This window comes from Heterodontus francisci, chromosome 8 (genome assembly GCF_036365525.1).
Source record: "Heterodontus francisci isolate sHetFra1 chromosome 8, sHetFra1.hap1, whole genome shotgun sequence".
Taxonomy (NCBI): Eukaryota; Metazoa; Chordata; class Chondrichthyes; order Heterodontiformes; family Heterodontidae; genus Heterodontus; species Heterodontus francisci.
In genome coordinates this window covers 10494075-10566163 of record NC_090378.1, presented here as the reverse complement: position 1 = coordinate 10566163, position 72089 = coordinate 10494075, and the positions used below count along the sequence as shown (strand labels likewise).

Genomic DNA, 72089 nt, shown 5'->3' with positions numbered 1-72089 from the left:
AGCTTTTTGAGCCAGCACATAGAAAGTCCTACAAGAGAAGGGGCAGTACTGGACCCAATCCTAGGGAATGAAACCAGACAAGTGGTAGAAGTGTCAGTGGGGGAGCATTTCGGGGACAGTGACGATAAGTCTGTATGTTTTAGGGTTGTTATGGAAAAGGACAAATGGACCAGAAATAAAGGTACTGACTTGGGAGAAGGCTGATTTCAATATGATAAAACTGAATCTGGCCAAAGTGGACTGGGAGCAGCTACTTGTAGGAAAGTCTACATCACATCAGTGGGAGTCATTCAAAGAGGAAATAGTGAGAGTTTGGAGCCAACATGTCAAAATTCAGTGGTTGGGGAAATATTGGAAAAAATTCTGAGGGACCGGATTAATCTCCACTTGGAGAGGCAGGGATTAATCAGGGAAAGTTAGCATGGTTTTGTCAGGGGTAGATCATGTCTAACTAACTTGATTGAATTTTTCGAGGAGGTGACTAGATGTGTAGATGACAGTAAAGCAGTAGATGTGGTATAAATTAACTCAGTAAGGCTTTTGATAAGGTCCCGCATGGGAGATTGCTCAAGAAGGTAAGAGTCCATGGGATCCAGTGCAATTTGGCAAATTGGATCCAAAATTGGCATAGTGGCAGGAGGCAGAGGGTAATGGCCGAGGGTTGTCTTTGCGATTGGAAGCCTGTGACCAGTGGTGTACCACAGGGATCGATGCAGGGACCCTTGCTGTTTGTAGTGTACATTAATGATTTAGACGTGACGAGAGGAGGTATGATCAGTAAGTTCGCAGATGCCACGAAAATTGGTGGTGTCGTAAATAGTGAGGAGGAAATTCTTAGATTACAGGACGATATAGATCGGCTGGTAAGATGGGCAGAGCAGCGGCAAATGGAATTTAATCCTGAGAAGTGTGAGGTGATGCATTTTGGGAGGACTAACAAGGCAAGGGAATATACAATGGATGATAGGACCCAAGGAACTACAGAAGGTCAGAGGGACCTTGGTGTAATGTAACCCCACTATTTAAAAAGGGAGGTGGAGAGAAAGCAGGGAATTATGGACCAGTCAGCCTGACGTCGGTAGTGGGGAAAATTCCAGAGTGCATTATCAGAGATTTTATAGCAGAGCACTTAGAGAACAGTGGTAGAATCAGGCTGAGTCAGCATGGATTTACGAATGTGAAATCATGCTTGACAAATCTACTAGAATTCTTCGAGATGTAACTAGTAGAGTTGATGAGGGGAAGCCAGTGGATGTGGTTTATTTGAGTTTCAGAAGGCTTTCAACAAAGTCCCACATAAGAGATTAGCATGGAAAATTAAAGCGGGTGGGTCTGGGGGTAGTGTATTGCGATGGATAGAAAATTGGTTGGCAGACAGGAAACAAAGAGTAGGGATAAACAGGTCTTTTTCCGAATGGCAGTCAGTGACTAGTTGGGTACCGCAGGGATCGGTGCTGGGACCCCAGCTATTCACAATATCCATTAATGATTTAGATGAGGAAACTAAATGTAATATCTCCAAATTTGCAGATGACACAAAACTGGGTGGGAGAGTGAGTTGTGAGGAGGATGCTGAGAGGCTTCAGGATGATTTGGACAAGTTGAATGAGTGGGCTAATGCATGGCAGATGCAGTATAATGTGGATAAATGTGAGGTTATCAACTTTGGTAGCAAAAACAGGAAGGCAGATTATTATCTGAATGGCTGGAAAATGAGAGAGGGGAATATGCAGTGAGACCTGGGTGTTCTCGTAGACCAGTCGCTGAAGGTAAACATACAAGTCCCACAGGTGGCAAAAAAGGCAAATGATATGTTCGCCTTCATAGCAAGAGGATTTGAGTACAGGAGCAGGGATGTCTTGCTGCAATTATGCAGGTCTTGGTAAGACCACACCTGGAAGATTGTGTGCAGTTTTGGTCTCCTTATCTGAGGAAGGATGTTCTTGCTGCAGAGGGAGTGCAGCAAAGGCTGACCAGTTTGATTCCTGGGATGGTGTGACTGACGGATGAGGAGAGATTGATTCGGTTAGGATTATATTCGCTGGAGTTCAGAAGAGTAAGGGGGCATCTCATAGAAAACTATAAAATTCTAACAGGACTTGACAGGGGAGCTGCAGAAAGGATGTTCCCGATGGTTGTGGTGTCCAGAACCAGGGGTCATAGTCTAAGGATACAGGGTAAACCATTGAGGACTGAGATGAGGAGAGATTTCTTCACCCAGAGAGTGATGAGCCTGTGGAATTTGCTACCACAGAAAGCATTTGAGGCCAAAACATTGTCTGTTTTCAAGAAAGAGTTAGATATAGCTCTTGGGTCTAAAGGGATCAAAGGGTATGGGGCGAAGGTGGGAACAGGTTACTGTGTTAGATGATCAGCCATGATCATAATGAATGGCAGAGCAGGCTCGAACGGCCAAATGGCCTAATCCTGCTCCTATTTTCTATTTCTATGTTTCCATAGATCACTGAAGGCAGCAGCACTGGTAGATAAGGTGGTTAGAAAGGCACATGGGATACTTGCCTTTATTAGCCAAGGGATAGAATATAAGAACAGGGAGGTTATGATGGAGCTGTATAAAATGTTAGTTAGGCCACAGCTAGAGTATCGTGTATAATTCAGTCACCACACTATAGGAAGGATGTGATTGCACTGGAGAGGGTGAAGAGGAGATTCACCAGGATGTTGCCTGGGCTGGAGCATTTCAGCTATGAAGAGAGACTGAAAAGGCGAGGGTTATTTTTCTTGGATCAGAGAAGGCTGAGGGGGAAACTGACTGAGGTGTACAAAATTATGAGGGGCATCGATAGGTTCGATAGGAGGAAACCTTTTCCCTTAGCGGAGGGGTCAAGAGCCAGGGGGCATAGATTTAGGGTAAGGGGTAGGAGGTTTCGAGGGGATTTGAGGAAAAATGTTTTCACCCAGCAGGTGGTTGGAATCTGGAATGCACTGCCTGAAGAGGTGATGGAGGCAGGAAATCTCAGAACATTTTGATGAGCACTTGAAACACCATCGCATACAAGGCTATGGGCCGTGTGCAGGAATATGGGATTAGAAAAGTTGGGTGCTTGATGGCCTGCACAGATTCGAAGGGCCTATTTCTGTACTGTATAACTCTATGACTCTATTATGAGACACTCGGGATTGGTGCCAAACTTTAATGAGAAAGAGTTCAAGTCTTACTTTATCTCCTTTGAGAAAATAGCTACCAGGCTAAAATGACCAAAAGAATATTGGACTCTCCTCTAACTGGGGAGAGCTCGCAAAGCTTTTTCTCTGTTGTCGGAAGAGAGCTCTTTTGACTATGACCAGACTTCTTCTTCTTCTTTGGCCTCCTTATCTCGAGAGACAATGGGTAAGCGCCTGCAGGTGGTCAGTGGTTTGTGGAGCAGCGCCTGGAGTGGCTATAAAGGCCAATACTAGAGTGACAGACTCTTCCACAGGTGCTGCTGATAAAATTGGTTGTCAGGGCTGTTTCGCAGTTGGCTCTCCCCTTGCGCTTCTGTCTTTTTTCCTGCCAACTCTTTTTGACCCGCCACACTTTAGCCCCATCTTTATGGCTACCCGCCAGCTCTGGCGATCACTGGCAACTGACTCCCACGACTTGTGATCAATGTCACAGGACTTCATGTCGCATTTGCAGACGTCTTTAAAGCGAAGACATGGACGGCCGGTGGGTCTGATACCAGTGACGAGCTCACTGTACAATGTGTCCTTGGGGATCCTGCCATCTTCCATGCGGCTCAAATGGCCAAGCCATCTCAAGCGCCGCTGACTCAGTAGGGTGTATAAGCTGGGGATGTTGGCTGCCTCGAGTACTTCTGTGTTGGAGATACGGTCCTGCCACCTGATGCCAAGGATTCTCCGGAGGCAGTGAAGATGGAATGAATTGAGACGTCTCTCTGGCTGACATACGTTGTCCAGGCCTCGCTGCCGTAGAGCAAGGTACTAAGGACACAGGCTTGATACACGCGGACTTTTGTGTTCCGTGTCAGTGCGCCATTTTCCCACACTCTCTTGACCAGTCTGGACATAGCAGTGGAAGCCTTTCCCATGCGCTTGTTGATTTCTGCATCTGGAGACAGGTTACTGGTGATAGTTGAGCCTTGGTAGGTGAATTCTTGAACCACTTCTACAGCATGGTCATCAATATTGATGGATGGAGCATTTCTAACATCCTGTCCCATGATGTTCGTTTTCTTGAGGCTGATGGTTCGGCCAAATTTGTTGCAGGCAGCCGCAAACCTTTTGTTTCGGCAGCTTTTTTTTTGAAGCAGCGATAGTGCGAGCGAGGTGGCAGCTGGGAAGGTGAGTTTCAGTTTAAATTAACTTACCTTTTGTTTCGGCGGACAAGGGGACTGCTGGGTAAGTAAACCTATATATTCGGGCAGTGGCTAAACCCGAAACACTACACGTGTAGTGTCTCCCACCCATCCTCCTCCTCTAACCAAAAAAAAAGGACTCTTGTGTGGAGGGTTTGGTAAGGTAAAGTTTTCCTTTTTTTTTAATCTCTGTTGTCCATTCAGTGCGGAGGGGATGGAAGCTAGGGCAGTTGCATGCTCCTTTTGCAGGATGTGGGAGGTGAGGGTCACCACTAGTGTCCCTGCTGACTTCACCTGTGAGAAGTGCACCCAACTCCAGCTCCTCACAGACCGCGTTAGGGAACTGGAGCTGGAGCTGGATGAACCTCGGATCATTCAGGATGCTGAGGGGGTGATAGCGAGCAGTTATAGGGAAGTAGTGACACCTAAGTTACAGGATAAAGGTAGCTGGGTGACCGTCAGGGGAGGGAAAGGGAATAGGCGCACAGTGCAGGGATCCCCTGTGGTCGTTCCCCTCAATAATACGTATACCGTTTTGGATACGGTTGGGGGGGGGGACCTACCAGAGGAAAGCCACAGTGGCCAGGTCTCTGGCACTGAGTCTGGCTCAGTGGCTCAGAGGGGAAGGGGGGAGAATAGGAGAGCGATAGTGATCGGAGATTCAATGGTTAGAGGAACAGACAGGAGATTCTATGGTCGCGAACGAGATTCCCGGATGGTATGTTGCCTCCCGGGTGCCAGGGTCAGGGATGTCTCGGATCAAGTCCACAGGATTCTTAAGGGGGAGGGGGAGCAGCCAGAGGTCGTGGTACATATCGGTACCAATGACATAGCTAGGAAAAGGGATGAGGACCTGAAAAGCGAATATAGGGAGTTAGGTTGGAAACTGAAAGGCAGGATGAGCAGAGTAGTAATCTCAGGATTGTTACCGTTGCCATGTGCTAGTGAGGCTAGAAACAGGGAGCGAGTGGAGCTGAACACATGGCTACAGAACTGGTGCAGGAGGGAGGGATTCAGATATGTGGATCATTGGGATACGTTCTGGGGAAGGTGGGACCTGTACAAGAAGGACGGGTTGCATCTGAACTGGAGGGGCACCAATATCCTGGGCGGGAGGTTTGCTAGAGCTCTTCGGGAGGGTTTAAACTAGTTTGGCAGGGGGATGGGACAATAGCAACAGAGACATGGAGGAACAGATTGGGAGGCAGATTTTGGAAAGGTGCAAAAGTAACAGGGTTGTTGTCATGGGTGACTTCAACTTCCCTAATATTGATTGGAACCTCCTTAGTGCAAATAGTTTGGATGGAACCGTTTTTGTCAGGTGTGTCCAGGAAGGTTTCCTGACTCAATATGTAGATAAGCCGACTAGAGGGGAGGCTATGTTGGACTTGGTGCTTGGCAACGAACCAGGCCAGGTGGCAGATCTCTCGGTGGGAGAGCATTTCAGTGATAGTGATCACAACTCCCTGACCTTTACTATAGTCATGGAGAGGGACAGGAGCAGACGGGATGGGAAAATATTTAATTGGGGGAGGGGGAATTACAATGCTATTAGGCAGGAACTGGGGAGCATAAACTGGGAACAGATGTTCTCGGGGAAATGCACGACAGAAATGTGGAGGTTGTTTAGGGAGCACTTGCTGCGACTGCTGGATAGGTTTGTCCCGATGAGGCAAGGAAGGGATGGTAGGGTGAAGGAACCTTGGATGACAAGAGATGTGGAACAGCTAGTCAAGAGGAAGAAGGAAGCTTACTTAAGGTTGAGGAAGCAAGGATCAGACAGGGCTCTTGAGGGTTACAAGGTAGCCAGGAAGGAACTGAAGAATGGACTTAGGAGAGCTAGAAGGGGACATGAAAAAGTCTTGGCGGGTAGGATTAAGGAAAATCCCAAGGCGTTCTACACTTATGTGAGGAACAAGAGGGTGGCCAGAGTGAGGGTAGGGCCGATCAGGGATAGTGGAGAGAACTTGTGCCTGGAGTCGGAGGAGGTAGGGGAGGTCCTAAATAAATACTTTGCTTCAGTATTCACTAGTGAGAGGGATCTGGTCGTTTGTGAGGACAGCGTGGAACAGGCTGATATGCTTGAACAGGTTGAGGTTAAGAGGGAGGATGTGCTGGAAATTTTGAATGATATGAGGACAGATAAGTCCCCGGGGCCAGACGGGATATACCCAAGGATATTATGGGAGGCGAGGGAAGAGATTGATGCACCTTTGGCGATGATCTTTGCGTCCTCACTGTCCACTGGAGTAGTACCGGATGATTGGAGGGTGGCAAATGTTGTTCCCTTGTTCAAGAAAGGGAATAGGGATAACCCTGGGAATTATAGACCAGTCTGTCTTACGTCGGTCGTGGGCAAATTATTGGAGAGGATTCTGAGAGACAGGATTTATGATTATTTGGAAAAGCATGGTTTGATTAGAGACAGTCAGCATGGCTTTGTGAGGGGCAGGTCATGCCTCACAATCCTTATTGAATTCTTTGAAGATGTGACAAAACACATTGATGAAGGAAGAGCAGTGGATGTGGTGCATATGGATTTTAGCAAGGCGTTTGATAAGGTTCCCCATGGTAGGCTCATTCAGAAAGTGAGGAGGCATGGGATACAGGGGAAGTTGGCTGTCTGGATATAAAATTGACTGGCCCATAGAAGACAGAGGGTGGTAGTAGATGGAAAGTATTTAGCATGGAGCTCGGTGACCAGTGGTGTTCCGCAGGGATCTGTTCTGGGACCTCTGCTCTTTGTGATTTTTATAAATGACTTGGATGAGGAAGTGGAAGGCTGGGTTAGCAAGTTTGCCGATGACACGAAGGTTGCTGGAGTTGTGGATAGTGTGGAAGGCTGTTGTAGGTTGCAACGGGACATTGACAGGATGCAGAGCTAGGCTGAGAAGTGGCAGATGGAGTTCAACCTGGAAAAGTGTGAAATGATTCATTTTGGAAGGTCGAATTTGAATGCAGAATACAGGCTTAAAGACAGGATTCTTGGCAGTGTGAACAGAGGGATCTTGGGGTCCATGTCCATAGATCGCTCAAAGTTGCCACCCAAGTTGATAGGGTTGTTAAGAAGGTGTATGGTGTGTTGGCTTTCATTAATGGGGATTGAGTTTAAGAGCCGCGAGGTTATGCTGCAGCTCTATAAGGTTCGACCACACTTGGAATATTGTGTTCAGTTCTGGTCGCCTCATTATCGGAAGGATGTGGAAGCTTTAGAGAGGGTGCAGAGGAGATTCACCAGGATGCTGCCTGGACTGGAGGGCATGTCTTACGAAGATAGATTGAGGGAGCTAGGGCTTTTCTCATTGGAGCGAAGAAGGATGAGAGGTGACTTGATAGAGGGGTACAAGATGATGAGAGGCATAGATAGAGTGGATAGCCAGAGACTTTTTCCCAGGGTGGAAAGGGCTATCACCAGGGGGCATAATTTTAAGGTGATTGGAGGAAGGTTTAGGGGAGATGTCAGAGGTAGGTTCTTTACACAGAGAGTGGTGGGTGCGTGGAATGCGCTGCCAGCGGTGGTAGTAGAAGCAGATACATTAGGGACATTTAAGCGACTCTTAGATAGGTACATGGATGACAGTAGAATGAAGGGTAGGTAGTTAGTTTGATCTTAGAGCAGGTTAAAGGTTCGGCACAACATCGAGGGCCGAAGGGCCTGTACTGTTCTATGTTCTATGTTCGAAACCTGTTGATGAGATTCTGCAGACACTCTTCAGTGTGAAGATGTTAATGCAGCATCGTCAGCAAAGAGAAGTTCCCTGATGAGGACTTTCCGTACTTTGGTCTTCGCTCTTAGACGGGCAAGGTTGAACAACCTGCCACCTGATGTTGCGTGGAGGAAAATTCCTTCTTCTGAAGACTTGAACGCATGTGAGAGCAGCAGGGAGAAGTAAATCCTAGCTCCCTCAATCTATCTTCGTAAGACATGCCCTCCAGTCCAGGCAGCATCCTGGTGAATCTCCTCTGCACCCTCTCTAAAGCTTCCACATCCTTCCGATCGGTGCGAGAACACAGCCCTGTTTCACGCCACTCAGCTGCTATATTAATTGCATAAGAGTTGGTCCCTGAAGACTATCGGCATAAGTTACGAAATACAAGAACACAAGAATTAGGAGCAGGAGTAGGCTATTTGGACCCTCGAGCCTGCTCCGCCATTCGATAAGATCATGCCTGATCTGATTCTGCCCTCAACTCTACTTTCCTGGTTAATCAAAAATCTATCAAACTCAACCTTGAATATATTCAATGACCCAGCCTCCACTGCTCTCTGGCTCAGAAAAGACCAGCCCAAACCTTGATCGAATTTGAAAGAATTAACCCACATGCCTTTTGATCGCTGGATACAATATCTCAAATTAGACCTCTCATATGAAAATTTGGGAGAAGTAATCCTATTGGAAGAATTTAAAAATAACATCCCAATTATCATATGAAATTATATTGAAGAACTAAGGGTTACAAGGGTGATTGAAGCTGCTGTCATGGCAGATAACTTTGAGCTCACGCATAAACCCTTTATTCAGGGAAAAGCCTGCCACAAAAATTCCCAATGGTTTGGGAAGGACAGCAAGTTAAATAATGATAAAAGATGGCATGCTCGCAAAAGGAAAACCAAAAGTGAGAATGCAAGAAGCCGTCCACCAGTAAGGAAAGAATATGTATACGGTAAGACTGTCTTCCACAGACCTATGTGTTCCCACTGCAGTAAAACAGGGCATGTTAAAACTGACTGCTGGAAGTTAAAAGGGAGGCCGGTAAATTTTGTAGGAGATCATAAAGCTAGCGTAGAAAAGGGTGTCCAAGCAGGCAGCAAGGCAGACAGGTTTGTGGCCCTAATCATGGCAATGGACCCCTTAAAGAATACAGCCGTAGGTGTGTAAGAAGTAGAAAAGATTCCTGAAGGTTATTCGGATTTTGTTTTAAAAGGAAAGCTTTCGCTATACCCCTCTGATAGAACAGGCAAGTCTATTGTTCTGCCTAGAGATACAGGCGACACACAATCCTGGATAAAGGTATGACCTTTCCACCAGAGAGCTCGCTAAAGGCAAAAGTTCTGATCAAAGGCATTGAAGGTGGGTACATGTCCATGCACCTTGAGAATTTAAACCAGAGGACCAGGTTCTGGTACTGTTACCACTGCAATGCAAATCCCTGAAAGCCAGATTCTGTGGCCCGTACAGTGGAGGGGAAAAGGTTACTGAACTACCTAATTAATACCCCAGACTGGAGAAAAAAGCAAAGACTGTGACACATCAATATGCTGAAACAATTCCACAATCAGGAACCAGACAGACCAGCAAGTGTGTGTCAGGCAGTTAGAACAGTAAAGAAGGACAGCCCTAGTGAAGACAAATTAGGTGAGGAAGGGTGTCACATCTCAGGCTGAAATGAATCACACTTGAAATCACTGCCGTAACATCAACAAAGATTTAACAAGTGTTTTATTAAAGACTTCTGTAAAGTTCTTGCTTACTGCTCTCACTGTGGCTACTAAGCTATTTGACCTTACAACAACCCCCAGGTCAGGTGTTTTCCCCAAAGCACACAGCTACATTCAGTTTCCCTTCCAAGTACTATATATTCTCCAATACTGAAGCCCACACATACAATCATGACAACGGGAACTCAGAAAATTCTCAAATTTAACCCCCACTGTAAAATTAGGAAATACAGAAATATCAAAGGAGACTCGACACCATATTTGACTATCTCTGACTGGAACAGACAGCATCTAGCAACACTGATAAGGGAGTTTGAAGAAATTTGTAGGGACAAACTGGGTCACACATCCTTAGGAATACATGATGTAGATGTGGAGAGACTCCACCTTTAATATAAACTGAGCCCTGATAAATTGACTCAGGTCCGCAAGGAAGTTCAATCATGTTGGATAATGATTGAATTGAACCCTGCCAAAGCAGCTGGAGTTCCCCAATTGTACTAATACCCAAACCTGACAGATCAACCAGACTTTACATTTCTTATCAAATTTAAACAAATTCAATGCAGTAACAAGGACAGATTTCTATTCAATCCCCCATATTGAGGAATGCATTGACCGAATAGGCAACTCCACCTATACTAATAAAATCGATTTATTGAAAGGATACTGGCAAGTCCCCAGGACCACCCAAGCAAAAGAAATTTCAGCATTTGCCACCCCTGATGGCTTATTCCAATGTAACATAATGCCATTAGGGTTAAAAAATGCCCCAGCCACATTGCAAAGACTGATGGACCAGGTGGTTGCTGGTTTAACCAACTGTGTCATCTACCTGGATGATCTGTTAGTTTACAGCAATACCTGGGAACATTTGAAACATTTAAGGGAATTCTTCAAGGTGTCATGCAGGCTCCCACCTGCCAAGAATGCGACACATTAATTTCGCCACATGGACATTAAGTTTAAAATTGTTGCTGGGAAGACGGCCTATCACAAGGAATTGCCAGGCCCTTGCCGGAAAGACATTTTTGCATTCTAGCAGACAGTGTTGGAACAAAAGAACCAGTCCCTGCTCCCCCATACACAGAATATGTGGTCAGACCAGTTTAGTCACATTACAAACTGGCTGTTGCAGAGTTTTGAATTGAGAGTTTTTTGTTGAATTTGAACTTGCCACAGAGTTTTGAACTGGCAGAAAGATGTTTGCTCCTGGTCTGAAAAGACCTCTCGTGGCTGGCTCACCGCAGCCTCTCCTGTCTGCTCTCATCTCCCTCTCACCAGTTTTGGAATCCATTGAAGACACAGGAACCCAAGAGAGAGAAAAGTCTCCTACAGTGAACAAGGTTTAAGAAGAATACTGGGCCCCAATGAAAAGCAAGAATTACCTACAAGAAGACTCTACAGAGAGCTCGAAGTACAGTAACAAGAAACCCTTCAGATATTGCCTCAAACCTCTCCACTTTATTTTTCTTCTGCTCTTTTCTGCCTCTATTTACATGTGCGTATCGCATATACATGTTAACGTGCACTGTGGCATGTATCCGTAAGCGTTAACTGAATTAGAATTTAAGTTTAAGTTTTAATAAATTTCACTTTCCTTCAAACTTAAGAAAGCCTGTGGGTGCGGGATTCTTTACCTTATAATTGGAAAATGGTGAACAAGGATTCACCAAGGTAGAGCTCAAAATACAGTGTGTTTAAAATTAAACGCTGTTACAGTAAGACCAGGTGAAGGCTGAAAGGGACCGCGAGATACATTTCTCACCTGGTTGTAACAAAGGGTCTGCAGAAAGCTCACCTAGTAGTCAATTTAGCAAAGAGCAAATTTGTTAAGGCGAAAGTAGCCAATTTAGGGCACATTGTAGACCAAGGTCGGGTGTTGCCCAGGGCAGCAAAAGTGCAAGCCCTGGTAGATTTCCCCATTCCCAAAACTATGAGGGAAATGGTGCCTTTCCTGGAAATGTGTGGTTTGTAGTGAAAATTTGTTCTGAGTTTCAGCACCATAGCTGTACCTTTAACTGACTAGTTGAAGAAAAGTGTAAATGTGGTGTGGTCAGAGCAGTGCCAGACAGCTTTCGAAAAGTTGAAGGTGATTTTAACAGATGACCCAATATTGACAGCTCCAAATTTTAACAAATCCTTTCAGATGTCTATCGCACTAGTGATATCAGAGAAGGAGCATTCTTACTCCAAGATGATAATTCAGGCCTCGAGAAAACAATTGGATATTTCTCAAAAAAATTCAAAAAACACCAAAGGAAATATTCCAGAATGGAGAAGGAGCCATTAGGACTCCCAGCAGCCCTTCAACATTTCAAAGTCAATGCAAATAACAGACAGAGAGAAATTCAAATCGACACTAACCACAACCCCTTAACAATTCAGGAAAAAAATTAAAGATAAAAATGCCAGATTGTTTTGATGGAGCTTACACCTTCAGCTGTTAAATGTTAAAAATTGCACATAAAGCAGGAAAAAAACAGCCTTATTGCCAATGTGCTATCCCGAATATAAAATCATTATGTTGGCAGAAATCTGTAAAGAAATCATGACTGGAAGCCTGAAGAATGCGTGGGATGAATGTGTACAGATGTGTGCTCGCTTATATCTAACTTGCTTCCTTTCTTTCTGAAAACAAGAAACAAAAAAATGAAATCCCAAGGAATTTCATTTTTCCCTCTTGCAGGGAGATGTTCTACTCACAAAAGAAGCAAGGATGAAATATGAAGTGAACTGGAGCAATTATGGACTATAAAAAATGAACTGGTGAGTTAAACTCTAAAATATGGACACATTGCGATAGACAAGATGGAGTCGGTGTCAGGTGACACCACTCCTGTACTGGAAAATACATTTGGGCTGTTGAAGAACAAAACCCATCATCACATCTGGTCTCACCCTGGGGAGATATTAAAATAGAAAACAGGCCGTTCAATGCAAAGCGGCTCCGATCTTCAAGAATTGAGTTATCAAACCTGGCAGACAGAGAAACTACGGATTCAAAAGCCTAAATAATAGGGTGAAGTAACACCATTGTAGCAGTATGGATCCCATCCAGAAGACATCAGATAGCATGATTTGCACATCCTTGACCATTGTATGGTGACAGCAGGGGGGAGGGGCCATGTTATCACCTGACAGAGACTCGAGTGTGATGAGTTTTTACCTTACCCTGCAGAGAGAGGCAGGGATCAACCAGAGACTACAGAAAGCTATACTTTCCTGCCAGAGAAGCTGTGAGGCCGACCAGCTAAGCAAAGGAGCCCTGCATCTAAAAATGTTTTAAAACATCTTTGAATAACCGAGGCAAAGAGAAATTGCTAAAGTGACTTTGAATCCCCCACCTGTGGAAGCAAACAGGAAGTGTGCAACATCTCAGCAAGTTCAAGACTACAAACATCCAGGTCTGCACATTTGAAAAGACTTTCCTTCGAAGACGTTCAATAAGTTTCTGCAAAGCACAAAATTCTTGCATGCCTTGAGACTTTAATTAAATGTTACCCTTTTTCTGTCTATCCATCTATCCAATGTGTGTATGTGTGTGAATATGTGCATTGTGTAAAATAGTTATCTTTCTTATTAAACCGATGAGAAAACCTATACTTGGTATGTTTATTTGACTCTCAAAACACTCAGGGGCTGAAACACCAGTTCAATGGAAACACTATCCATGGTCAGTTGGGAGGCAAAAAGTGGAAGCCAGCCACCCCATTTCCCACTCGTCTGGAGCACAATTGATAACATTTCACATAACAGGCTGGTCAGAAAGGTTAGAGCCCATGGAATAAATGGGACAGCGCATGCATGGATATGAAATTAGCTGAATGACAGGAAACAGAGAGTAGTTGTGAACGGTTGTTTTTGGATTGGAGGAAAGGATATAGTGGGGTTCCCTAGGTGACAGTGTTAAGATCCCTGCTTTTCTTGATATATCGTAATGACCTAGACTTGAGAATATGGGACACAATTTCAAAATTGGCCGATAACACAAAACTTGGAAGTATTGTGAACTGGAAGGAAGATAATGATAAACTTCAAGAGGACAGGTTGGTGGAATGGGCAGACAAGTCCCAGATGAAACTTCATACAGAGAAGTGTGAAGCAATTCATTTTAGTGGGAAGAATGAGAAAAGACAATAAAAATTAAGAGTACAAATTTAAAGGTGGTGTCGGAGCAGAGGCACCTGGGGGTATATGTGCACAAATCATTGAAGGTGGCAGGGTAGGGTGAGAAAGCATTAAGAAAGCATATGGGATCCTGGGCTTTATAAAGAGGCATGGAGTACAAGAACAAAGAAGTTAGGATAAAGAATAAATGATGTAAAAGCAAAATACTGCAGATGCTGGAAATCTGAAATCAAAACAAGAAATGTTGCAAATGCTCAGCAGGTCTGGCAGCATCTCTAGAGAGAGAAGCAGAGTTAACGTTTCAGGTCACTGATTCTTCATCAGAATGGGCAAATACTCAAAATGTAATAGGTTTTAAGCAAGTAAAGCGGGGGTGGAGCAAGAGATAATCAAAGAGAAGGTGTTGATAGGGCAAGATCACAGAGAATAACTGACCAGGAGATCATGGAGCAAAGGCAAATGGTAAGTTAATGGTGTGGTGAAAGACAAAGTGTTATTACAGAGAGGGTGTTAATTGACAGAAAACTGATCAGCGCTGGCCCCGAGCACAAACAGGAAAAAACAAACAGTGGGTAGGCACAGTAGAAACAATCAAAACAAACTAAAATAAAATAAACAAATAAACAAGAAATAAAAATAAAAATAAAAAGGGGACCCGTCATGCCCTCAAATTATTGAACTCAATGTTCTGTCTGTCACGCTGCAGCATGACTAATTAGTAAATGAGATGCTGTTCCTCGAGCTTGCATTGATGTTCAATGGAACACGACAGCAATCTCAGGACAGAGATGTGGGCATGAAAGCAGGGGGGTGTGTTGTAATGGCCAGCAACTGGAAGCTCGGGGTCATGCTTTCGGACTGAGCAGAGGTGTTCTGCAAAGTGGCCACCCATTCTGCATTTGGTCTCCCCAATATAGAGGAGACCACATTGTGAGCAGCGAATACAGTATACTAAATTGAAAGAAGTACAAGTAAATCGCTGCTTCACCTGAAAGAGTGTTTGGGGCCTTGGTTAGTCAGGAGAGAGGAGGTAAATGGGCAGGTATTACACCTCCTGAGATTGCAGGGGAAGTTGCCGTGGGAAGGTGATGAGGTGGTGGGGGTAATGGAGGAGTGGACCAGGGTGTCGCGGGGGGAATGATCCCTTCGGAATGCTGACTGGGAAGGGGAGGGGAACATGCGTTTGGCAGTCGCATCACGCTGGACATGGCAGAAATGGTGGAGGATGATCCTTAGGATGTGGAGGCTGGTGGGCTGGAAAGGGGAACCCTGTTGCGATTCTGGGAAGGAGGGGAAGGGGTGAGGGTAGAGGTGCAGGAAATGGGCCGCACACGGTTGAGGGCCCTGTCAACCGCAGTGGGAGGGGGAATCCTCGGTTGAGGAAAAAGGAAGACATTTCAGAAGCACTGTCATGGAAGGTTGCATCATCAGAGCAGATGCGTCGGGGACGGAGAAACTGGGAAAATGGAATGGAGTCCTTCCAGGAGGCAGGGTGTGAAGAAGTGTAGTCGAGGTAGCTGTGGGAGTTGGTGGGCTTATAATGAATGTTAGTAGACAGCCTATCCCAGAGATAGAGACAGAGAAGTCGAGGAATGGAAGGGAAGTGTTGGAGAGTGAAGGTGAGAGAAGGGTGGAAATTAGAACCAAAGTTGATAAAGTTTTCCAGTTCGGGGCGGGAGCACCGATACATTCATCAATGTACCGGAAAAAGCGATGGGGGGGTGCCTAAGTAGGACTGGAACAAGGAATGTTCGATTATTCCCACAAAAGGCCGGGCAAAACGAGGACCCATGCGGATACCCATAGCAATACCTTTCACTTGAAGGAAATGTGAGAACAAGTTCAGCCAGGTGGAGGAGGGTGGTGGTGGTGGTGGTGGAAGTTAGGATAAACCTGTATAAAACACTGGCTCAGCCTCAACTGGAATATTGTGTCCAGCTCTGGGCACTACACTTTGGGAAGGTTGTGAAAGCTTCAGAGAGGGTGCAGAAGATATTAACGAAAATGGTTCCAGGGATGAGGAACACCAGTTACATGGATATGTTGGAGAAGCTGGGACTGTTCTCCTTCCAGAAGATTAAGAAGAGATTTGATAGAGCTGATCAAAACCATGAGGGTTCTGGACAGAGAAGATACAAAGAAACTATTCCCATTGGCAGAAAGATTGAGAACCAGAGGATACCGATTTAAGGGGATGGGCAAAAGAAGCAACAGTGACATGCGGAAAAACTTTTTCACACAGTGAGTTGTTCGGATCTGGAATGCACTGCCTGAGCGTGTGGTGGGGGCAGATTCAATGGAGGAGTTCAAAACAGACTTGGATAATCATCTGAAGAGAAAAAAATTGCAGAGCTCCAGGGAAATGGCGAGGGAAGGGGAAGAGGTGCGTTACTCTTGCAGAGAGCTGGCACGGATAGGATGGGCAGAATGGCCTCCTTCAGTGTTGTAACCATTCTATCATTCTATGACGACAGGAGGAATGTGTTGATGTAAGATTTTTAATATATAATAATTGGAATGTAGAATCATTAATAATGGTTGTATAGGAGCTGCAGAGGAATTTCAGCACTGTAACATCAAGAACAGTGATATCATAGAATGACATAAAATATACAGCACACAAACAGGCCATTCGGCCCAACCAGTCCATTCCGGTGATTATGCTCGAGCCTCAAACCTGTACACTGCATGTTCCATTATGTGGTTCTCAAAAATACAGCTTGCATTAGAAGACAGAAGGAATTTCATGTTTTATTCTGTGATAAAATTAGTTACCTTTCATGACAACCCGAACTTTATTTGCGTGAGCATGACACACAAGAGCAGGTTGTGGAGTATGCAAGGCGACAACAGTCGTGACCTTAGACCAGTCATAATGTATCCAATCCGCTCCTCCATGATAAAACACCAAGACCTGATACAAAAATAAAACTGTCAGCTGCAGTAATGAAGGATATAAAACTGACATTAAAAATATAGATTTTCCTGATCAATATAATTGTCCCCAGGGTACAGGATAAGGAAGGGATAATGAACACATCTAGTCTGCAGGTTATATTGATGGAGCTCCTGTTCCTGCCACACTGCCCACTTAGTAACATTACTCTGAAATAAATACTAACCTCATCAACTACACAGCAGTTACAGAGACATTTAACACAAACATTTGTTCAAAGATCTGCTAAATTGTATTCAGTTTAATCGTGACCAGGGTCCCAGTTTTACAATGACCGAGGTCAAATCACAATTTTATTCCATGTGATTCCAGGATTTTTAACTGGTGTTTTGGGGATCAATATTGTGTGAAATCTGCAAACCTGAACCATGGTATGAGGCTGTAAGAGTTAGATCACACATCATTTAAGACTCTGCACATTGGAGAAACATTAAAAACACATTTTATTGATGCTGCACTTGTTAAAATATCTTTGCACAGCCCAATACTACGGCTGGTCCTATTTTACACAGGCTGTAACTATACCAAGATTAACACTTGAACATATGTATTATATATAACAGGATTCTCTTTGCATTTCAACAATAATCTGAGCTGCCCCTTGCGCCGCTGCACCAGCTTCACCTGTCACTGACCCCGACTCACAGCCTCAGCCTGTTCCTGATACTCGGACTGTGTTAACGACCCCTCTCCAGTCTGTATCTCCCCGGAGCCCAGGCTGGAGCCTGACTGGAGAACTCTCTTCCCCACATCAACCCAGTCCAGCCCGAGTCCCCCAGTCCAGTCCAGCCCGAGCCCCCCAGTCCAGTCCAGCCCAGCCCGAGCCCCCCAGTCCAGTCCAGCCCAGCCCGAGCCCCCCAGTCCAGTCCAGTCCAGCCCGATCCCCCCAGTCCAGCCCAGCCCGAGCCCCCCAGTCCAGTCCAGTCCAGCCCGAGCCCCCCCAGTGCACCCCAGCCCGATCCCCCCAGTCCAGTCCAGCCCAGCCCGAGCCCCCCAGTCCAGTCCAGCCCAGCCCGAGCCCCCCCAGTGCACCCCAGCCCGAGCCCCCCAGTCCAGTCCAGTCCAGCCCGATCCCCCCAGTCCAGTCCAGCCCGATCCCCCCAGTCCAGTCCAGTCCAGCCCGAGCCCCCCCAGTGCACCCCAGCCCGATCCCCCCAGTCCAGTCCAGCCCAGCCCCGGGGGGTGGAGTCCCGGCCCCTGGTGTAAAAAGAACATCCTAAAGAGGACAATCTCTGACCTTCCACATCAGTGCGGGTGAGAGGAGCTGAACCACATGAGGAAAGGCAGGAGCTCACATCCCAATGCTCCATTCCAAGAGTTACTGCTCAACACACTTCAAAAGACAACTTCAAGTAAACTAACTCTTTTCCCGAGGGAATTTAATGATCTGAGACACTCACCTCAACTTGGTACTGATGGTCCGCGGGTACGGGTCGACACAGATCCCGTGTTGAACAATGACACGGATTCTGGGAAAAGACCCCGGAGTCTCCGCCGATCCACAGCGCCAGCACCGCCAGAGCCCGCACCAATGCCAAACTCCAGCGCATCCTCTCCGCCGGAGATGAAAATCCATCAGACACAGTGAGATGGTTTATTTATATTGAGCTGCATGTGACTGATGATGAAACCTCCTGGATCTCTATCTCTATCTCACTTTGTGTGATAATAGTGGAATGTTGACGCAAGCTTCATCCTGTCAAATGCAACTTTGTTGGGAAGTTCTCTTCTCCCCCTCTCTTCCTGTCTTGTGCAACATTCATCCCTGAACCTTTTCCCTTTTCCAACTCATTCATCCGTGAACATTTCTCCCTTTACATCTGTCTCTTGGGCAACATTCACCCCTGAATCTGTCTCCCCACCTTCCTTCCGAACCTGAGCAACATTCTAGGGTCTATAAAAGAACAAAAAGGAAACCTATATGCCGGGCTCGAAGATGTTGTTTAGTTTAGTTTGGTTTCGAGATACAGCACTGACACAGGCCCTTCAGCCCACCGAGTCTGTGCCGACCATCAACCACCCATTTATACTAATCCTACACTAATTCCATATTCCTACCACATCCCCACCTGTCCCTATATTTCCCTACCACCTACCTATACTAGGGGCAATTGCTAATGGCCAATTAACCTATCAACCTGCAAGTCTTTTGGCATGTGGGAGGAAACCGGAGCACCCGAAGGAAACCCACGCAGACACAGGGAGAACTTGCAATCTCCACACAGGCAGTACCCAGAATTGAACCCGGGTCACTGGAACTGTGAGGCTTCGGTGCTGTATGTTTTTGAATCAATATTTGTGTCTGTCTTCACAAAAGAGGGGCACGATGCAGATGTTGTAGTTAAGGAGGAGGAGTGTGAAGTAATGGATGTGATAAACATAGGGAGAGAGGAAATATTATTGGGATTAGCATTCTTGAAAGTTGATAAATCACCAGGGCCAGGTGAAATGTACCCTATGCTGTTAAAAGAAGCAAGAGAGGAAATAGCAGAAGGTCTGACCTTCATTTTCCAGTCCTCACTGGATACAGATGTGGTGCTGGACGATTGTAGAACTGCTAACGTTGTACCTCTGTTTAAAAAGGGAACGAAGGATAGACCAAATAATTACAGGCCAGTCAGTCTCACCTCAGTAGTTTGCCAATTATTGGAATCTATTCTGAGAGACAGGATAAACTGTCCCTTAGAAAGGCACAGATTAATGAAGGATAGTCAGCATGGAATTGTTGAGGGAAGATCTTGTTTGACCAACTTGATCGAATTTTTTGAAGAAGTAACAAGGAAGATAGATGAGTGTAGTGCAGTCTATGTGGTCTACATAGATTTTAGCAAGGCTTTTGACAAGGTCCCACATGGCAGACTGGTTAAAAAAATAAAATTTCATGGGATCCAGGGAAATGCAGGAAGGTGGATACGAAATATGCTCAGTGGCAGGAAACAAAGGGTAATTGTTGACAGGTGTTTTAACGACTGGAGGGCTGTTTCCAGTGAGGTTCTGCAGGGCTCAGTACTGGGTTCCCTGCTTTTTGTGGAATATATTAACAATTTGGACATAAATGTAGGGGGCATGATCAAGAAGTTTGCAGACAACACTAAGATTTTCCATGTGGTAGAGAGCAAGGAGGACAGTTGTAGACTGCAGGAAGATATTGATGGTCTGGTCAGATGGGCAGAAAATTGGCAAATGGAATTGAACCTGGAGAAGTGTGAAGTGATGCATTTAGGGAGGTCAAACAAGGCAAAGGAATACACGATTAATGGGAAAATATTGAGAAGTGTAGAGGAACTGAGGGATCTTGGAGTAAATGTCAAAGATCCCTGAAGGTAGCAGGAAAGGTCGATAACTTAGTTAAAAAGGCATATGGAATCCTTTCCTTTATTAGCCGAGGGATAGAATATAAGAGCAGGGAGGTTATGCTGGAACTGTATAACTCATTGGTTAGACCACAACTTGAGTGCTGTGGGCAGTTCTGGTCACCTCATTACAGAAAGGATGTAATTGCACTAGAGAGGGTACAGAGGAGATTTATGAGGATGTTGCCAGGACTGGGAAAATGCAGCTATGCGGAAAGATTGGATAGGCTGTGGTTGTTCTCCTTGGAACACAGAAGGCTGAGGGGAGATCTGATTGAAATGTACAAAATTGTGAGGGGCCTGGATCGAGTGGAGGTGATGGGTCTATTCACCTTAGCAGAGAGGTCAATGAGGAGGGGGCATAGATTTAAAGTGATTGGCAGAAAAATTAGAGGGGAGATAAGGAAAAACCTTTTCACCCAGATGGTAGTGGGGTCTGGAACTCACTGCCTGAAAGGGTAGTTGAAGCAGAAACCCTCAACTCACTCAAAAGGAGTCTGGATATGCACCTCAAGTGCTGTAATCTGCAGGGCTACGGACCAAATACTGGAAGGTGGGATTAGAATAGGTGGATCGTTTTTCAGCCGACACAGACATGATGGGCCAAGTGGCCTCTTTCTGTGCTTTAAATGTTCTATTATTCTATGATTCTATCCCACAACCAATGGATCAGGCCAAAGCTCTGCAGTCCTGCCACATCTAGTCATGAATGCTGGTGGACAATGAAACAACTAACTGGAGGAGGGGGCTCAGCAAATATCACCATCCTCAATGATAGGGGTGCCCAGCACTTCAGTGCAAAAGACAAGGCTGAAGCATTTGCAATGTGAACAGAAGTAGGCCATTCAGCCCATCGAGCCTGCTCTGCCATTCAATATGATCATAGCTGATCATCCACACGATCCCCATATCCCTTTATGTCATTGATATTTAGAAATCTGTCAATCTCTGCTTTAAACATACTCAATGACTAAGCCTCCACAGCATTCCTGGGTAGAGAATTCCAAAGATACACAACCCTATGAGTTTATTTTATTTCTGGGATGTGGGCATCTTTGGCTAGGCCAGCATTTATCACCCATCCCTCAGGTATTCGAATGTAAAAATGATCACATGCCACTCGAAGTCTCCACGTGGATTTGATAAAATAGTATCTGAGTCGATAGGCATTCAAAACACTTCGGCTGCAGCAGGCATCAAGTAGTTCTTTCAGCAATGAGCACAGCAATAGGTCTTCTTGAAGTTTAAAACCGACAATCTCTCAGTCGAAACTTTACTTCAGCAATACAAACAGTCCCTTCAAACGGTTTTTTCCTCCTTAGGCAATTAACATGGCCTGTAACTCCTTGTAGATTTTTTGCTGAGAAAAATAGACAGTTCTTTTCTTCAGTAGCGTGGTTTGCTGGTAAATTGGTTCAGACCGGTTTTTGCCAGTTTTTACACACAGTCAAAGGGAAACATGTGATCTTTCTCTCCTGCTGTGGCCTAAGGACAGGTGCAGCTGGCATACTGTGCTCAGTCTTAAAGGCACACTGTTTTGAAACAGAGTCTTAAAGACACACACTGCTTTCTAATACGAGGGGGAAAAAAATGATTCTGTGCCACTGACAGGAGGCTCCAAAGGTATGAGAAGTGATCCACATTGTCCAGTGGTTCGCTGCGGATTGTGATAGTCGGGGGGCAATGTTGTGCTGCGGGAGTACGTTGAAAGTACGTTGGTGTGATGACACAGCCTTGCTTGACCCCAATTTGCACTCGGATTGGGTCATAGAGTCATAGAGTCATACAGCATAGAAACAGGTCGTTCGGCACACCGCATCCATGCTGACCACAATGCCTATCTATACTAATCCCACCTGCCTGCATTAATTCCATATCCCTCTATGCCTTGCTCATTCAAGTACCTGTCCAAATGCCTCTTAAATGTTGCTACTGTTTCTGCCTCCACTATCTCCTCAGGCAGCTCATTCCAGATACCCACTCTTCTTTGTGTGAAAAATTTACCCCTTTGATCCCCTTTAAAACTCCTCCCTCTCACCTTAAATCTATGTCCTCTAGTCACCCCAACCATGGAAAACAGACTCTGGCTATCTACCCTAACTATGCCTCTCATAATTTTATACACCTCTATCATGTCCCCTCTCAGCCTCCTTCGCTGCAGGGAAAACAGACCCAGCCTATCCAATCTCTCTTTATCACTCAAGCCCTCCAAACCAGGCAACCACCCTGTCTTTCTGTGTTGCCACTTTCAGGGAACTATGTACATGCACCCCAAGGTCTCTCTGCTCAACAACACTCCCCAGGGCCCTGCCATTCACTGTATATGTCCTGCCCTCGTTTAACTTCCCAAAATGCATCACTTCGCACTTGTCTGCATTAAATTCCATTTGCCAATCCCTTGCCCACTTTCCCAGTTGATCTATACCCTGTTGTAACCTTAGACAACCTTCTTCACTGTTCACTATACCACCAATTTTGGTGTCATCTGCAACCACGTTTCCATAATAGCTATAATATCACAATCCCATGTACCGATCCATGCTCTGAGTTCATCATTTGAACCCAGTCCCAAGAGCATTAACCTGCAGTTTTAAGTTACTCATGCAGTGACATTACCACTATGCCACTGCCTCCCCAGTAAAGAAATTTCTCCTCATCTCAGTCCTAAGTGGCTTCCCCCTTATTTTGAAATTGCATCCCCTGGTTCTGGACCCTCCAACCAGGCGAAACATCTTGCATGTCTATCCCTTTAAGTATTTTGTAGGTTTCAATGAGGTCACCTCTCATTCTTCAAAACTCCTGAGAAAACAGACCCAGTTTGCCAATCTCTCTTCATTGGACAGTTCTGCCATCCTGGGAACAAGTCTGGTCAACCTCTGTTACATTCCCTGTATGGCAATAATATCCTTCCTAAGGTAAGGTTACCAAAACTGCACACCGTACTCCAGTTGCAGTCTAACCAAGGTTCTATACAATTGAAGCAAGACTTTGCTCCTCTTATACTTAAATACTCTTGCGATAAAGGCTAAAATATCATTAGCCTTACTAATTGCTTGCTGCACCTGCAGGTTAGCTTTCAGTGACTTATTGATGAGGACGCCCAGGTCCCTTTGTATATTTGCATTTTCTAATCTCTTACCATTTAAGAAATACTCTGCGCATCTATTCCTCCTGAAAAAATGGATAACTTCACATTTTTCCACATTATATTCCATCTGTCCTTTCTGCTGCTCTTGCAGGATTTAAAATCCCAGACAAATACAAGTGCTGAGACTTGCTGAGGTTAAAGCTGATTAAGATTTTTATGGTGAATTTTGCGATGCGTATTGAAATTCAAATTGGCTTTCTCAGTTGCTATGATGTTTCTGGACAGGGAGGATAGCTAATCAGATGAGGTGGCTAAAAGAAAACTGGACACTGCTCATGTGAAGCAGTTTGATAGGCAGAGCTCATGAAGTTTATGAGGAGGCTTCTGCAGATTATGAGATGGCAAAAAAAGAGCTCTCTTGCTGCTTATGAATTGATTCCTGAAGCTTGTAGGCAGAAATTTCAGAACCTCTGGAAACAGCCTGGGCAGACTTTTATAGAATTTGAGAGGGTAACATAAATTAACTTTGATTGTTGCAAGCCTAGCAAGCCACACAGTTGTATCTAACCGCTATGAAGTCAATGAAAAAGAATGAGACCGAACAGACCACCCGGCATTGACCTCGTCACCGGAAACGACAACAGCAAATCCAGCCCTGTCGACCCTGCAAAGTCCTCCTGACTAACACCTGGGAGCTTGTGCCAAAGTTGGGAAAGCAGTCCCACAGACTAGTTAAGCAAAAGTTTGACATAGTCATACTCACAGAAGCATACCTGACAGACAATGTCCCAGACACTGTCATCACCATCCCCAGGCATGTCCTATCCCATCGGTTGGATAGACCCAGCAAAGGTGGCAGCACTGTGGTATACATTGGGGAGGGAGTTGCCCTGGGAGTTCTCAACATCGACTCCAGACCCCATGAAGTCTCATGGCATCAGGTCAAACATGGATAAGGAAACCTCCTGCTGATTACCACTTACCACCCTCCCTCAGCTGATGAGTCAGTACTCCTCCATGTTGAGCACAACTTGGAGGAAGCACTGAGGGTGGCAAGGGCACAGAATGTGCTCTGGGTAGGGGTCTTCAATGTTCATCACCAAGAGTGGTTCGGTAGCATCACTATTGACCGAGCTGGCCAAGTCCTAAAGGACATAGCTGCTAGATTGGGTATGCGGCAGGTGGTGAAGGAACCAACAAGAGGGAAAATCATACTTGACCACGTCCTCACCAATCTGTCTGCCACAGATGCATCTGTCCATGACAGTATTGGTAGGAGTAATCACTGCACAGTCCATGTGGAGACGAAGTCCTGCCTTCACACTGAGGATACCCTCCATTGTGTTGTGTGGCACTACCACCGTGCTAAATGGGATAGATTTCGAACAGATCTCGCAATGCAAAACTGGGCATCCATGAGGCGCTGTGGGCAGTCAACAGCAGCAGAATTGTACTCAACCATATTCTGTAATCTCATGGCCCAGCATAGCCCCCACTCTACCATTACCATCAAGCCAGGAGACCAACCTGGTTCAATGAAGAGTGCAGGAGGACATGCCAGGAACAGCACCAGGCATACCTCAAAATGAGGTGTCAACCTGGTGAACCTACAACAACGGGCTACTTGCATGTCAAACTGGTTTGGTTAGCCTCTATCAGGGGTGAATAGATGGTACAATTTTGTTGGGACTTTCTTTAATTTGGAAAGTTGTAAATGATATGTTAGCCGATCTGTGGAATGACAGGACTGAATTAACAGTGCCTTGGTCCCACCACAATCAGAATCGGATATTTTGATAATGGGCCTTGACGGGAGAGGTCGGTCGTAACTCTCCGCTAGTCAGAACCCATATAGGGAACCTGAAGCTTTCAACAGCCAGACAGGCAGCTGAGATCGCTGATGATTACGAGCTTGTTTACAAGTCCAAACACTTTCTCCGTCACCCCCACAAAACAGAGAAGGATAGAAGGTGGGAGGGTGAAAGGAAGGCAAGTAGCCAGGGACAAGAAGGCACAGCTGGGACAAACCTGGGATCTCCTCCTCAAGCCATAGAGTCATAGAGTTATACAGCACAGAAACAGGCCTTTTGGCCCATCGTGTCTGTGGTGACCATCAAGCACCTATCTATTTGAATCCCATTTTCCAGCACTTGGCCCGTAGTCTTGTATGTTATGGCATTTCAAGTGCTCATCTAAATACTTCTTAAATGTTGTGAGGGTTCCTGCCTCTACCATTGCTTTAGGCAGTGTGTTCCATATTCCAACCACCCTTTGGGTGAAAACATTTTACCTCAAATCCCCTCTAGATCTCCTGCCCCTTACCTTAAATCTATGCCCCCTGGTTATTGATACCTCCGTAAGGGAGAAGTTTCTTCCTATCTACCCAATATATGCCCCTCATGATTTTGTATACCTCAATCAGGTCCCCCCTCAGTCTTCTCTGCTCTAAGGAAAACAACCCTAGCCAATCCAGTCTCACTTCATAGCTAAAATGCTCCAGCCCAGGCAACATCCTGCTGAATCTCCTCTCCAACCTCTCCAGTGCAATCACATCCTTCCTATAATGTGGTGACCAAAACTGTACACAGAACTCCAGCTGTGGCCTAACTAGCGTTTTATACAGCTCCATCATAACCTCTCTGCTCTTATATTCTATGCCTTGGCTAATAAAGGCAAGTATCCTATATGCCTTCTGAACCACATTATATACCTGTGCTGATTCCTTTAGTGATCTATGGACAAGTACACCAAGGTCCCTCTGACCCTCTGTACTTCCTAGGGGTCTACCATCCATTGTATATTCCCTTGCCTTGTTAGTTATCTTTCAAAATGCATCACCTCACACTACTCAGGATTAAATTACATTTGCCCCTGCTCTGCCCATCTTAACAGCCCACCTGTATCGTCGTGTAATCTAAGGCTTTCCTCCTCACTATTTACGACACCACCAATTTTCGTGTCATCTGCGACCTTACTGATCATACCTCCTGTATTCACGTCTAAAACATTAATGTACACTACAAACAGCAAGGGTCCCAGCACCGATCCCTGTGGTACACCACTGGTCACAGGCTTCCAATTGCAAAAACAGCCCTCGACCATCACCCTCTGCCTCCTGCCACTAAGCTAATTTTGGATCCAATTTGCCAAATTGCCCTGGATCGCATGGGCTGTTACCTTCTTGACTAATCTCCCATATGGGACCTTATCAAAAGCCTTACTGAAGTCCATATAGACTACATCAACTGCTTTACCTTCATCTACACACCTCGTCACCTCCTGGAAAAAATCAATCAAATTTGTTAGACATGATCTCCCCCGGCAAAGCCTCCAAAATGCTGACTATCCTTGATTAATCCCTGCTTCTCCAAGTGGAGATTAATCCTGTCCCTCAGAATTTTTTCAATAGTTTCCCTACCTACTATATGTTCATGTTGCACAGGTTTATCCATATTTTTTCAATGTATGTTTGAGTGGCTCATGATATTTTTCATTAATCAGACGGAGCTCCCACTGAAGAAAAGGTTCGCGACCCCTGACCTAGACCTTGGTTTACAGGGCACAATTTCAAAATTTGTGCATGATACAAAATTTGGAAGCATTGTGAACAATGTGGAAGAGAGTGTAGAACTTCAAAAGAACATAGACAGTTTGGTGGAATGTACGGACAAGTGGCAAATGAAATTTAATGCAGAGAAATGTGAAATGATTCATTTTATTGGGAAGAATGTGGAGAGTCAATATAAAATAAAGGGTAAAATTTTAAAGGAGGTGCAGAGCACAGGGACCTGGGGCTGTATGTTTTCCTTTTATTTGCTCATGGGATGTGGGCGTCGCTGGCTGGGCAGCATTTATTGCCCATCCCTAGTTGCCCTTGAGAAGGTGCTGGTGAGCTGCCTTCTTGAACAGGCTTTGGGGAGTCAGGAGGTGAGTTACTCACCACAGGATTCCGAGCATCTGACCTGCTCTTTTAGCACAGTATTTATGTGGCTGGTCCAGTTCAGTTTCTGGTCAATGGTGACCCCCAAGATGTTGATCGTGGGGGATCCAGTGATAGTAATGCCATTGAATGTCAAGGGAAGATGGTTAGATTCTCTCTTTGCCTGGTCATTGCCTGGCACTTGTGTGGCGCAAATGTTATCTGCCACTTGTCAGCCCAAACCTGGATATTGTCCAGGTCTTGCTGCATTTCTACACGGACTGCGTCAGGTATCTGAGGAGTCGTGAATAACGCTGGAAATTGTGCAATCATCAGTAAACCTCACCAATTCTGACCTTACGATGGAGGGAATGTCATTGGTGAAGCAGCTGAAGATGTTTGGGCCTAAGACACTACCCTGAGGAACTCCTGCAGTGATGTCCTGCAGCTGAGATATTGACCTCCAATAACCACAACCATCTTCCTTTGTGCTCAGTATGACTCCAATCAGTGGAAAGTTTTCCCCCTGATTCCCATTGACTCCATTTTGGCTAGGGCTCCTTGATGTGCATAAATCATTAAAGATGGCAGGGCAGCTTGAGAGAGTGGTGAATAAAGCATTCAGTCTCCTAGGATTTAGTAAAAGGGGTATACAGTACAAAAGCAAGGAATTTCACCACCACTTTCTCAAGGGCAATTAGGGATGGGCAATAAATGCAGGCCCAGCCAGCGACGCCCACATCCCATGAATGCAAAATAAAGTTATGTTAAACTTGTATAAAACACTGGTTCGGCCTTTGTGTCCAGTTCTGGGCACCACACTTTAGGAAAGATGTGAAAGCATTAGAGTACAGAAAAGATTCACAAGAATGTTTCCAGGGATGAGGAACTTCAGTTACATGGATAAATTGGAGAAGTTGGGACTGTTTTCCTTGGACAAGAGAAAGTTGAGAGGAGATTTGATAGAGATATTCAAAATCATGAGGGGTTCTGAACAGCATCGGTTTGAACATAGGAACATTGGAACACAGGAGCAGGAGTAGGCCATTCAGCTCATCGTGCCTGCCCCGCCATTCAAAATGATCATGGCTGATCATCCACTTCAATGCCTTTTTCCCACACTATCCTCATGTCCCCTTCTTCATATGCATTTAGAAATCTGTCAGTCTCTGCTTTCAACATACTCATTGAGTGAGCTTCCACACCCCTCTGGGGTAGAGAATTCCAAACATTCACAACCCTCGGAATAAAGAAATTTCTCCTCACCACTGTCCTAAGTGGCTTCCCCTTATTTTGAAAATGTGTCTCCTGGTTCTAGACTCCCCAACCAGGGGAAACATCTTAGCTGCATCAATCCTATCTATCCCTTTAAGTATTTTGTAGGTTTCCATGAAATTACCTCTCATTCTTCATAGCTCTAGAGCATACAGGCCCAGTTTCCCCAAGCTCTCTTCATAGGACAGTCCCGCCATCCCGGGAACAAGTTTGGTGAACCTTTGTTTCACTCCCTCTATGGCAATAATGTCTTTCGTAAGGTAAGGAGACCAAAACTGCACAAAGTACTCCAAGTGCAGTCTAACCAAGGTTCTATACAATTGAAGCAAGATTTTGGCTGGAAATAAGGAATAGCAAGGGAAATAAATCATGAGTGGAAGTGGTCTATAGACCCCCGAGGAGTTGGCTCTCGGTCGGACAAAATATTATAATATTAAAGGAAATAATGGAGGCGTGTAAGAAGGGCACTGCAATTATCATGGGTGATCTTAATCTACATATAGACTTGACAAATCAAATTGGCAAGGGTAGCATGGAAGACGAATTTGTAGAGTGCATCAGGGATTGTGTCTTAGAACAATACGTTGCAGAACCTACCCGGTAACAGGCCATTTTAGATTTGGTAATGAGGTAGGATTAATAAGAGATCTTGTAGTTAAGGATCCTCTAGGGGGAAGCGATCATAACATAGCAGGATTTCAAATTCAGTTTGAGGGTAAGCAACTCGGGTCTCAAACCAGTGTCTTCAACTTAAACAAGGGCAATTACAGAGGTATGAAGAAAGAGGCGTCTAAAGCGGGCTGGGAAAATAGTCTACAGGGAAAGTCAGTAGAGGAGCAGTGGCAGACTTTTAAGCAGATATTTCATAACACTCAGCAAACATTTATTCTGGTCAGAAGGAAGGACTCAAAGAGAACGATGGACTACCCGTGGATAACAAAGGAAGTTAAGGAGAGTATCAAATGAAAAACAAAGGAGTTCAAATCGGCAAAAGCTAGTGGATGGCCAGAGGATTGGGAAATTTTTCAGAAACCAGCCATGGATGACTAAAAAACTAATAAAGAAGGAGAAAATTGATTATGACAGTAAATTGGCAAGAAATATAAAAACACACTGTAAAAGCTTCTACGGGTATATGAAAAGGAAGAGAGTAACTAAAGTAAGTGTGGAACCCTTAGAGGATGAGACTGGGGAATTAATAACAGGGAACAGTGAAATGGCAGATAATTTCAACTAATATTTTGAATCGGTCTTCACGGTGGACGACATGATAAACATCCCGACAACAATAAATGAGCAATGTGTCAATGGGAGGGAGGAACTTGTAACGATCTCTATCATGAAGGAAAAGGTGCTGGACAAACTGATGGGACTAAAGGGAGATAGATCGCCAGGACCTGATGGCCTGCATCCAAGGGCTTTAAAAGAAGTGGCTGCAGAGATAGTTGAGGCATTTGTCATAATATACCAAAACACACTGGATTCTGGGAGGGTCCCTGAGGATTGGAAAACCACTAATGTGACACCCCTATTCAAGAAAGGAGGGAGACAGAAAGCAGGAAACTATAGGCCAGTTATCTTAACATCTGTCATTGGGAAAATGCTACAGTCCGTTATTAAGGAAGAAATAGCAGGACATTTAGAAAAACATAATGTAATCAAACAGAGTCAACATGGTTTTATCAAAGGGAAATCGTGTTTGACGAATTTGTTACAGTTCTTTGAGGATACAACAAGCAGAGTGGATAAAGGGGAACCAGTCGATGTAGTGTATTTGGATTTTCAGAAGGCGTTCGATAAGGTGTCACATAAAAGGTTAATGCACAAAATAAGAGCTCAGGGTATTGAGAGTAATGTGTTGACATGGATTGAGGACTGGCTAACACACAGAAGGCAGAGAGTCTGGATCAATGGGTCTTTTTCAGATTGGAATGAACGTAACTCGTGAGGTGCCACAAGGACCAGTCCCAGGGCCTCAACTATTTACTATCTATATCAATGACTTGGAGGAAGGGACAGAGTGTAATGTATCCAGATTTGCTGACGACACAAAAATAGGTGGGAAGGCATGTTGTGATGAGGACACAAAGAATCTGTAAAGGAATATAAATAAGGTAAGTGAGTGGGCAAAAACTTGGCAGATGGAGTTCAATGTGGGAAAGTGTGAGGTCATCCACTTTTGTAGGAATAATGTAAAGGCAGATTATTATTTGGATGGAGAAAGACTACAAAATACTGCAGTGCAGAGGGATCTGGGTGTTCTTGTACATGAAACACAAAACGTTAGCATGCAAGTGCAGCAAGTAATTAGGAAATCAAATGGAATTTTGGCCTTTATTGTTAGGGGGTTAGAGTTCAAAAATAGGGACGTCTTAAAAATAGGACTGTACAGGGTGTTGGTGAGGCCACACCTGGAGTACTGTGTGCAATTTTGGTCCCCGTATTTAAGGAAGGATATACTTGATAGGGTAGATGTTGAGAATATGTTTCCACTGGTGGGGGAATCTCGAGCTAGGGGACATAGAAAATGAATAAGGGGGCACACATTTAAAAATATAATGCAAAGGAATTTCTTCTCTCAGAGGGTGGTGAATCTCTGGAATTCTCTACCTCAGAGACTTGTGGAGGCTCGGTCACTACATGTATTTAAGGAGGAGGTAGATAGATTTTTGAAAGCTCAGGGAGTCAACGGTTATGTGGAGCAGGCCTGAAAGAGGAGTTGAGGCCCAGGGCAGATCCACCATGATCTTATTGAATGGCAGGGCAGGCTTGGGGGCTGAATGGCCTACTCCTGCTCCTATTTCTTATGTTCTTATGTTCACTTCTCCTGTACTAAAATCTTTACGATAAAGGCTAACATACCATGAGCCTTCCTAATTGCTTGCTGCACCTGCATGTTAGCTTTCAGGGACTTATTGACTAGGACACCCAGGTCCCTTTGTACATCTGCACTTTCTAATCTCTTACCATTTAAGAAACACTCTGCACAGGTAGGGAAAAACTGTTCCCACTGATGGAAGGATCGAGAACAAGGAGGCACAGATTGAGAGTAATTGAAAAAAGAAGCAATGGAGACATCAGGAAAAACTTTTTCATGCAGCGATTGATTCGGATCTGGAATGCACTGCCCAAGAGTGTGGTGGAGGCAGGTTCAATAGAGGCATTCAAGAGAGAATTGGATTATTATCTGAAAAGGAAGAATGTGCAGGGATATGGGGAGAAGGCGGGGGAGTGGTACTAGGTAACTTGCTCCTTTGGTGAGCTAGTGCAGACACGATGGGCCAAATGGTCTCCTTCTGTGCTGTAACAATTCTATCATTCTGTGAAAAGTTATTATATGCAATATTGCTACTACCTCCTACATTACTGCGAGATGAGCAACATCCTCTTCTCTAATGGTCAGAGATAAGAAATAGCATTTAGTACCTCGGCCATGACCTCTGTCTCCACAAGAAGTTCACTTTTTGGTCCCCAATCAGCCTCATTCTTCCATTGACTACTCTCTTACTACATGTTTACAAAAAACTTTTAGGTTCGCTTTTATGTGAACCACTAATCTCATGTCCCTCATTTCTTTTTAGATCTCCTCTGTATTTTCTGAATTCAGCTCGATTCTTTACAGTATTATCAACTGTACAGCTCGATTCTTTATAGGGGAGGCGGTGGCCTAGTGGTATTATCACTAGACTAGTAACCCAGAGACCCAGGGTATTTCTCTGTAGACATGGGTTCAAATCCCACCACAGCAGAAGGTGGAATTTGAATGTAATTAATAAATCTGGAATTTAAAGTTAGTCTAATGATGGCCATGAAACCATTGTCGATTGTTGTAGAAACCCATCTGGTTCACTAATGTCCTTTATGGAAGGAAATCTGCTGTCCTTACCTGGTCTGGCCTACATGTGACTCCAGATCCACAGCAATGTGGTTTACTCTTACATGCCCTTGAAATGGCCGAGCAAGCCACTCAGTTCAGGGGCAATTAGGGATGGGCAATAAATGCTGGCTTGGCCTGCGACGCCCACATCCCATGAAAGAATAAAAAAAAACTGTATTCTTATAAGCTCCATTTTTTCTGTTTCATTTTATCTCAATGTCTTTAGTCATCCAGGAGGCTTTGGATGCATTTCCTTTCCCTTCATGGGAATGTCTACTCTGTACTCGAACCATCTCCTATTTGAAAGCAGCGCATTGTTCAGTTACTGCTTTACTTCACAATTTTCAATTCTAATCCACCTGGGCTAGATCCTTTTTTGAATCATTGAAATTAGTCCTCCTCCAGTTAAGAATTTTTATGCCTGGTTGTCCCTTGTTTTTTTTTTCCAGAACTATTCTTAACCGGTTATTATGATCACTATTGCCCAAATGATCCTCAACTAAAACTTGCTCCACTTGCCCCACTTTATTCCCGAGTACTCAATCCTGCACTGCTTCCATCCTTGTTGGGCTGGAAACACACCGACCAACAACACTTGTATTTATATAGTGCCTTTAACACAGTAAAACATCCCAAGGTGCTTCACAGGTGTGTTATCAAACAAAATTTGACACCATAGAATCATAGAATGGTCACAGCACCATGATGGCTCTCTGCAACAGCAACTCAGCTATTCCCACCGCTACCCCTCTAGAATTCATTTCTGAATCTTCATTCCATCTTTTCCCAAAGCCCTGCAATTTCTTTCTTCAGATCATTATCCAATTCCCTTTTGAAAGCCATGATTAAATCTACCTCCACCACACTCTCAGGCAGTGCATTCCAGATCCTAACCAAACGCTCTGTGAAGGCTTTTTCTCATAGCACCTTTGGTTCTTTCGTAATTCACTTTAAATATGTGTCCCCTGGTTCTTGACCCTTCGCCAATGGAAACAATTTCTCCCTATCTACCCTGTCAAGACCGCTCTTGAATTTGAACAGCTCTATCAAAATTTCCTCTCACCTTCGCTTCTCTAAGGAAACAGCCCCAGCTTCTCAAATCAGTCCTTGTCACTGAAGTCCTCATCCCTGGAACCATTCTTGTACATGTTTCTGCATCGTCTCTAATGCCTTCACACAGAAGATATTAGGGCAGGTGACCAATAGCTTGGTCAAAGAGGTAAGTTTTAAGAAGTGTCCGAAATGAGAGGGAAGAGAGAATGAGGATTAAGAAATGAATGTGTTTAGGGCCTAATCTGCCACCAATGGTGGGATGATATAAACCAGGATGCGCAGGATGCATCTGTACGGCTTTAGGAATTCTCAAACTTTCAAGGTTTTGCTGCAAAGACAGTGTTGTAGTTTAAAGTATTTATAGTTTTCCCGGGACAAAGAAAGGTAACTTTTATGATCACTGAAAGAGGTCGTTTTCTTCTGCCTTCTTTACCTTCATCTCGAATTAACTGTGTTTTTGCAAATTCCATACCAGAATTGTACTCTTATCAAGGAACTGGTTAGACCCATAATATTACATACAAAGTTACTGAAACTATATTGTTACAGAAGAAATTTGTATCAGGAATAAAGAATGATAATTCTTGCTGGGTAGAATTACAAATACAGAGAATATGAGAGAAATACCCAACTGCAATCCACCCGACCCCAATGGTGAGTTTTTCACATTGGAAATGAGGAGGGAAGGTGATTAACAAAGGACAACTACATATATGTGCAAAGATTACATCGATGGGAATTCTTTTCTAACCAGATCCACAATTGTTTTATATTTCCACAATTTCCACTTGCCTCGAGCAACAGAACTAAAACACTTACTTTGAAAACAGCATTTTATTTTGTGAAATACATATTCATGGTAAGATTCAACTTGTCTTTCAGGAGTAGGCAATTGTAAATCTCTCATGAAGATTAAAATGCAAATAGTTACAGTGTTTGCATTATTACAATTAAAAAGCAAGCAGCAAAAAGAGGACACTATTTGTGGTCCATTCACACCCCTTAATGGAGGAAACTGAATATTAAAAGTTTATCCAAGTTCAAAATAATAACCAAAGTCAAAATAAATTCATTATAAATCATGGATGAGAATGAAGATGTTTGTAAAACAGACAGCACATGTGTATGTCACAATTGATAAATTACACAACGGGAAAGTTGAATTGTTCCCTGAATTGTAAGTATTTAATGGCAAAATTTTTTATCCGTCATTAAACATTATGGTAACTAATGCAGTTTTGGTGCATTTTGTAAACAATTTAAGATGCCTGAAGTGACCAGATCTTGGAGTGTAAATCATATTTATACATTTGCTTTCCATTGAATACGATTTGATTGATTAGATAAAATATTAAATTTGTTCCCTAGATCTGCATTAGTTAAATTTCTAATGTTGGAAGCGAGTTCACTTTTTATTGTGTTTATTAAATATTAAATAAAATTAAATAATCACTTGAGAAGAGTAAATAGTTTAAGTTCTCCATTTTCCTCGGATTGGGCACAGAGCATTCCACATTTGTTCAGTTTGCATTGCTGTTGTAGGATCAGTAGCATGGTTTAGGTATTTTCCAGTCCATGCGCCTATGCCACGGAGTTTTAGTTTCTTCATGATCAGCGATTTTAGTGAAATGCTCTCTGGATCATCATACCAAACCTCGTGGTATGTATTATTAACCTGCCAAAAAAGCCAAAGAGAGTTAGACAGATAGGAGTGAAGTTTGGATTAATGCACAGTTCTAGACTTGCTTGGATACATGTTTTACAGCCTGCACTTCAAACACCAAGTGTCAACATATAGTGCTCACAGAAAAAACCCACTCCCCGCAGCTTTTAAAGGCACACAGATCTCTTCATTTTTAAGATAAAAAAAACTCTTATGACATCGGGCCCTGCCGGTGTCGAGGACCATGGCAAGTCTCATCCGAGGCAATCTTGACGTTCCCCCATGTCACGGATCCCGACGTTGAGGCTCCTATAAATCCCAGTCCCAAGTGTCAGCAGTGTTCACAGAAAATTCCCTTTTCCCAGCTTTAAAAGGCACACAGAATTCCCAGTTTCAAAAAAAATAAAATTTTGTGACAATATTTGTTCATTTAATGCGAGTGTTGCTGGCATGTCCTGCATTTTTGCCAATCCCTAATTGCCCATGAGAAGATGGTGGTGAGCCAGTCCATGTGGTGTGGTTACAGTTACACTGCTGCAAGGTAGGGAATTTCAGGATTTTGACCCAGCGACAGTGAGGGAACAGCAATATAGTTCCAAGTCAGGATGTTTTTGGCTTGGATAGGTACTTGCAGGTGGTGGTGTTCCCGTGTGTCTACTGCCCTTGTCCTTCTAGGTGGCAGAGGTCGTGGATTTGGAAGGTGCTGTCGAAGGAGGCTTGGCGAATTGCTGCAGTGCATCTTGTAGATGGTACACAACTGTTGCCACTGTGTGCTGGCGGTGGAGTGAATGAATGTTTATGGTTGTAGATGGGGTGCCGATCAATGAACTGCTTTGTTCTGGATGGTGTCAAAGTTTGATCTTCTTGAATGTTGTTGGAGTTGCACTCGTCCAAACAAGTGCAGAGTATTCCAGCACACTCCTGACTAGTACCTTGTAGATGGTGGACACACTTTGGGGAGTCAGGATTTTCAGCCTCTGACCTGCTTTGTAGCCATGGTATTTATATGGCTATTCCAGTTCAGTTTCTGGTCAATGGGAACGCCCAGGATGTTGATAGTGGGGGATTCAGCAATTGTAATGGCCTTGAATATCATTTATAGTTGGTTATATTTTATCTTGTTGGAGATGGCCATTGCCTGGCACTTGTGTGGCGCGAATGTTTCTTGCCACTTATCAGCCCAAGCCTGGATATTGTCCATATCTTGCTGCATTTCTACACAGACTGCTTCAGTATCTGAGGAGTCACGAATGAACATTGTGCAGCCATCAATGAACATCCTTACTTCCGACCTTATGATTGAAGGGAGGTCATTGATGAAGCAGCTGATGATGTTTGGGCCTAGGACACTACGCTGAGGAACTCCTGCAGTTATTTTCTGCAGCTGAGTCAGGAGGTGAGTTACTGGCCACAGAATTCCCGGCCTCTGACCTGCTCTTGTAGCCACAGTATTTATATGGCTGGTCCACTTCAGTTTCTGCTCAATGGTGACCTGCAGGTGGCAGCGATGATAATGCTGTTGAATGTCAAGAGGAGATGGTTTGATTCACTGTTTTTGGAATTGGCACTTGAATGGCACAAATTTTACTCGCCACTTAGCAGCTCGTGCCTGAATGCTGTCCAGGCCTTGCTGCTTGCAGGTACGGATTGCTTCAGTATCTGAGGAGTTCCGAATGGTACTGAGCACTGTGCAATCATCAGCGAATATTCCCACCTCTGCACTTATCATGGAGGGAAGGCCATTGATGAAGCTGCTGAAGATGGTTGGGCCTAGGACACACCCTGAGGAACTCCAGTAGCAATGTCCTGGAGCCGAGATGATTGTCCACCAGCAACACAACTATCTTCCTTTGTGCTAAGTATATCTCCAACCAATGGAGAGTTTCCACTCCAATTCCCATCGACTTCAATTTTGTTAGGGCTCCTTGATACCACACTTGATCAAATGCTGTCTTGATGTCAAAGGCAGTTACTCTCACCTCACCTCACCTGAACTTGCCTGGAATTCAGCTATTTTGTCCATGTTTGGACCAGGGCTGTAATGAGGTAGCAGCTGAGTGATCCTGGCAAAACTCAAACTGAGCATCAGTGAGCAGGTTATTGCTGAGTAAGTGTCACTTGACAGCACTGTCAACGACATCTTCTATCACTTCTCTGTTGATCGAGAGTAGACTGATTGGGCGGTAATTGGCCAGATTGGATTTGTCCTGCTTTTCATGGTCAGGATCTAAGCATCACCCCTTAACATTCAATGGCATTACGATTGCTGAATCCCCCACTAGCAACATCCTGGGGGTTTCCATTGACCAGAAACTGAACTGGAGTAGCCATATAAATGCCAGGGCTACAAGAGCAGGTCAGAGGCTAGGAATCCAGTGGTGAGTAACTCACCTCCTGACTCCCCAAAGCCTGTCCACCATTTACAAGGCACATGTCAGGAGTGTGATGGAACACTCTGCACTTGCCTGGATGGGTGGCAGCTCCAACAGCACTCAAGAAGCTTGACACCATCCAGGAAAAAGCAACCCCCATGCACAACATTCACTCCCTTCACCACCCATGCACAGTGGCAGCAGTGTGTACCATCTGCAAGATGCACTGTAGCAATTCACCAAGGCTCCTTTGACAGCACCTTCCAAACCCACAACATTTACCACCGAGAAATACAAGGGTAGAACATGCATGGGAACAGCACCACCTGCAAGTTCCCCTCCAAGTCACACACCATCCTGACTTGGAACTATATCGCCGTTCCTTCACTGTCACTGGGTCAAAATCCTGGAACTCCCTTCCTAACAGCACTGTGGGTGTACCTGCCCCACATGGACTGCAGTGCTTTCAGAAGGCGGCTCACCACCACCTTCTCAAGGGCAATTAGGGATGGGCAATAAATGTTGTCCTAGCCAGTGATGCCCACATCTCATGAACGATTAAAAAAAAGGCCATACCTGGGGAATTTTCTACATTGTCAGGTAGAAGAGTTTTGCAGCTGTATTGGAACAGCTTGGTGAGGGGTAAGGCTAGTTCTGGAGGACAGGACTTCAGTGCAACAGCGGGAATGTGTTAGGGCCCATAGAATTTTCTGCATCCAGTGCCTTCAGCCATTTCTTGATATCACGTGGAGTGAATTGAGTTGCCAAAGGTTGTCATTGCTGAGTCATAGATGGCGTCTCTAATGTGGGCCCACTTGGTCTCTGCATCCCCTGCAGGAGTGTTTTGAAGGGCTTTTTCAAGTGAATTTAGAAACTTATGTAACAGCTGTGGATAAGAAATTCTGTTAGTGTTGATGCTCAGGCAGCTCTTCTGCTTGGAGTGATGTAGCTTCTTTCGTTTGAGTCTAACTTTGCTGCACTTCAGGGAGTGGTCAGTGTTACAGTCCTCACTGTGGAAGCTGTGTGTGATTTGGACACTGTCTATAGAGGCTCGCCTTGTGACAATGAGGTCCAGCTGGTGCCAACGACGTGATCTTGGGTGTCTCCAAGAAACCTGGTGACAGGGTTTAGTATGAAAGAATGAGTTGGTGATGCAGAGGTTATGATAGGTACACAACTCCAGCAGTCTTTCTGCATTCTCATTCATCCTTCCAATGCCATAGCGCCCAAGGAAGGAGGGCCCTCAGTCATGTTTGGCCCCAACCCTGGCGTTAAAATCCCCCAGCAGGAACACATGTTCGGTATTAGGAATGCGACTAATGATATCATGGAGTTCCTCGTAGAACTGGTCTTTAACTTCAGGTGGGGAGCAGAGTGGTGGAACATAGATGCTGAGTAGGTGTACTGGACCAGAGGCGGTGAGCAGTCGGATGGACAGTATGCATTCCGAGCCATTTGAAGGTGCCTCCATCATGCTGACGTCTCAACTCATTCCATCTTCGCTGCCTCCGGAGAATCCTTGGCATTAGGTGGCAGGACCATATTTCCAATGCAGAGTTCCTCGAGGCTGCCAACATCCCCAGCATATAGACCCTCCTGAGCCAAAGGGGCTGAGATGGCTTGGCCATGTGAGCTGCATGTAAGATGGCAGGATCCCCAAGGGCGCATTGTACAGCGAGCTCGTCACTGGTATCAGACCCACTGGCCGTCCATGTCTCCGCTTTAAAGACGTCTGCAAACGCGACATGAAGTCATGTGACATTGACCACAAGTAATGGGAGCCAGTTGCCAGTGATCGCCAGAGCTGGTGGGCAACCATAAAGGCAGGGCTAAAGAGTGGCGAGTCGAAGAGACTTAGCAGTTGCAGGAAAAAAGACAGCAGTGCAAGGAGAGAGCCAACTGTGTAACAGCCCTGACAACCAATTTTATCTGCAGCACCTGTGGAGGAGTCTGTCACTCTAGAATTGGCCTTTATAGCCACGCCAGGCGCTGCTCCACAAATCACTGACCACCTCCAGGCGCTTACCCATTGTCTCTCGAGACAAGGAGGCCAAAGAAATGAATTGAATTAGCTGAAGACTGGCATCCGTGATGCTGTAGACAACAGGAGGAGGCTGAGATGGATCTTTCAATCGGCACTTCTGGCTTAAGATGGTTGTAAATGCTTCAGCCTTGCCTTTTGCACTGATATGTAAACCACTGGAACCTTACTTGTACTTTATTTTTATTCTTTCATGGGATACAGGCGTCACTAGCAAGGCCAGCATTTGTTACCTATATTTAATTGTTCTTGGACTGAGTGGCTTGCTAGGCCATTTCAGAAGACAGTTAAGAATCAACCACATTGCTGTGGGTCTGGAATCACATGTAGGCCAGACTAGGTAAGGACAGGCGATTTCTGCCCCGAAAAGACATGAGTGAACCAGATGGGTTTTTACAACAATTGACAATGTTTTCATGGTCACTATTAGACTAGCTTTCTTAATTCCATATTTATAACTGAATTCAAATTTTCACCATCTGCCATGATGAGATTCGAACCCATGTCCCCAGTGCATTAGCATAGGCCTCTAGATTACTAGTCCAGTGACATTACCACCACCTCCCCCTTTATTAATCTGCAAAGTGCATTAGTACATTAACACATCACACATGAGTAGAAATGAAAATAGAAACTAATGCTCGAAAACTCTTACCACTGAACCTTCATTGAGATCGCAGGACCTCGAATGTGAATAAATATCAACTGTTTTAATTCATTAAAATACTAAACTTGTCAAAGTCAATGGAGATTGGACCGTGGGATAGTGTCCAAACAATTTAATAGTTTAATAATGCCATTAAAATAGCATAAGTTTGTTCATCTGGCTGAATTAAGGATCCATCTGCTATGACCCCTCAACATAATTTCAAGCCAATTACATAACAATGTTACGGCATTTGAAAGAAACTTATTGTGTGAAACCCTTGCGATGATTTAAACAGATATGATCAAGTTCAGTATGAAGGACATTCTTTAGCTTCTTGGAGGAGCAGCTCCAAGGAAATTCCCAGTCAATCAAAACCAATGAACTCATCTGGATGCTGTGCAACATCTGAACACAAGGCACTTGTTAACAGGACAAATATATTCCTCAAAATTGTCATGATGACTGTGACTGTTTGTCTTGATTAACATGATTACATAATTACTATAGATATATTTATATAAAGCTTCTAAGGAAAGTATTTGCATTTAAATATCACCGTTCACAAACTCAGACCATTCCAAAGCACTGTACAGTTAATGAAGTGCTTTTGAAATGTAATGACTGTTGTAATGTGGGAAATGCAGCAGACAATTTGCACAGAGCAAGATCCCACAAACAGCATGTGATAATGATCAGATAATCTTTTCGTGATGTTGGTTGAGGGACAAATATTGCCCAGGACACCAGGGAGGACACCTCCACTCTTCCTCAAGATAGTGCTATTGGAACATGTATGTCCACCTCAGAGGACGGATAGGGCCTCAGTTTAACTTCATATCAGAAAAACAACACCTCCGACAGTGTCTGCAACTGGTTGTTCACAATGTTTTAACAAGGTGAACTGGTTTTGGTGCTTTGCTTCTCAACTCCCATTTTCTTGTCAATTCTCCAACTGCACACATTTCCGACTGTACAAACTGGACATTTTGAACTTTGCTGAATCCTGTACACAGAGAATACTGAATCATGAAACATTGCAATGTTCACATTCTACAAAGAATGTTGAAATGCACAGGTCTCCACTGTGCTTTGATTGATAGTCTTACCCTGTAGACATAATATGGGGATTTGTAATCATCATCCCAATATCTGCCGGTAATTGATCTGGGCAGCTGCTGCCTGACCTCTTTATATGAAATCAATCTTCCAACTTGTGAACTGCAAGGAGCACCTCCGACAGGAATCTTTTTCAATTCACATCTACCAGGCTGTAAAGTACAAAAGGATGAGAAATTGTTACTTGTGAATATAGTTACTCTGCTAACTTCAGAAATGCTGTGACAGCATGACTGATCTCCCAGTGTATCGGCTCTGAGGAACAATTAGGACTCAAGGATAATTGAAAATTTAGAAACTAAGCTCAATAGAATTTTGTTAGGCAAAGATATTAATAGTGACAAAGTCAAGGCAGGTATATGGGATAAAAATCAGTAACAATCAAACTGAGTGGTGGAACAGGCTTGAGTAATTGAATGGTCTACTGTATCTCCTGTGCTTCTTTGATTCCATGTGTGAAGGAATGAGCTTTGAGAAAAAAATTCAGAAGCTTAAGATTTACAGTCTAGAAGAATGCAGTTAAGGAAATGCCTCAGTGAAATGAAATATTAAATAGCATGGATAAGGTCAGCACAGACAGCAAGCCAATGGATAAAAATGGAAATTAGTAAAATTGTAAAACAGGGAATAAAAAGGCTGAATGTAAAAAACATCAAAGTTATTGAACTGGGCGACAAGCAAGCTGAGTAAGGCAAATTCCGAAGAAGGGTCACTGACCCGAAACGTTAACTCTGCTTCTCTTTCCACAGATGCTGCAAGACCTGCTGAGTGATTCCAGCATTTCTTGTTTTTGTTGTGAAGGCAAAATACTGGGCTGTTTTCAAAATACATTTAGATGCCCTGATTGGACAGTTAATGTGGACGAGGGATGTGTTTCAGGTGAACTGACTTCATTCTCTTGTCTTGTGCAATGCAAGCAAAACATTTCATCTTACCTCATACAAGTGCTGGCAAGGATAGTCGGAACCAAACCACGGAACTCCCATCACCAGCTTTCTGGAATCAATACCCAGTTTGATATAAGCAGAGAGACCTAAATGGATAAAAATATGACAGTTTTAGATGAACATTGATATCCGGGAGGCAGACCCTGAACCAGAAGGTTTTAATGTACATACCTGAATAAATCTGGTGATAGGGAGCATTTGCTTTTGCAAAGCACTCATCCCACATTTGGTTCTGCAAATTATAGGACTTTACGAAGAAGTCACAGGAATTTGCCATTTCCACATAATCATTGCATGGGTCATCTGGGCAGTCTGGAGCCCAAGGTACATTATATGAGACCTAAGGAACAAATAATAATGAGAAGTTAACTTTATCTCACACCTTGGGCTGGATTTTATAGAGCCCTTGATGTCGGGATCCATGGTAGCGGGGAGGGGGCATGAAGATTGCCCTGGATGAGGCCAGCCACGACTTCAACACCGGCAGGGCCCAGCCCGATATTGCCGGCGGCGGCGAGGCCTCGTGGCAGCCCCCCCACTGTGTGGCGTCGTGCTCACCATTTAATATTTATATAAATTAATTCAACTGAATAAATGAGTCTCCCACTGACTCCTGAACTCCCGCTGTGATCTACAACCCGGCGATTGGCACTGCCATGCCTTCGGATCCCTGTCCGGGGAAATGAGGCGCTGCACTGGTGGGGAAGGGGGAGAAGGTACATTTCTCAGTGCGGGGGATGGGGGGCTGGGTCAAATAAATGTCATGGGTGTCAGGGATAGTGGGAAGGGATATAGTTTAAATTTTGTGCAGTTTTGGCGCGGGGAAGGTCAGGTAGTGAAGGTAAAATATTTTGGGGTGAAAAGGGCAAATAATTAATCCAATTGATATTGGGGGTTGTGAGAGGGCCAAAAAAATGTATTCAATAGTTAAATGTCCCAGTAGGGCTGACAGCCTTTTAAAAATGGTGCCAGCGCCTGCGCACAGGCAGTTAATACCATTGCCAGAGACGGACAGCCCGCCCCCTCCCCGGGATCGGTGGGGGCCTCCTGTCCCAGCTATTTAAATGAGCCACCGCGCTTGGAATGGCGGTGCCTCTTTGTCTGTGTGGGCGGCCATTTTTTTCAGCCCCTTATGTTGGCTGTGACTCGTAGTTATTTGGTTTTTAATAAGCACTCCCTTCTCATGCAGGGTGCAGGGGAGCTGTGAAATTCAACAGGGGAGAAATTCTACAATGTTCACGACTTTATAAAATGGAACATGATAAAGTTGGAGAAAATAGTGAGTCATAATTGTCAGGATCCTTGATTGTCTAAATATTAATCAGGAAGATTGGAAATCAATAGTGAGATGGAATTCAATAGGGGAAAAGACAGGTGTTTCTGTGGCCACAGATGTGAATCCAGGATGTTATGTTGTCTCCCTGACGCCAGGGTCATGGATGTCACTGAACAGTTGCAGAGCACTCTGACGGGGGAGGGTGAGCAGCCAATGGTCGTGGTCCATATCAGTACCAACAACACAGGTAGAAAGAGAGATGGAGTCCTGCCGGTCGAGTTTAGGGAGTGAGGAAAGAAACTAGCAAGCAGGATCTCAAAGGTAGTAATCTCCGGATTACTCCCAGTACCATGAGCAAGTGAGTACGGAAATAGGAAGAAAGAGCAGATGAATGCATGACTGGAGAGATGGTGCAGGAGGAAATGCTCTAGATTCCTTGGACATTGGGACTGGTTCTGGGAGTTGGAACCTATGCAGGCCGGACGGGTTGCACCTGAAGAGAGCCAGGATAAATGCCCTTGCAGGGCGATTTGCTAGTGCTATTTGGGAAGGTTTAACCTAACTTGGCAGGAACTTGGGAACCAGAAGGTAATATTAGAGAGAGAAAAAAGATGCACAGAGAATTTGGAGCGACAGAAAGCACTAGAGTAGGAAATAGTAAGGCATTAGGTGGGGCCAGAGTAAGAGGGAATGTAAAAATATCTAAATTAGGTTTATAGTGCATGAATGTGAATGTGTGGAGTGTGATAAATAAGGTTGGTGAGCTGCAGGTGAGTGGAAATATGATGTGGCTTAATAACGGGCAGGATTGGGGACTAAATATTCCTGGATACAAGGTGTTCAGGAAAAATAGGGAAGGAACATTAGGAGAAGGGACAGCTGTATTGATTTTGGAGAACATAACACTGCTGGAGAGAGAAGATGTCCGAGAGGGGTCAAGGACAGAATCTATTTGGTTAGAGCTAAGAAACAATCGAGGTACCCCATTACACTGATGGGTGTATTCTATAGACTACCAAATAACGGTAAAGATATAGAGGATCAAATTTGCAAGGAAATTACAGAGTGAGGCAAGAATTATAGAGTCATTATAATAGGGACTTTAATTATCCTAATATAGACTGGGATAGTAGTAATGTAAAGGACAGGATGCAACTAGTAGAGTTGATGAGGGGGAGCCAGTGGATATGGTTCATTTGGACATTCAGAAGGCTTTCGACGAAGTCCTGCATAAGAGGTTAGCGTGTAAAATTAAAGCGCATGGGATTGGGGGTAGTGTATTGCAATGGATAGAAAATTGGTTGGCAGACAGGAAACAAAGTGTAGGAATAAATGGGTCTTTTTCCGAATGGCAGGCAGTGACTCGTGGGGTGCTGCAGAGATCAGTGCTAGGACCCCGGCTATTCACAATATACATTAATGATTTAGATGAGGGACTAAATGTAATATCTCCAAATTTGCAGATGACACAAAACTGGGTGGGAGGGTGAGTTGTGAGCAGGATGCAGTGAGGCTTCAGGGTGATCTGGACAAGTTGAGTGAGTGAGCAAATGCATGGCAGATGCAGTAAAATGTGGATAAATGTGAGGTTATCCACTTTGGTAGCAAAAACAGGAAGGCAGATGATGATCTGAATGGATATAAACTGAGAGGGGAATATGCAACGACACCTGGGTGCTCTCGTACACCAGTCGCTGAAGGTAAACATACAAGTGCGACAGGCAGTAAAAAAGGCAAATGTCATGTTGGTCTTCATAGCGAAAGGATTCGAATACAAGAGCAGGGTTGTCTTGCTGCAATTATACAGGGTCTTGGTGAGGCCACACCTGGAATATGGTGTGCAGTTTTGGTCTCCTTATCTGAGGAATGATGTTCTTGCTCTCGAGGGAGTGCAGCGAAGGTTTACCAGACTGATTCCTGGGATGGCGAGACTGACGTATGAGGAGAGATTGAATCGGTTAGGATTATATTGGCTGGAGTTCAGAACAGTGAGGGGGGATCTCATAGAAACCTATAAAATTCGAACAGGGCTTGACAGGGTAGATGCAGGAAGGAAGTTCCTGATGGTGAGGGAGTCCCAGAACCAGGGGTCATAGTCTAAGGATCTGGGGTAAACCTTTCAGGACTGAGTTGAGGAGAAATTTCTTCACCCAGAGAGTGGTGAGCCTGTGGAATTCATTACCACAGAAAGCAGTTGAGGCCAAAACATTGTATGTTTTAATGAAGGAGTTAGATACAGCTCTTGGGGCTAAAGGGATCAAAGGATATGGGGGGAAAGAACAAAGAACAAAGAAAGAACAAAGAAAATTACAGCACAGGAACAGGCCCTTCGGCCCTCCAAGCCTGCGCCGATCCAGATCCTTTATCCAAACATGTCGCCTATTTTCTAAGGGTCTGTATCTCTTTGCTTCCTGCCCATTCATGTATCTGTCTAGATACATCTTAAAAGACACTATCGTGCCCGCGTCTACCACCTCCGCTGGCAACGCGTTCCAGGCACCCACCACCCTCTGCGTAAAGAACTTTCCACGCATATCCCCCCTAAACTTTTCCCCTCTCACTTTGAACTCGTGACCCCTAGTAATTGAATCCCCCACTCTGGGAAAAAGCTTCTTGCTATCCACCCTGTCTATACCTCTCATGATTTTGTACACCTCAATCAGGTCCCCCCTCAACCTCCGTCTTTCTAATGAAAATAATCCTAATCTACTCAACCTCTCTTCATAGCTAGCGCCCTCCATACCAGGCAACATCCTGGTGAACCTCCTCTGCACCCTCTCCAAAGCATCTACATCCTTTTGGTAATGTGGCGACCAGAACTGCACGCAGTATTCCAAATGTGGCCGAACCAAAGTCTTATACAACTGTAACATGACCTGCCAACTCTTGTACTCAATACCCCGTCCGATGAAGGAAAGCATGCCGTATGCCTTCTTGACCACTCTATTGACCTGCGTTGCCACCTTCAGGGAACAATGGACCTGAACACCCAAATCTCTCTGTACATCAATTTTCCCCAGGACTTTTCCATTTACTGTATAATTCACTCTTGAATTGGATCTTCCAAAATGCATCACCTCGCATTTGCCCTGATTGAACTCCATCTGCCATTTCTCTGCCCAACTCTCCAATCTATTTATATTCTGCTGTATTCTCTGACAGTCCCCTTCACTATCTGCTACTCCACCAATCTTAGTGTCGTCTGCAAACTTGCTAATCAGACCACCTATACTTTCCTCCAAATCATTTATGTATATCACAAACAACAGTGGTCCCAGCACGGATCCCTGTGGAACAGCACTGGTCACACGTCTCCATTTTGAGAAACTCCCTTCCACTGCTACTCTCTGTCTCCTGTTGCCCAGCCAGTTCTTTATCCATCTAGCTAGTACACCCTGGATCCCATGCGACTTCACTTTCTCCATCAGCCTACCATGGGGAACCTTATCAAACGCCTTACTGAAGTCCATGTATATGACATCTACAGCCCTTCCCTCATCAATCAACTTTGTTACTTCCTCAAAGAATTCTATTAAGTTGGTAAGACAAAGGGAACACTTCACTGAGTTAGATGATCAGGCATGATCATAGTGAATGACGGAGCAGGCTCAGAGGGCTGAATGGCCTACGCCTGCTCCTATTTTCTATTTTTCTATGACAGAGAGGGGCAAGAGTTTCTGGAGTGTGTTCAGGAGAATTTTCTACATCAGTATGTTTCCAGTGCAACAAGGAAGGAGGCATTGCTGTATCTGGTTCTGGGGAATGAGGTGGGTCAAGTGGATCAAGGGTCAGTAGTGGAACATTTAGAGGACAGTGATCATAGTATCATAAGGGTTAGGTTGGCTGTGGAAAAGTACAAGGAGCAATCCAGAGTGAAAATAATTAATAGGGGGAGGGTCAACATCAATGGGATGAGAACAGATCTGGTCCAGGTGGATTTTTGGAAAGCATTTGATGAAGTACCACATAAAAGGCTGGTTAATAAAACTGAAGCACATGGAATAGGAGGGTCAGTCTCTAATTGGATGAAAAATTGGCTTCATGGTCGATAACATCGAGGTGGAGACAGCCACTGCTTTTTTTGCTATATGTAAAGAACTTGGATCCTGGAATACAAAGCAAAATTACAAAAATTTGCCGATGATACCAATTTTGGAGGAGTGGCAAACAGTGAGGATGATATGAATCGCCTGCAACAGGACACAGATTGACGAGCACAAGGTGATCCAAACTTTTCACATGTGGGGGCACATTACAATTTACGTCTTACATAGCAGGTGGTGAGACAATTCCTGCTTCTGTCTGCCTCTATCTGTACTCCCCTTTCTCTGTCCGTCCTATCACTCTTTCCCCATTTCACTCTCTCTCTCTGTCCCCTCTCTCTCTCTGTCCCCCTCTCTCTCATAGGAACATAGGATCATAGGAAGACAGGAACAGGAGTAGATCATTCAGCCCCTCGAGCCTCTCCCGCCATTCAATGAGATCATGGCTGATCCGCGGCCTAACTCCATCTACCTGCATTTGGCCCATATCCCTGAATATCTTTGCTTAACAAAAATCTATCTATCTCAGATTTAAAATTAACAACTGTTCTAAGTTCAACTGCTGGTTGTGGGAGAGAGTTCCAAACCCCTACCACCCTTTGCATGAAGTAGTGCTTCCTAACATCTCTCCTGAATGGTCTGCTCCTAATTTTTAGACTATGCCCCCTAGATTTTGAAACTCCCACAGTGGAAATATTTTATCTTTATCTAGCCTGTCTTTTGCTGTTAATATCTTGAAGATCTCAGTCCCCCTTTCTCCCTGTTCGCCCCCTCACTCTCTCTCTCCCTCTCTCCTCTTCTCTCTCTCCCCCCTCTCTCTCTTTCTCTGTCCCTCTCTCTCTCGCGGTCCCCCCTCTCTCTCTTTCTCTCTGTCCCTGCCTTCTCTCTCTCTCTCTGTTCCCCTCTCTTTCTTTGTCCCCCCTCTCTCCTGCCCTCTCTCTCTCACTGTTCCTGGCCCCACTCTCTGTCCCCCTCTCTCTCTCTGTCTCCCCCCGCTCTCTCTGGAAATGTAGGGCAACAAACCGAAAGCTCCCTGGATGACAAAAGAGATAGAGAGTAAGATGAAGCTGAAAATGGGTGCATATGACAGATTTCAGGTGGATAATACAATTGACAACCAGGCTGAATATTGAAGGTTCAAAGGGGAAGTGAAAAAGCAAATAAGAGAAGCAAAGAGAGAGTGTGAGAAGGGACTGCCAGCTGACATAAAAGGGAACTCAAAAGTCTTCTATAGGCATATAAACAGTAAAGGGGTCGTAAAAGGAAGAGCCGGACCTTTTAGGGACATAAAAGTGGATTTATGAATGGAGGCAGGGGGCGTGGCTGAGATATTAAATGAGTATTTTGCATTTGTCTTTACCAAGGAAGAAGATGCTGCTCAAGTCACAGTGAAAGAGGAGGTAGTTGAGACATTGGAGGGGCTAAAAATTAATAAAGAGGAGGTATTAGATAGACTGGTTGTACTTAAAGTCAACAGGACTGGATGAGATTCATCCAAGTTTACTGAGGGAAGTAAGGGTGGAAATTGCAGAGGTACTGTCCATAAACTTTCAATCCTCTTTAGATAGAGGGATGGTGCTAGAGGACAGGAGAATTCCAAATGTTACACCCTTATTCAAGAAAGGGTGTAAGGACAAATCCAGAAACTGCAGGCCAGTCAGTTTAACATCAGTGGTGGGAAAGCTTTTAGAAATGATAATTTGGGACAAAATTAACAGTTACTTGTATAAATGTGGATTAATTAAGGAGAGCCAGCATGGATTTTTAAGGGAAAGTCATGTTTTGCAGATTTCTTTCAGTTTTTTGATGAGGTAACTGAGAGGATTGATGAAGGTAATGATGTTGATGTGGTGTACATGGACTTCCAAAAAGCATTTGATAAAGTGCCATAATACAGGCTTATCAGCAAAGGTAGAGCTCATGGAATTAAAGGGACAGTGGCAGCATGGATACGAAGTTGGCTGGGTGACAGGAAACAGAGCATAGCGGTGAACGGTTGTGTTTGGTCTGGAAGAAGATAAATAGTGGGGTTCACAAGAATACAAGAAATAGGAGCAGAAGTAGAACATATGACCCATTGAACCTGCTCTACCATTCAATATGTCCATGGCTGATCTTGGGCTTCAATTCCACTTTCCTGCCCACACCCCATATCCCTTCAGTCCATGCGAGAACAAACATCTCTCTATCCGCGCTTTAAATGTATTCAACGATGGAGCATCCACAAAGCTCTGGAGTAGAGAATTCCAAAGATTCACAACCCTTTGAGTCTAACAATTTCCCCTCATCTCGGTCCTGAATGATTGGCTGAATGATCCCCAGACTGTGCCTAAATTCCCCGACCAGCAGAAACAATCTCTCAGCTTCTACCCTATCAAGTCCTTTCAGAATCTTGTATGTCTCAATTAGATTGCCTCTCATTCTTCAAAATTCCAGAGAATATAGACACAATTTACTCAGCCTCTTGTCATTGGACAACCCCAGTTGTCATCCCAGAGACCAATTTTAAAACTCTTCACTGCACTGCCTCCAGTGCAAGTTAATCCTTTCTTAAATGTGGAGACCAAAACTGCACACAGTATTCCAGGTGCGGTCTCACCAAATTTTCTCAATTTTACAATTTTAGTAAGACTTATTTATTCCTGAACTCCAATCCCCTTGTAATAAAGGCCAACATGCCATTTGCCTTCCTAATAGCCTACTGCACCTGCATGTTAACTTTGTGTGTTTCTTGTACGAGTACACCCAAGTCTCTCTGAACATTAACACGTACCAGTTTCACAGCTTTTAAAAAATATTCTGCTTTTCTATTTTTACAACCACAGTGAACAACTTCACACTTCCCTACATTATACTCCATTTGCCATCTTGTTGCCCATTCACTTAACCTGTCTATATTTCCTTGAATCCTCTCTCTGTCCTTCCCACAGCTTACCTTTCCACGGAGCTTTGTATAACCAGCAAACTTAGATACATTACTCTCTGTCGCTTCATACAAGTCATTAATGTAGAGTGTAAATAGCTGAGGCCCCAGCACTGATCGTTCCAGCACCCCACAATTCACTGCCTCCCAACTTGAAAATGCCCCATTTATGCCCACTCTCTGCTTCCTGTCTGTTAACCAATTCTCTCGCCATGGTAATATATTACCCCCAACGACTTGAACCCTTATCTTGCCTATTAATCTTTTTTGTGGCACCTTATCAAATGCATTTTGGAAATCCAGGTATACTACATCTACTGGTTCCCCTTTATCTACCCTACTAGTTACATCCTCAAAAAATTCTAATAAATTTGTCAAACAGGATTTCCCTTTAGTACAGCCATGTTGACTTGTTCTGATTATACTATGCTTTTCCAAGTGTTAAGACTTCCAAGAAGTTAAGACTTCTTTAATAATAGTCTCCAGCATCTGTCCAATGACAGATGTTAGGTTAACTGGTCCAAGGGTTGGTGTTGGGATCCCTGCTTTTCCTGATACACATTAATTACCTAGACTTGGGTGTACTGACCACAATTTCAAAATATGCTGATGACACAAAACTTGGAAGTATTGTGAACTGTGAGGCAGATCGTGATAGACTTAAACAGACTGGTGGCATGTGCAGACAAGTGGCAGATGGAATTTAATGCAGAAAAGTGTGAAGTGATTCATTTTTGTAGGAAGAATGAGGAGAGGCAATAAAAAGTAAAAAGTACAATCCTGAAGGTGATGAAGGAGAAGGAAGACCTGTGGATATATGTTCACAATTCATTGAAGGTGGAATGACAAGGTGAGAAAGTGGTTAGTCAAGTATATGGGATACTGGCCTTATATGTAGGGGCATAGAGTACAAAAGCAAGGTAGTTATGATAAACCTATACAAAACTCTTCTTCAGGCTCAACTGAACACCACACTTTCGGAAGGATGTGAAGGCATTAGAGAGAATTCAGAAAAGATTCAGGAGAATGGTTCGAGGGATGAGGAACATCAGTTACATTGATAACATATGAATTAGGAGCAGGAGTAGGCCACTCTGCCCCTCGAGCCTGCTCTACCATTCAACAAGATCATGGCTGATCTGATTGTAACCTGAACTCCACATTCCCGCCTACCTCCGGTCCTTTCACCTCCTTTCTTATTAAGAATCTATTTACCTTTGCTTTAAAAATATTCAAATCCACCCTATCAAGACCCCTCAGGATCTGCTATGTTTCAATCAGATCACCTCTTAATCTTCTAAACTCCAGAGGATACAGGCCGAGCCTGTCCAACCTTTCCTCATTGGATAACCCACCAATTTCAGGTATTAGTCTAGTAAACCTTCTCTAAACTGCTTCTAAAACATTGAGGTCCTTCCTTAAATAAGAAGACTAATACTGTACACAGTACTCCAGATGTGGTCTCACCAATGCACTGTATAACTGTAGCATAACCTCCCTGCTATTGTTTTCAATTCCTCTCACAATAAATGATAACATTCGATTAGCTTTCCTCATTATATGCTGTACCTGCGTACTAAGATGTGTGTAGATGAGGGTAAAGCAGTTGATGTAGTCTACATGGACTTCAGTAAGGCTTTTGATAAGGTCCAGCATGGGACATTGGTCAAGAAGATAAGAGCACATGGGAACCAGGGCACGTTGGCAAATTGGATCCAAAATTGGCATAGCGGCAGGAGGCAGAGGGTGATAGTCAAGGCATGTTTTTGCGATTGGAAGCCTGTGACCAGTGGTGGACCACAGGTATCGGTGCAGAGATTCTTGCTGTTTGTAGTGTACATAAATGATTTCGACGTGAATATAGGAGGTATGATCAGTAAGATCACAGATGACATGAAAATTGGTGGTGTAAATAGTGAGGAGGAAAGCCTTAGATTATAGGATGATATAGATGGGCTGGTAAGATGGGCAGAGCAGTGGCAAATGGAATTTAATCCTGAGAAGTGTGAGGTGATGCATTTTGGGAGGACTAACAAGGCAAGGGAATATACAATGGATGGTAGGACCCTAAGAAGTACAGAGGGTCAGAGGCACCTTGGTGTGCATGTCAATAGATCACTGAAGGCAGCAGCACAGGTGGTGGTTAGGAAGGCATATGGGATACTTGCCTTTATTAGCCAAGACATAGAATATAAGAGCAGGGAGGTTATGATGGAGTTGTATTAAACACTAGTTAGGCCACAACTGGAGTACTGTGCACAGTTCTGGTCGCCACACTATAGGAAGGATGTGATTGCACTGGAGAGGGTGCAGAGGAGATTCAGCGGGATAATATGCTTTACTTTACAACACTCATTACATCTTGCCAAGCAGTAAATAACCCATTTATGCCTACTCTATGTTTCCTGTCAGCAAGCCAATCTTCTATCCGTGCCAATATGTTACCCCCTACACCATGAGCTTTTATTTTCCGCAATAACCTTTGATGGGGCACCTTATCAAATGCCTTCTGGAAATCTCAGTACAGTACATTCAGTACCGTCACCCCTTTATCCACAGCACATGTTATTTCTTCAATGAACTCCCATAAATTGGTTCAACATGATTTACCTTTCATAAAACTATGTTGACTCTGCCTGATTACCTTGAATTTTTCTAAGTGCCCTGCTATAATGTCTTCAATAATAGCTTCTAACATTTTCCCAATGACAGATGTTAAGATAATTGGCCTGTTGTTTCCTGCTTTCCTGCTGATAAATTGGAGAAGCTGGAGTTGTTCTCCTTGGAGAAAAGAAGATCAAGGAGAAAGTTGATAGAGGTGTCCAAAATCATGAGGGGTCTGGACAGAGTAGATACAGAGAAACTGTTCCCATTGGTGGAAGGATTGAGAACCAGAGGACATCAATTTAAGGGGATTGGAAAAAGAAGCAACAGTGACTTGAGGGAAAACTTTTTCACAAAGCGAGTTGTTAGGATCAGGAATGTACTGCTCGAGAGTGTGGTGGAGGCAGATTCAATCGAGGCCTTGTAAAGAGCATTGGATGATTAACTGAAGAGATAAAATTTGCAGAGCTACAGAGAAAAGGCAGAGGAGTGGGACTAAGTGAGTTGCTCTTTCAGAGAGCCAGTACAAACAGGATGGGTCAAATGGTCTCCTTCTGTGCTGTAACCATTCTATGATTCTAATTGGATAACTCTTTCAAAGAGCAGGCATAGGCATGATGGGCCAAATGGACTCCTTCTGCGCTGTATCATCCTTCCACTTGTGTGATAATTACAGTTTGAAACATGCCATCACTAGAATCTGGGCCTCAATACACTTGTATAATTCTGGGCTACAATTGCTGCACCACCAAGTCTGCTGCAGATTCAGATTAAGCTGATTCAAACTAAAATGTCTTTTCTCAGCTCTGGTCCAAACAGTCTCATAACAAGATGATGCTCTGATAAACAGCAGCTAGAAATCTTCATTTCAATTTACTTATCCAGGAAACTATCCATGTTTCTAAGTAATTAAGTTTGAACTAAATTGCTTGTGCCTTTTTTAAAAAAGATGGCTTTTACCTGAGATCCCGGTATTTCCCGGGGAAGACGTTTATGGATTCCCTGAGCAGTGGAATTATTGCACAATAATTTGAAATATTGCTCCATGCATCCAAATTAATTCCATCCAGAAAGTGGAATTTTATAATTTTCAAAAGCGCTGTGATAAAATTTGCTCGTTGTCCACTGTCTGCGATGTGCATTTCATGTATAAATTCTGGTGAAGCATGAAGAAATCACAATAATTGTTATTACAGTTTCATTTATTTATTTAGAGATACAGCACTGAAACAGGCCCTTCGGCCCACCAAATCTGTGCCAACCCACAACCACCCACTTATACTAACCCTACAGTAATCCCATATTCCCTACCACCTACCTACACTAGGGGCAATTTACAATGGCCAATTTACCTATCACCTGCAAGTTTTTTGGCAGTGGGAGGAAACCAGAGCACCCGGTGAAAACCCACGCAGTCACAGGGAGAACTTGCAAACTCCGCACAAGCAGTACCTAGAATTGAACCCAGATCTCTGGAGCTGTGAGGCTGTGGTACTAACCACTGCGCCACTGTGCCGCAGGACAGTCCCAAGACTTTTTACAAACAGAACTGGCAGCATCAAGTAGAAAGTAGGAGAGGAAGATTTAGCAACAGCTTGCATTTATATAGTGCCTTCCACATCCTTAGGATGTCCTTACATGCTTCATAACCAATTAATTATTTTGGACGTGTCATCACTGTTGCTTTCTAAGTGGATTTTGTAGCTAATTTGTGCCCAGCAAAGTCCCACAAATAGGAAATTAGATAATGGACCAGTTTGGTATTTTGGTGGTGTTGGGTGAGGGATGAATGTTACCCAGGACACCACGAGAACTCCCTACTCTTCTTCACATTGTGCCCACGTGGTCTTCTACACCCACCTGAACAGTCTGGTGAAACATTTGTTTAATATCTCATCTGAAACACAGCACCTTCACCAGTGCAGCACTCCCTCAGTACTGCCCTTATGTGTCAATTGCTGGAGTAAACCCAAAACCTTCCAACCCAGAAGGGAGGGAGATAGAGAGATAGAGAGAGAGCGTGTTCCCACTGAGTCAAGCTGACAAGATGAAGTGACCAAAAGCACAGTCAAACAGATCAGTTTTGAGGCAGCTTGAGAAGATAACAGAAATAGCAAAGCAATAAAGGTAGAAGATTTTAGATTCTAGTTTTCAAGGTAGTAACAACTGAAGGAGCTGCCATTGATGGTGGAAGAGGAGAAATCTCATCAGGCCAGAGTCAGAAGAGTGGAGCGTGTGCGCTGGACCGAGGCTCGGCACGCAACAGGGTAGGACTTTCATTAATTATGGATATTCCTTCTTAAACGGGTGAAGTCCATGTGAGGTAGGTACACCCACAGTGCAGTTAGGAAGGGAGTTCCAGGATTTTAACCCAGCGACGGTGAAGGTGCAACTTGTGTTAGGGTGGGAGTGCATGTAAATATACAAAGTGTGGTTAATAAAGTTGGTGAGCTGCACGTGCAAGTAGCCATGTGGAAATATGATGTAGTAGTGATAACTGTCTCAAAAAAGCGGAGGACTGGATGCTTAGTATTCCTGGGTACAAGATATTCAAGGAAGATAGGGAAGGAAAAAGAGGAAGGGTAGCAATTTTAATTCAGGAAATATTACAGTGCTAGAAAGAGACAATGTCATTGAGAGGTCAAACACAGAATCTATTTGCTTGGAGTTAGTAAATAATACACGAGCTATTACATTACCTGCTGTATTTAACAAGATAATAAATAATGGGAAGGAGATAAAGGAGCAGATTTGTAAAGATATTACAGAGAGTGAAGGAACTATAGAGTAGTGACAACAGGAGACTTTAATTACCTCAGCATTGAATGAGCAGTGATTGTGTTAATGCAGAGAAGGGAAGGAATTTCTCAAATGTGTTCAGGGGATATTCTTGGTCAGTATCTTTCATGCCCAATGAGGCTGGCCGCATGGCTGGGGAATGAAGTTGGTCAAGTGGAGAATATTAGAAGAAGGACCAGGAGCAGTCTGGAATAAAAATACTTAATTGGAGAAGTGATAATTTCAGTGAACTGAAGAGGGATCTGGCCTGTGTAAATTGGAGTCAAAGACTGGCAGGCAGAAATATAATGGTGGCCTTTGAAGAGGAGATGGTTCAGACACTGTTTAGGTACATTCCCACAAGGGGAAAGTGAGGGTAACAAATTCCAGAGCTCCCAGGATTAGAAAGATGTTAGAGAGCAGGATGAATCAGAATAAGGGGGCATATGACAAATGTCAGCTTGATCATACAGGGCAGAATCAGGCTGAATGTAAAAAGTATAGAGTAGACGTGCCAAAGGAAATAAGCAGAGCAAAGGTCACCTCGGAAATATTGTGAACTGTGAGGAGGGTAGTAATAGACTTCAAGAGGAATTACACAGGCTGGTGGAACAGGCGGATATGTGGTAGATGAAATTTAATGCAGAGAAGTATGAAGTGTTCATTTCAGTCGGAAGAACAAGGAAAGACAATTAAAAATAAAGGGTAGAATTCTAAAGGAGCAGAGAGACCTGGGGTATAAGTGCACAAATTTGTTGAAGGTGGCAGATTGTGAGTCGCTGGGGCCCAAGCACTGATCCTTGCAATACCCCACTAGTCACAGCCTGCAAAACTGAGAATGACCCATTTATTCCTACTGTCTGTTTTCCATCCATTAACCAATTCTCAATCCATACCATTATAATACCACCAATCCCATGAGAAGCGGAGATGGTAGAGGTGAAGGATAATGTGATAGGCAGGATGTCCTGGAAAGCCTGGCTATGGTTAGAGTTAAGAAGTCACCTGATCCGGTTGGCTTGCATTCCCGGTTGGGAAAAGCAGTGGGAGTGGAGATAGCGGAAGGGTTTGCCTTAATCTTCCAATCTTCCCTCGATACAGGGGAGGTGCCAGAGGATTGGAGGGAGGGAAATGTGACAGCCTTATTCCAGAAATAGTGTAAGGACATTCTCATAATTACAGGCCGGTCAGTTGAACATTTGTGATGGGTAAGGTATTCGAAACAATATCAGGGAAAATATCAACATGCACTTGGAGAGGTTTGAATGAATTAAGGAGAGCCAGCAAGGATTTATAAAAGGCAGATTGTGCTTGACTAATCTAATTGAATTTTTTGATGAAGTATCAGAGAAATTTGATGAAGAGGAAGCAATGGATGCTGTCGATATTGATTGTATGAAAGCCTTTGTCAAAGTACCACATAAAAGGCTGGTCAACAAAAGTGAGCCTCTTCGAATAGGAGGGTTAGTGTCAGTTCAGATAAAAAATTGGCTTTAGGACAGAAAACAGGGAGTCGTGGAAAATAAAATGAAAACTAAAATTGCTGGAAATACTCAGCAGGTCTGGCAGCATCTGTGGACAGAGAAGCAGATTTAACGTAGGCGGTGGCGTAGTGGTATTATCACTGGACTAGTATCCCAAAGACCCAGGGTATTTCTCTGGGGACAAAGAACAAAGAACAGTACAGCACAGGAACAGGCCATTCGGCCCTCCAAGCCTGTGCCGATCTTGAAGCCTGCCTAAACTAAAACCTTCTGCACTTCCGGGGACCGTATCCCTCTATTCCCATCCTATTCATGTATTTGTCAAGATGCCTCTTAAACGTCATTATCGTACCTGCTTCCACCACCTCCCCTGGTAGCAAGTTCCAGGCACTCACCACCCTCTGTGTAAAGAACTTGCCTCGCACATCCCCTCTAAACTTTGCCCCTCTCACCTTAAACCTCTGTCCCCTAATAATTGACTCTTCCAGCCTGAGATAAAGCTTCTGACTATCCACTCTGTCCATGCCGCTCATAACTTTGTAAACCTGTATCATGTCACCCCTCCACCTTCGTCGTTCCAGTGAAAACAATCCGAGTTTATCCAACCTCTCCTCATAGCTAATCTTTTGGAATTCTATGATGACATTACGAGCAAGGTGGACAATGGGGACCCAGTGGATGTGGTGTACCTGGATTTCCAAAAGGCCTTTGACAAGGTGCCGCACAAGAGGCTGCTGCATAAGATAAGGATACATGGCGTTAGGGGTAAAGTATTAGCATGGATAGAGGATTGGTTGACTAACAGGAAGCAGAGAGTGGGGATAAATGAGTGCTATTCTGGTTGGCAATCAGTCACGAGTGGTGTGCCTCAGGGATCGGTGTTGGGACCGCAATTATTTACAATTTATATAGATGATTTGGAGTTATGGACCACGTGTAGGGTGTCAAAGTTTGCAGATGACACTAAGATGAGTGGCAGAGAAAAGTGTGCAGATGACTGTGAAACTTTGCAGAGGAACATAGATACATTGAGTGAGTGGGCAAAGGTCTGGCAGATGGAATACAATGTGAATAAATGTGAAGTCATTCATTTCAGTAGGAGTAACAGTAAAAAGGATTATTACTTGAATGGTAAAAGGTTGCAGCATGCTGCTATGCAGAGGGACCTGGGTGTCCTTGTGCATGAATCACAGAAGGTCGGTCTGCAAGTACAGCAAGTAATTAGGAAGGCAAATGGAATTTTGGCCTTCATTGCAAAAGGGATTGAGTTTAAAAGCAGAGAGGTTATGTTGCAGCTGTATAAGGTACTGGTGAGGCCGCACCTGGAGTACTGTGTGCAGTTTTGGTCTCCTTACTTGAGAAAGGATGTACTGGCACTGGAGAGGGTGCAGAGGAGGTTCACGAGGTTGATTCTGGAGTTGAGGGGGTTGGCTTATGAGGAGAGACTGAGTAGATTGGGATTATATTCATTGGAATTCAGAAGAATGAGGGGGGATCTTAGAGAAACATATAAAATTATGAAGGGAATAGATAAGATACAAGGAGAGAGGATGTTTCCACTGGCAAGTGAAGCTAGGACAAGAGGGCAAAGCCTCAAGATTAGAGGGAGCAGGTTTAGGACTGAATTAAGAAGGAACTTCTTCACCCAGAGGATTGTTAATCTATGGAATTCCTTGCCCAGTGAAGTAGTTGACGCTTCTTCAGTAAACGTTTTTAAAGCTAAGGTAGATATCTTTTTGAACAATAAAGGAATTAAGGGATACAGTGAGAGCGCGGGTAAGTGGATATGAGTCCACGAAAAGATCAGCCATGATCTTATTGAATGGCGGAGCAGGCTTGAGGGGCCGGACGGCCGACTCCTGCTCCAAGTTGTTATGACCTTATGACCAGGCAACATCCTGGTAAACCTCTTCTGTACCCTCTCCAAAGCCTCCACGTCCTTCTGGTAGTGTGGTGACCAGAATTGCACGCAATATTCTAAGTGTGGCCTAACTAAAGTTCTGTACAGCTGCAGCATGACTTGCCAATTTTTATACTCTATGCCCCGACCGATGAAGGCAAGCATGCCGTATGCCTTCTTGACTACCTTATCCACCTGCGTTGCCACTTTCAGTGACCTGTGCACCTGTACGCCCAGATCTCTCTGCCTGTCAATACTCCTGAGGGTTCTGCCATTTACTGTATACTTCCCACCTGCATTAGATCTTCCAAAATGCATTACCTCAGATTTGTCCGGATTAAACTCCATCTGCCATTTCTCCGCCCAAGTCTCCAACCGATCTATATCCTGCTGTATCCTCTGACAATCCTCATCACTATCCGCAACTCCACCAATCCTTGTGTCGTCTGCAAACTTACTAATCAGACCAGCTACATTTTCCTCCAAATCATTTATATATACTACAAAGAGCAAAGGTCCCAGCACTGATCCCTGCAGAACACTACTAGTCACACCCCTCAATTCAGAAAAGCACGCTTCCACTGCTACCCTCTGTCTTCTATGACAGAGCCAGTTCTGTATACATCTTGCCAACTTTACTGGTTTTACTGAAGTCCATAGAGATAACATCCACTGCCCTTCCTTCATCAATCATCTTTGTTACTTCCTCAAAAAACTCAATCAAATTAGTGAGACACGACCTGCCCTTCACAAAACCATGCTGCCTCTCGCGAATAAGTTTGTTTGTTTCCAAATGGGAGTAAATCCTGTCCCGAAGAATCCTCTCTAATAATTTCCCTACCACTGATGTAAGGCTCACCGGCCTATAATTTCCTGGATTATTCTTGCTACCCTTCTTGAACAAAGGAACAACATTGGCTGTTCTCCAGTCCTCTGGGGCCTTACCTGTAGCCAATGAGGATGCAAAGATTTCTGTCAATGCCCCAGCAATTTCTTCCCTTGCCTCCCTTAGTATTCTGGGGTAGATCCCATCAGGCCCTGGGGACTTATCTACCTTAATGCTTTGCAAGACACCCAAAACCTCCTCCTTTTTGATAATGAGATGACTGAGACTATCTACACTCCCTTCCCTAGGCTCATCATTCACAAAGTCCTTCTCTTTGATGAATACCCATCTTCGGAACTGAATATTAAAAATGTCACAGGTTATAAGCAAGTGAGGTGGGTGTGGGGCAAGAGGTAACAAAGGAGAAGGTGTAGATTGGACAAGGCCACATAGCTGACCAAAAGGTCATGGAGCAAAGGCAAATAATATGTTAATGCAGAGAAAATTTCAAAATTTGCCGATGAAACCAAACTTGGAGAAACGGCAATCAATGAGGATGATGCCAATCAACTGCCAACAGGACACTGATAGACTTGCAGGATGGGCAGACAAGTGGCAGATGCAATTTAATACAGAGAAATGTGGGGTGATGCATTTTGGCTAAAGGGATAGGGAGAGACAATATAGACTAAATGGTACAGTTCTAAAGAGTGTAGAGGGACAGTGGGACTGCGAGTTCATGTGCATAGATCTTTAATAGTGGCAGGACATATTGAGAGAGTTGGCAAAGCATATGAGATGTTGGGCTTCAAAAATAGAGGTATTGAGTTCAAAAGCATGGATATTATGCTGAACCTTTATAAAGCTGTGGTTAATCCACAGCAAGAATAATTCAACCACTTCTAGTCACTGCACTTTAGGAAGTATGTGAGGGCCCTTGAGAGGATGCAGAGGAGATTTAGCAGAATGGTTCCAGGGAAGAGGGATTTTAGCTACAAGGTTAGGTTGGAGAAGCTAATTAGATTGAGAGGAGATTTGATAGAGGTGTACAAGATTCTGACAGGTTTGGTAGGGTAGACAAAGTAAAGCTTACTTCCCCTTAGTTGATGGCACAAGGATTAGGGGAACACAGATTTAAGCTTTTGGGTAAGATGTGGGGGGGCGGGTGGGAAGAATGTTTTTATGCAGCGAGTGGTAGTGAGCAAGAACTCACTGCCTACAAGGGTGCTGGAAGTATAGAATCATAAGGTCATTTATGGCACAGAAGGAGACCATTCAGCCCATCGAGTTCATGTTGGCTCTCCACAGAGCTATGCAGTCAGTCCCACTCCCTGACTCAATCCCTAGAACCCTAGAAGTCTATTTCTCTCAGGTGGCAATCCAACTTCCTCTTGAAGTCATTGTTCATCTCCGCTGATGAATGATTGCAAAAGGAAATTGGATGGGCACTTGAGGGAAATTCTTACAGGGGATAGAACTGGGGAATGGGATTGATTGGATTACTCTGTGGAGAGCTGGCATGGATCGACTGGCCAAATGGACTCCTTCTATGCTGTTATGACTATTTGTCTATGATCTTATGATTTTCAGGTTTGTAAGCTGATTCCCTGCTGTGAGGGTTTTGTGGTTGCTCTTTCCTGGAGCAAACCAATTAACAGCCTTCCTCTGGGCTCTCACTCTTAGCTGGAGGTCCTGTTGAGGGATCTGAGGGGCTGCGGTGAGGTGACCTCTATCAAGGATGGGAGGAAGAGGCCGGTCTCTCCCAACAAGCAGGCGAGGATGGAACTGGCTAAGGAAGTCAGCAGCAGAAGTGTGTGCTCTCCAAACTGGAGATAACCTTCAGTAGGATCCAGGACCTCAGGAGGGCATGAAGGGTGAGTGGCATAACACGTTCAGGTGCCAAACCCCCCATTCTGACTTGCCCAGCATTGTCCTGCACAGCACACCTCAGAACAACAAACCTTACAGCTCGACTTATTCCTCTCCCTGCAAGCACCTCACATCCCCATCTGAACAGCCAACACTCACACTCACCCTCAGCCTATTGCCCTCTCGTACCCATACCTCACTGTAGCCCTCCACAAATGGAATCATTCCCTCTACTGCACACAAGCCATTACTGGCACTCACATCTCTCTGATTTCTCTCCTTGCAGAAGAGAGTGCACAACTTGGTAAGAGACTAAGAGGCAAGAGGGAGAGAGAAAAGGTAGACCTCAAGTGAAAGCACCTTGTCGGTCATTGGCAATAGACCCTGTGTTGGGGTTCTCACCTCCTTCTAACTGGATCTCAGTGTCCATCCTATCCGGCTTTTGGAGGGGTATGCAGTTCAGGAGAAGGCAACTGGTGCTGCTGCTGGTGTTGCTCCTGCTGCTGCTGGAACAGTTGGTGGTAGTGTGGCCTTTGCCCTTGACAAGGTGGTGGAGCTGCAGAAACTGCTTCCATGTGATGCTGAAGGCTGGCAGCAGGGAAATGAAGCTGAAGATCAGTGAAGTGCTGGATAGGGGAAGTGACTTCCAAGAAGTTGGAAATCACCTTTCAAATAGTGAGAGCACTCTCTGAGAGAAGAAGTGCTTTGAACAGCAGCCACTCATCTGGCTATAGCTGTAGCTCTTCAGTGTAATTGATCACAGACTTCCTTGCGGTATTGATTTTATTGATGAGCTTTTCCCGCTATACAATTGCTTCTTTGACCCTGGTGAGGTTGCTCGCAGGTTAGGAAATACCTTCTGTTAGAGGGAAATTCAGGATGAAGTTCGAAATGACCTCAAGTGGCTTCTCAAGAATCTCAACAACTTCTAAATTACTTACTGGTCAGACCCACAGGAGTTACCTGCTCTCCTTCAACCTCACCCCCAGAAAAGCTCGCAGAGGATGGGACCATGACTGGATCCAGATCTGGCATTACTTCCTGGGACTTGCCCACCCTGCCTGCCTCCAACCTGCCTCCAACAGCCGCAGAAAATGTACGCAAACCTCTCAGTTTTTGAATTCTATTCCTCTAGAAATGAACCCCAGCTCTCTGTTTGCACTTTTTATGGCTTTGGTAACCAAGCATTTCTGCTCCCCAGCACAAGACTATAACAGAAGATAGGAATAGGCAGACAAACAGGGAGGTGGATGTTCAGGCACCTAAGTTGCAGGAACTGGTAATGGATGAAGGCCTGAAGGTACCAAAGGAGTCAATAGCAGTTTCTGTTTCATTGCATTAAACCACAGCAACCCCCAACCCCTCAACAAGATATATTTGATGCTGCTTCCCCTCTCTCCCCCGATACTGCCAAATCACAGCAATCTCAACCATCTCCAGAATCCTCCTGAATACTACAAGCTCCCATGTCATGATTATTCCCTTCCCCACTCCTAGATCACATGACTCCCTCTCCTTGCTAAAAAATCCAGCAAGTTTGGGATGCAAAACATAAAAAAAAAGTCACTGGTCAATCTCCCAGCCAATGGACAAAGGGAGCCCAGGCTGAAGTGTCGTCTTCAGGTGAAGCAGTGTTAGAATGTGTGGGATTACTCAACAAGGATGTTCAAATATAGTTCAGTCCCATTGTGAAATGATGCATGTCGTCCTATCACAAAATAATACAGTCTTCTGATATTATTTTATAGTTAAGTCACAATTTAAACAATTTGAGATTTCATCATGCCATCACTGGGGGGGAGAGTCTCATTAATGTGCAGCAAGTTTACAGAGACAGTTCCCATTATATATGTGGACAACAATAACGAATGCACCAACCTGCATTTATATAGTGCCTTTGACACAGTAAAACACACCTAGATGCTTCACAGGAGCATCAGAGGAATTTATAAATGGAAAAAATTGCCATCAAAGTGTGAAAAATTTGACCAACAGGATGTGAAGTTTTGAAGGGCAGGAAAAAAAATCAAAAAGTGACATCCGATTGACGTCACAATCAACAGAGAGTGCGGAGAAGCAGAAAGCAGGCTGGTGTGAGTGTACTGGTAAGCTTTTAAATGAATCTAAATTAGTCAACTGTAAAGTAAGACTTGATTGATTCGTTAGTATAAAAAACAAAAACTGAAGAAAATTTGATGATTAACATGCAACTAAAAACAGTGCTCAATTAATCAATCAGATCTAGGGCAAAAAGTTAAAAAATTAAATAATAGGGGATTGGAACACTGAAGAGGTCTCAATTTTTCACTGAATTAAAATCTAAGGTTTTTAGGTTCTAATAGTTAAGTAAAAAATTTGTAGTTACCCTTGCTGGAAAAGAAAGTGATGTCAGCACTCGAACAGCAGCTGATTGGTGAGTAGCTAGCGAGTCTTACATGTGGGAGTCTTTCAAACGTCAGCTGATTCGAATCCAGGACCAGCATGTTCCTCTGAGGAAGAAAGACAAGTTTGGCAAGTTTCGGGAAGCTTGGATAACACGGGATATTGTGAGCCTAGTCAAAAAGAAAAAGGAAGCATTTGTAAGGGCTGGAAGCTAGGAACAGATGAAGCACTCGAGGAATATAAAGACAGTAGAAAGGAACTTAAGCAAGGAGTTAGGAGGGCTAAAAGGGGTCATGAAAAGTTATTGGCAAACAGGATTAAGGAAAATCCCAAGGCTTTTTATATGTATATAAAGAGCAAGAGGGTAACCAGGGAAAGGGTTGGCCCACTCAAGGACAGAGATGGGAATCTATGTGTGGAGCCAGAGGAAATGGGCGAGGTGCTAAATGAGTACTTTGCATCAAAGAGAAGGACTTGGTGGATGATGAGCCTAGGGAAGGGAGTGCAGATAGTCTCAGTCATCTCATTATCAAAAAGGAGGAGGTGTTGGGTGTCTTGCAAAGCATTAAGGTAGATAAGTCCCCAGGGCCTGATGGGATCTACCCTAGAATACTGAGGGAGGCAAGGGAAGAAATTGCTGGGGCCTTGACAGAAATCTTTGCATCCTCATTGGCTACAGGTGAGGTCCCAGAGGACTGGAGAATAGCCAATGTTGTTCCTTTGTTTAAGAAGGGTGGCAAGGATAATCCAGGAAATTATAGGCCGGTGAGCCTTACATCAGTGGTAGGGAAACTATTAGAGAGGATTCTTCGGGACAGGATTTACTCCCATTTGGAAACAAACAAACTTATTAGCGAGAGACAGCATGGTTTTGTGAAGGGGAGGTCGTGTCTTACTAAAGTGATTGAGTTTTTTGAGGAAGTGACGAAAATGATTGATGAAGGAAGGGCAGTGGATGTTATCTATTTGGACTTTATTAAAGCCTTTGACAAGGTCCCGCTTGGCAGACTGGTACAAAAGGTGAAGTCACACGGGATCAGAGGGGAGCTGGCAAGATGGATACAGAACTGGCTCGGTCATAGAAGACAGAGGGTATCAGTGGATGGGTGTTTTTCTGAATGGAGGGATGTGACTAGTAGTGTTCCGCAAGGATCAGTGCTGGGACCTTTGCTCTTTGTAGTATATATAAATGATTTGGAGGAAAATGTGGCTGGTCTGATTAGTAAGTTTGCGGACGACACAAAGGTTGGTGGAGTTGCGGATAATGATGAGGATTGTCAGAGGATACAGCAGGATATAGATCGGTTGGAGACTTGGGCGGAGAAATGGCAGATGGAGTTTAATCCGGACAGATGTGAGGTAATGCATTTTGGAAGGTCTAATGCAGGTGGGAAGTATACAGTAAATGGCAGAACCCTTAGGAGTATTGACAGGCAGAGAGATCTGGTGTACAGGTCCACAGGTCACTGAAAGTGGCAACGCAGGTGGATAAGGTAGTCAAGAAGGCATACGGCATGCTTGCCTTCATCGGTCGTGGCACAGAGTATAAAAATTGGCAAGTCATGTTGCAGCTGTACAGAACCTTAGTTAGGCCACACTTAGAATATTGCGTGCAATTCTGGTCGCCACACTACCAGAAGGATGTGGAGGCTTTGGAGAGGGTACAGAGGAGGTTTACCAGGATGTTGCCTGGTCTGGAGGGCATTAGCTATGAGGAGAGGGCGGAAAAGCTTGGATTGTTTTCACTGGAACGATGGAGGTGGAGGGGCGACAAGATAGAGGTTTACAAAGTTATGAGCGGCATGGACAGAGTGGATAGTCAGAAGCTTTTTCCCAGGGTGGAAGAGTCAGTTACTAGGGGACATAGTTTAAGGTGCGAGCGGCAAAGTTTAGAGGGGATGTGCAAGGCAAGTTTTTTACACAGAGAGTGGTGAGTGCCTGGAACTTGCTGCCAGGGGAGGTGGTGGAAGCAGATACGATAGCGACGTTTAAGAGACATCTTGACAAATATGTGAATAGGAAGGGAATAGAGGGATATGGGCCCCGGAAGTGCAGATGGTGTTAGTTTAGGCAGGCATCAAGATCGGCGCAGGCTTGGAGAGCCGAATGGCCTGTTCCTGTGCTGTACTGTTCTTTGTTCTTTATTTAAGTAGAAAATTTAATAGTCCAATGAAGAGAGGCATGTCCGGGCAGCTCAGACTCATGGAGTGTGCATTCTGTTCCATGTGGGAACTCTAGGATATTTCTCATGTCCTGGACAACCACATGTGCAGGATGTGTCATCAGCTGTAGCAGCTCAAGCTCTGGGTTTCAGAGCTTCAGCAGCAGCTGGCAACACTGCAGTGTATCTTTGAGGCTGAGTGTTTCATAGATAGAACATTTATAGATGTGATCACCCCACAGTGTAAGAGTATGAAGGCAGAGGGAATGGGTGACTGACAGCCAAGAAGGATAAGACAGGTAGTGCAGGAGTTCCCTGAGTGCATCTCACTCTACAGCCAGTATTTAGTTTTGAGTACTGGTGAGAGTGATGGTTCCTCTGAGGTGTGCAGCCAGACTCTAGTCCACAGCCCCACCACCAGCTCAGCTGTACTGGGGGCAGCAGGATGATTGGAAAAGCAGTAGTTAGGGGGACAGACAAGCATTTCTGTGGCCCTAGGTGTGAAACTAGGATGCTATGTTGCCTCCTTGATGTCAGGGTCAAGGATGTCAGATCAGTCTAAGGGAGGAGGGTGAACAGCTAGTAGTTGTGGTCCACATTGATACCAATGACATCGGTAGAAAGAGGGATGAGGTTCTCCAGGCAGTGCTTAGTGAGCTGGGAAAGAAACTAACAAGCAGGACCTCAAAGGTAGGAATCTCCGATTGGTCCCAGTACCACGTGCAAGTGAGTACAAAAATAGGAGGATAAAGCAGATGAATACATGGCTGAAGAGATGGTGCATGAGGACTTTAGGTTCCTGGGACATTGGGACCAGTTCTGGGGGCAGATGGGACCTGTACAGGTCAATGGGTTGCACCTGAACAGAGCTGGGACCAATGTAGTTGTGGGGTGATTTGCTCCTAATATTGGAGAGGGTTTAAACTAACTTGGCAATGGTGTGGGAACCGGGGGTAATATTAGAGAGGAAAACCACAGTGCACAGATAATTGGGAGAAACAGATAACGCTAGAAGAGGAAATAGTAAGGTATTCGGTGGGGTCAGACTAATAAGGTTTAAAGTGGTTTATTGTGCATGTATATGAATGCATAGAGTGTGGTAAATAAGGTTGGCGAGTTGCAGGCACAGATAACCATGTGGAAATATAATGTTGTGGTGATAACGGAGACCTGGCTCAAAAAAAGCCAGGACTGTATATTCCTGGATACAATGTGTTCAGGAAGCATTGGGAAGGAAGGAAAGGAGCAGGGTTTAGTTGTATTGATTACGGAGAACATTATAGTGCTGGAGAGAGAGGATGTCCTGGAGGGACATCTATTTGGTTAGAGTTAAGAAACAATAGATGTTTCATGACATTGCTGGTTGTCTTCCATTGGCCAGCAACTAGTGGGAAAGATAAAGAGAAACAACTATTCAAGGAAATTACACAGAGAGGCAAGAATTATAGGGTAGTTATAATGGGGAACTTTAATTTTCCTAATATGGACTGGGATAGTAATAGTGTAAGAGGCAGAGAATGGCAAGAGTTTCTAGAATGTGTTCAGGAGAATCTTCTGCATCAGTACGTTTCTGGTTCAACAAGGAAGGAGGCATTGCTGGACCTGGTTCTGGGTAATTAGCAGAGTCAAGTGGGAACATTTAGGGGAGAGTGATCAAAGCATGATAAAGTTTATGTTGGCTATGGAAAAGGACAGGGAAGAATCCAGATCAAAGATAATTAATTGGGGGTGGGCATCTAAAATGGAGTGAGAATGGATCTGGCCCAGGCAAATTCGAATCTAAGATTGGCAGGCAAAACTGTAATTGAACAATGGGCTGTTGTAGGGCGACCTTAAGAAGGGACTACCATAAGCCAGACCAGTTTAAGAACTGCAAGTGAAGATCATCAGAGGAAACAATGTCACATCACACATGACCAGGAATTTGTGGGGAGATCCCAACTCAGTAAGACGTGTTTAGATTTACATGTGTAAGTCTATAATAAGGCCATGTTTATTTCGGATATTATTTGTAATGCTGTGAGTCTAAATGACAGACTTGTTGTGACCAAGGCGGGAGGAATGCACTGTCTTTTCTGGTTCTACTTCTCCACAGGTCACAACATATATTTAAACGTTTCCCAAGTTACCAGTAAGGTCAATCATATACACAACTCTTCATCCTTGAACAAAATTGGACTCGGTTGTGTGTAGGTAAGGTAAGGCTTTTTCTATTTCTCTTCTTGTTTTATTGTGTGATTGGTTAAAAACTTGGGAATTTAGAATAGTGGGAATGGAGGTTAAGGCAGTTGAATGTTCCTCCTGCAGAATGTGGGAGGTAAGGGTCGCCAAGGGTGTCCCTGCTGACTGCATCTGCGGGAAGTGCACCCAGCTCCAGCTCCTCGAGGACCGCGTTAGGGAACTGGAGCTGGAGCTGGAGGAACTTCGGATCATTCGGGAGGCGGAGGGGATTATTGAGAGGAGTTATCGGGAGGCAGTCACACCTCAGGTAAAAGAAGAAGGTAGATGGGTTACCGTCAGGGGAAGGAGAGGGAACCAGCAGGCAGTGCAGGGATTCCCTGTGGCCGTTTCCCTCAACAACAGGTATACCGTTTTGGATACTGTTGGGGGAGACGACTTACCAGGGGTAGGCAATGAGATACAGGTCTCTGGCGCAGAGTCTGTCCCTGTTGCTCAGAAGGGAAGGGGTAAGAGGAGCAGAGCATTAGTCATTGGGGACTCCATAGTTAGGGGAACAGATAGGAGGTTTTGAGGGAACGAGAGAGACTCACGGTTGGTGTGTTGCCTCCCAGGTGCCAGGGTACGTGATGTCTCGGATCGTGTTTTTGGGATCCTCAAGGGGGAGGGGGAGCAGCCCCAAGTCGTGGTACACATAGGCACCAACGACATAGGTAGGAAGACAGATGGGGATTTAAGGCAGAAATTCAGGGAGCTAGGGTGGAAGCTTAGAGCGAGAACAAACAGAGTTGTTATCTCTGGGTTGTTGCCCGTGCCACGTGCTAGCGAAGCGAGGAATAGGGAGAGGGAGGAGTTGAACACGTGGCTGCAGGGATGGTGCAGGAGGGAGGGTTTTGGTTTCCTGGATAATTGGGGCTCTTTCTGGGGTAGGTGGGACCTCTACAAACAGGATGGTCTTCACCTGAACCAGAGGGGTACCAATATCCTGGGGGGGAGATTTGCTAGTGCTCTTCGGGGGGGTTTAAACTAATTCAGCAGGGGGATGGGAACCTAAATTGTAGTTCCAGTGTGCAGGATGTTGAGAGTAGTGAGGGCAGAGATAAGGTTATAAGGACACAAGAGGGCACTGGCAAGCAAGAGCTTGGTTTAAAATGTGTCTACTTCAACGCCAGGAGCATCCGGAATAAGGTGGGTGAGCTTGCAGCCTGGGTTGGTACCTGGGATCTCGATGTTGTGGCCATTTCAGAGACATGGGTAGAGCAGGGACAGGAATGGATGTTGCGGGTTCCGGGATTTAGATGTTTCACTAATAACAGAGAAGAGGGTAAAAGAGGGGGGGGTGTGGCATTGTTAATCAAGGAAAGTATTACAGCGGCAGAAAGGACGTTTGAGGACTCGTCTACTGAGGTAGTCTGGGCCGAGGTTAGAAACAGGAGAGGAGAGGTCACCCTGTTGGGAGTTTTCTATGGACCTCCAAATAGTTCCAGAGATGTAGAGGAAAGGATAGCAAAGATGATTCTTGACAGGAGCGAGAGTAACAGGGTAGTGGTTATGGGGGACTTTAACTTTCCAAATATTGACTGGAAATACTATAGTTCGAGTACTTTAGATGGGTCTGTTTTTGTCCAGTGTGTGCAGGAGGGTTTTCTGACACAGTATGTAGACAGGCCAACCAGGGGCGATGCCACATTGGATTTGGTACTGGGTAATGAACCCGGCCAGGTGTTAGATTTAGAAGTTGGTGAGCACTTTGGTGATAGTGATCACAATTCGGTTAGGTTTACCTTAGCGATGGGCAGGGACAGGCATATACAGCAGGGCAAGAATTATAGCTGGGGGAAAGGAAATTATGATGCGATTAGGCAAGATTTAGGATGCGTAGGATGGGGAAGGAAACTGCAGGGGATGGGCACAATCGAAATGTGGAGCTTATTCAAGGAGCAGCTACTGCGTGTCCTTGATAAGTATGTACCTGTCAGGCAGGGAGGAAGTTGTCGAGCGAGGGAGCCGTGGTTTACTAAAGAAGTTGAAGAGCTTGTCAAGAGGAAGAAGAAGGCTTATGTTAGGATGAGACGTGAAGGCTCAGTTAGGGCACTTGAGAGTTACAAGCTAGCCAGGAAGGATCTAAAGGGAGAGATAAGAAGAGCAAGAAGAGGACACGAGAAGTCATTGGCAGATAGGATCAAAGAAAACCCTAAGGCTTTCTCTCGGTATATCAGGAATAAAAGAATGACTAGAGATAGGTTAGGGCCAATTAAGGATAGTAGTGGGAAGTTGTGTGTGGAATCGGAGGAGATAGGGGAAGTGTTAAATGAATATTTTTCGTCAGTATTTACAGTGGAGAAAGAAAATGTTGTCGAGGAGAATACTGAGATACAGACTACTCGGCTAGATGGGATTGAGGTTCACAAGGAGGAGGTGTTAGCAATTTTGGAAAGTGTGAAAATAGATAAGTCCCCTGGGCCAGATGGGATTTATCCTAGGATTCTCTGGGAAGCCAGGGAGGAGATTGCAGAGCCTTTGTCCTTGATTTTTATGTCGTCATTGTCGACAGGAATAGTGCCGGAAGACTGGAGGATAGCAAATGTTGTCCCCTTGTTCAAGAAGGGGAGTAGAGACAGCCCTGGTAATTATAGACCTGTGAGCCTTACTTCGGTTGTGGGTAAAATGTTGGAAAAGGTTATAAGAGATAGGATTTATAATCATCTTGAAAAGAATAAGTTCATTAGCGATAGTCAGCACGGTTTTGTGAAGGGTAGGTCGTGCCTCACAAACCTTATTGAGTTTTTTGACAAACAGGTGGATGAGGGTAAAGCCGTGGATGTGGTCTATATGGATTTCAGTCAGGCGTTTGATAAAGTTCCCCACGGTAGGCTGTTGCAGAAAATACAGAAGTATGGGATTGAAGGTGAATTAGTGCTTTGGATCAGAAATTGGGTAGCTGAAAGAAGACAGAGGGTGGTGGTTGATGGTAAATGTTCATCCTGGAGTTTAGTTACTACTGTTGTACCGCAAGGATCTGTTTTGGGGCCACTGCTGTTTGTCATTTTTATAAATGACCTGGATGAGGGTGTAGAAGTGTGGGTTAGTAAATTTGCGGATGACACGAAGGTCGGTGGAGTTGTGGATAGTGCCGAAGGATGTTGTAGGTTACAGAGGGACATAGATAGGCTGCAGAGCTGGGCTGAGAGATGGCAAATGGAGTTTAATGCGGAAAAGTGTGAGGTGATTCACTTCGGAAGGAGTAACAGGAATGCAGAGTACTGGGCTAATGGGAAGATTCTTGGTAGTGTAGATGAACAGAGAGATCTTGGTGTCCAGGTACATAAATCCCTGAAAGTTGCCACCCAGGTTAATAGAGCTGTTAAGAAGGCATATGGTGTGTTAGCTTTTATTAGTAGGGGGATCGAGTTTAGGAGCCACGAGGTCATGCTGCAGCTGTACAGAACTCTGGTGCGGCCGCACC

At 44.5% G+C, this 72089-nt stretch overlaps 1 pseudogene; it reads right to left on the bottom strand.

The window, feature by feature from the left end:
• Nucleotides 1-34882: 34882 nt before the first annotated feature.
• On the bottom strand, nucleotides 34883-56488 carry LOC137373176 (di-N-acetylchitobiase-like; annotated as a pseudogene).
• Nucleotides 56489-72089: the final 15601 nt, after the last annotated feature.